The sequence below is a fragment of the Pinus tabuliformis genome, chromosome 9, assembly GCF_031772625.1.
Source record: "Pinus tabuliformis cultivar Carrire ecotype Pingquan chromosome 9, CPIR1, whole genome shotgun sequence".
Lineage (NCBI taxonomy): Eukaryota > Viridiplantae > Streptophyta > Pinopsida > Pinales > Pinaceae > Pinus > Pinus tabuliformis.
Window position 1 is genome coordinate 708,748,204 of NC_142307.1, and position 72,089 is coordinate 708,820,292.

Here is a 72,089-nt window from a genome sequence, read left to right on the forward strand (position 1 = left end):
AGAAGGAGACAAATAGGGTTTTGAGAGCCACAATTTGAAGTTAGAGATCAAATCCTTTCATTTTGTATTTTAAATTTCACATTCCAAATGAATAAAGAGTTTCAATATTGTTAAGTATGCTCCCTTCTTGTGCTCTCTGTGACCTAGAAGATTAGAAAATAAAATTGAACCAAGTTAGTTTTAAAATTTTGCAATAAAAATTGGATAAGAGTTCTAAATTCATAATCAAAAGTATAATTATAGGATTTAAAAAGATCAAAAAGGAAAAATAATGTCTCTAACGGATCCAGCACTGTCGAAAAATCCCTGTTTTAACTCTTTTTGCACCTCATTTGGCCAAAAATTGAGTAAAATATCATTGTTTTAAGTTTTCGCCCAATTTTACTGTTAATAATCCTAAAATTAGACCTAAACCCAGCTTGTGCGCCCCAAATGTGGAAATTGCACGCAAACCTGGCCTACATTCCCAATCAACGATTGAATTTGTAGGATAGTTAAAATTTGGATTTAGCCCCTAGTTTTGAATATCGCAGTCATGTGGTGCCATGCGACCATGTGAGGTGTTGAAAATTAGGGGCTAATCCCCATGTCTCTACCACACTCCTTTAATTTTAGCATCGAGTCATATTGCAGTTTGCATGGGACTGTGGGCCAAGCTAATGCCTAGCTCTCGATCCCCACCTGTGGTTCTATGGAGTTGGAGGGTTAGGGATTATGCCTTATCCCGCCCCTTTCCCCAAAGGCACGCCTATTCAACGTTAAATACATATTCGAAATGATTATTAAATAAGAAACATGTTTAGGCAGATTGCTAAAGGATCTTGGTTGGCTTACATGAGGTCTCGGTTTTGAATCTTTTGGAGATTATTTTCCCTCACAAAATTTTTAATTCACCACGAGGAGGCCACATGGCAACCAATGGTTGGCCGACGTGGCACTCTCTCGTTAGGCCACCACAGCAACCCGTTGACCAATAAAAAACAAATACGTGTTAACTAATCAACTCAGTGCCAAGTGTCAACTATTCATTGGCCAATGAAGGTCCATTCAAATTTTCCAATTCATGACCGAGTCAACATACAAACTGCTGACTAGGCATTCCTGCAACTCAAAATTCATTTTTTTAGTTGTTTCCTAAAACGAACAGAATGTGATTCTGGGAGTATTCGAAGTCGAATTTCAGTGAAATGAGTTGTGTTGGATTAAGGGAAACGAGATCAACGTTTTGGCATTGGTTTCAAGCTGATCCAAGAATTTTGAATTTTGAACATTTTTGTTGGACACCTAATCCTCTATGGGTTAGTGTGGAAGCCGAATAGACTAAGGAAGTCCAAGAGAACTTGGAATACGAAACCAAGAGTCACTCCATGTACTATAAATGTATATCATTTGTTAATAATAAATGTACTCTCATGTTTTATGTTTCATACTCTTTCTGCCATGTGTGTGTTTAACAATTTTCTTGATCCACAAGATCGTGGACAAGGGTGGAGTGCTAGAGAAAAATAAAAAATGCAGTTATAGACTTAGACTTTCATAAAAACCTGTAAATATTAAAAATTCAACTACAATAATTAACAAAACATCATCTGAGTCTAATTGCAAGTTGTAAAGCGGTAAGACAATGCAACGATCCGTGTTTTTGTTAGTTGCAGAATCGACACAATTCGATAGCTTATGAAAATTTGGTTTATGGTCTATTTGATGAAGCATCAAGTGTGTGGAGAAGAGGTCTCAAGCTCAAAATTGGTTGGAAACACAATGAAGAAGTCACCAACAAAAAAATAACAAGTGATCCATGGTACTGATAAGGTAAAAGTGCATTTAATTTTTCGTTCTTGAATTTGTTTTATTAGTATTATTTCTGAGTTTTTTTGTGTATATGTCAAATGAAAAGGGACTAATCACCTCTCTCTTTTGATATTCTTACATTTTATTGCAGAAATTGCTAATTTTTTACAGGTTCCAGGATGATGAAAAAAGATCACGATATGCACAAGTACCTTTTTAAAAACCTAGTTTCTTTCAAAAGAGCATGATCATTCTATGTAAAATCAAATCTCCTACACCATTGCTATAGAACAGATACCAATTTTACCATTGCTACACATTTTAAGCTTGCAGTTAATCCATAACTATCCATCTCCCTACTACCAAAAACTCATTCCCCTTTGCAATCTTCATATTTTCCTGCCTCATTTTCACTCACCCTTAACCCAAAAATAAAGTCATTCAACTCCCTTACAAAGTTGAGTCACCCCATTTTCCTTTTCCTTTATGTCAAATAAACTTTGCTTCAATGAAAATTTTCCAACTATAGTTCTTCTAATTATTATTTCATACTTGCGTTAGTTGATGGAGGATTCATTAAGGCCTCCCTTCTAACAGGTTTTGACCCATCGACTCCGACACAACATTTGGGATCAAGACTAGAGATATTTCAAATACCTTGAGGCTTGCATGCCTTAATAGCAAGCTCTCTTGTCAATAAACAGTGGGAATACATCAATGTCCCCTATTTGTTGGATCTTCTAGGTGACTCGACTACAACACATCTATTTGTACCTAGTAAGATGTATTTAGACAACTATTTAAATCCCTCAATTAAGCTCTTCTTCTATCAGCGTTCAAGAAAGTCCTGATGATGGATCCCAGTTGGGATTTGAAACATTGACAAAAAACAAGTTTTACTGTGGATTCTCTGGTAACTATGTCTAAAGATATATACCACAGATGTCTTAAATCCAATTTCTTTCTATGTTCGACATCGACACATCTATTCACATAGATAAGAATTATGCCACCGAGTGGGAACGAATGAAGACTACATGATTTCAGTAGTTTGCAGCAGGGCTCAATTCAACAGTCATAACAATAAAGATTCCAATCTCATCCTCAATTCATACAACCAAGAGAAAGAAGAAGCAAGATCAGTTCTTTTACTTCATATTCCATGATCCAGCAACAGTAGACACACTCTTCGATATACATAGCTTGTCCACTTTTCAAGTAGGTGAAGGTATGTAATTTTCTAATTTTTAATCATGTAATTACTTAAATGCTAAAATTGTGATTTTGGAAAATCCCTCACCGCATTCATATTTCCTTTCTCATTTGCAAGAAAAATGAAAACACCTTAAGTTGGGGGGAAGAGATATTCATATTTCATGCCACATGTCACATTTCATTTCATCCTAACCGACATATTTTTCCCAAATCAATTATTATTGCATTTTGATTCAAAAAGTTTATATATTTTGCAATGATCAATTGATGAGTACATTAAATAGCTTATAACTATTATGAGAATTCTCAATGTTTTCAAGTATTTTGATGCAAAAAAAATAATAAAAGTATTTTTACACAATAACAAATACTCATAAAATTTTAGTTGTCACACAAGAACCAACCATAAAAATATATGTTGCAATCAAATGTATTTCAAAGTACACTTTGAAAAAAGAATAAAGTTATCAAATGATATGATTATGCAAAGTTAAAAGAGAATCAATACAAAGCCAAAGTTCATATAGAAGAAAAATATTTCAAAAAGATAAACTTATGATTAAGGAAATGAATGCAGTAGTTTCATAAAGACATGCAACATTTTTAGTTGACGGGTATGTTGGGTCTCCAAAATGTCATCCAATTTCACCATCATTTCTATAATTTTACCCTCATTTCGTAACTATGTAACTCTATAACTCTACATTTAGTAACCATTTTCATAATCATATGGGTTTATTATTATTATTTTCCAAGTCATTGTTTTAAAGTATTTTAAGAGAATTTGTGATTAAATAATATTAATAAATTAACATGTTTTCATATATATCTAAAATTGTTGAGTTTTGTGATATTGTAGGCCTACTTGGAGAGTCTACAAGGGTCCTATTTGGCTACCCAACCACAAATTCAAATTTCAAATTTCAAATTCCAACTCATGAAGATTTGTGGAATAATTGTAGAATATGTGGATCATTATTTATGCACATTTAAAGGAGAAAAATCATAGATGAGGGGATTTTTTTCTTATATTTTTAGGAGATTGGTTGTAACCATAAGAGATAAATGTGGATTTAGGATAGATCTAAGGATCTATATTTATTGAATATTTATCCTTAATTTTTGTATAAATAAGAGTGCACCATTCATATAAAGGGTTGTCACGTTGTTAGTTGTTCACAATTTGTTGTTCAGTAGTTGGTGGTTAAGTGTTAGTGTTAGTGTTAGTTGTTAGTTGGAGGTTCCAAGTTCCGTCCAAGATGTAATTTGTAAAGTGAGGAGAGAGATTTCTTGTGATATTTTGTAACTCATTTTATGAAATACATATTGCCACTTTGATCTCCAAGATGTGATAGTTTGTTAGGTGTGCTTTTTGAGGATGGAGAGCCCCCATCAACCATAGTTTGCATACCTTTGTACATATTGGTAACATAGTGTAGTTGTTTTATTTCATGTATTTTCAGCAAGTGTGTTTTCATTTTATGCAAGTGTGTTTTTCCTTTCAGCGAGTGTGGTGTGATTTCATTTATGCAAGTGTGGTGTGATTTCATTTTCAAGAAAGTGTGATTTCATTTATGCAAGTGTGATTTCAATTTCTATTTGTTTGATTTCATTTGGATTAGATTGATTTAATTTGTTTTGTAAATTAGTTTTAATTACATTAGATTAATCTATTCTAATAAATAACCGCCTAGTAAATATAGTACAAGTATACATCATTAGTTCTATGAACCCCGGGTTGACAATTAATGACATGGATTTAACTCACAATTAAATCACCCAAAAGGAACTTAAAGCATCTCCTTTTTAGTTTGGAATGGTGGTTCCAACTGGTTAAACTAAGTCTAGTCACCTTCTCTTTATCTCTACTAGCGTAAAGTATGTTTTTTTACTAACCAATAGAGAAAAGACATCAGATCATTTTTCTTGCTGAGCTCAAGCAAGAAAGTGATCCTTAATTTAACTTAGGGCTCAACCAAACCACTCTAAAGACTACCCCTATATGAGGGGATTTCTAGAATGCAGAAATTAAAACTAAAATGCAAAGTTTAAACTAAGATGCATCTTATCCTAGACCTATCTCAATTAAAGGAAGATGTTTATAGTTCATATGTGTGCAAGCTCTGCTCCCCATACATAGTTTACATTTATAAAAAACAAATCTCCAACTATCCCAAATCTAAGATTTCTCTCCTCTCCCTACAAATCGAAAATCCTACTTACAATAGTGCTTTTAGAATCGCAGAATTTCAGAAGAGAAGTCATCAACCCATTCTACAAACCACTATTTATAATTACAAAAATGAATTCCAAATAGGAGAGTTGTTCAAGAATAAATTTGCTCCAACAATTTTTATTGGTCAAAATTCTTTTTATCTCTTGTTGGAGCAATTCATTGATTCAAATCTTCTCTTCCTCATCTCCTCAATTGTTCTCTTGCCAAAAACCAATCAAAATTAAATTAAAATGCAAATTAAAATAGAAAAAATACCAAATCTGGAAAACAAACAACTCCAATCAAATTTAATTAAATAAATAAAAAGAAAGAAATTTGAGTTTTCCATTGATCATTGTAAAGATGTTATTGGTCAAAAAGAACATATTTAAATGGTTTTGCACTCAACAAAAGCTATAAGTAAATGAAAATGCAAAAAAATTAATTTTAATTACAAATTTGGAGCTTTATTTTCTGCTAAATGTTAGACTCATTTAATGATTGAATCTAGTCATGAAACTGATTCAAAAATATTCTCCATGATTTTATCTATCTAAGGAGTCATTCTGGTCATCATTTAGTCAAATAAAACTCAACTTATGAGCTTCCAAAATTGAAGTGTTGAGTTTGCCAGAATTCTCTAAAAATTTCTGCCTAAACCAAAAATAAAAAATCTTAATTAAATATTCTAATTTTAGATTAAATCCATTAATTCTAATTAATTAGTAGTCAATTAAATATATATAATTAACTAAGTTAATTAATGAAATTATTGACAAATTAATTAATTTAATTTATAATTCAATTCGATTAAATTAATAAAAAATTAATTAATTAAATTATTTATAAATTAATCAATTTAATTCATTAAAAATTAATTTAATTTAATTAATAATATAATATATTTTAATTATATTAAAATAATATATTTCACTACCCTCACCATTCGTTTTACAAATAATGTATATAGGAGCATAGAGTAATATGAGTTGTTCAAAAAAAAATATGGAGTGACGTAGGCATTACGGCGGGAGGCATAAGGTGACCTTTGTTAAACTAAAGTTACCATGCATGATATTGGATATTGGATATCATAGGTTGTTTGATATCGGAAGTTTTTAAATATTAAGTCCATCGCATGATATTGGATATTGGATATCAGAGGTTGTTTCATATCGGAAGTTTTTAAATATTAGGTTGATATCTGATATTGGATCTCAGAATTTTGAAAATATCGAGATTTTTAGCTAGAGTATTTTTATATCAAAATTTTTTTGGAAATTTTTATATTAAGAATTTTTTTATCGAGGTTTTTTATTGAAGAGAGGAGGTGAGGTGAAGTGAGACCCACTTATAGTGATATTCATCCATTATAAACTATGATTTGGTAATTAAAAATACGAAAAAATAATCTACAACTATTTTTCAATTTTGAGATTTCAGGGTTCATAATTTCTTTTAAAATTGTGAATTGAAATAAATTACCGAGATCCCGAAAACACATAATTTTAGTTGTTTCACAATTTGGTTGCAGTGATTTTGTAAGACCGATAGTGAAAAATCAAATAATTAGTAAAGCATAACTAGAAATTAATATTTACAATCAATTACTAATTTATTTACAAAAATTAAAATAATATATATTTTGTACATTTTTAAGCTCAGGTGGTAAAAATTATCGAACTTCGAATGAGCACCATTTGCAAACCGTGTAACCAAATGAGATGAAACAAGTACCGATGGAAATCGAGAAAAAAATCAAAATTAAAATCCAAAGAAAATGAAAAAATGGCAAAATTGTGGGATACTTAACCAAAAAAAATATTAAAAAGGTGATTTAGCCAAAAATTTATGGAAAGGGTTCCCATTATTTGAAATAAATAAATAAATAATGGGAGGATTGAGTTTTCACTACAACACTGACGACACACGGGGAAGAACCAGTTATCTATCGGTAAATATAATGAACTTCAATTTACCTAAAGGTTAAAAATAATGGAGTCCATTGAATCATGAAACAATAAAAAACTTCCTTGGGTCGCACATAAATAGATTAAGCAATACGAGTTTGAAAAAATAAGTCCTCAAAACAGATTTGAGTAAAAATTATGAATCCAAATTTTGGGAAAAAAATATTTTAAAATTACTTCGTATGAGAAATAGAAGAAGGTACAGATATAATTTTTTGATAAAACATATATCCATCGTTATGAATGGTCTCTTACATCGCTTCGCTTCCAACGAACCTAAACAGTACCATGACGAAGTTTTCTTTTATGTCATACAAGCCTAACCCCGTTGTCAGCGAACGTCCATAGCCCCGACAGATTTACTTTTATTTCTCATGCTTTCTCTTTTAATCACCCTTTTGATAAGCACATTTGCAATATTTTAGTTTACGGTGTACTTGAGTGAAAGAGGTGGCATGTTAATGAAGACTTATGTTAATGGATATAACACTTTTATAATGTTAACTCCAAATTCTTTTCTCGTGACTATCAATCAGAAGTTTTTATAAAGTGGAGGAGTGGGAGGGATCCATTGAGTTAAACTCAGGTGAGTTATTTTCTTGAAAATGTGAACCATATTACTTAGAAAGGATGTGTGTTTTTCCATGAAAAATATTTTAAATAAAGAAGACTTCATAATTCCATAAAAATATACCTTTAATTATAAATGAAACTCATTGAAATAGATAGAGTAAAGATTTCCCATGTGTGCCAACCGTTGTTGGGTGAGGAAAAAGCCTTTCACAGAAATCATGGCGGAGTCACCAAAATCAAACCAAAACCAATAGAAAAAAGAGAAAAAGAAATGGAAAGCAAACTTCACAAATGTGAAATGAAGAAAGGAAAAGTTGAAAGACATGCCCAAATTAAAAAAAACAAACCCAACAAGACTAATTATACAAATGTCTCAACAAAAGAGTAAAAGAGTATAAGGATGTGAACGTTCATTGTATGTTGAGATTTAATAAATTTTATCTTGCAAAGTTATCAGAAATGAGGTTCTTAAAATGTAAAGGATAAATAGTAGTTATGAGAGATAATAAGCTAATGAGAAGTCTCTGCTTGCTGCAAATTTATTTATTTTTGCTCCAAAGAAAAACCCGCATAAAAGCATAAAAACAATGCTTAAGAAACAGATTAACAAGTTCATGGACTCCCCAATTTAGTTGATTTGATGAGGATCATCACTGTTGCTCCAAAACTCAAAAGCAAACGATAGAGAGAATGAGTTCCCAGTTTGAGCTGTAAGAGGTGTAAATAAGTTTATGAAGAGCTACAAAATAGAGTTTTATATCAGCAAAAGCTTAAAAACAAAACTGAAACCAAAAGCAAAGAAATGAAAATGAATGAAAGTGGACATATGAAACTTACCATTGGAGAATTTCATTTAATATTTCTTGGGAGATATCATTTTCTCCAACAAAAGATAACCCCTTTTTTTAATTAGAATTAAAAGCATGAAGAAGTTGAATTTTCTGAAATCTTATTGACCCAGAATTATCATTTATTAAATCTAAAATAAAGAAAGTAGTAAACTAAAAAAAACAATGTTTCATCTCCAAAGAATCTGAAGTAAATAAAATCCATTATAAATGAGAATGATGATGTGCTTTTGCAGCAATGATTGTTTTCTTAATATTTCAAATTTCATATTCACTCCATGATTCTCGTAAATTGTCATGAATCAAGACCAAATCCAAAACAATGTAATGCATATGTGTAGATAGAGAGGTCTTGAAATTTTGTATGCTAAATATAGAGTGATATATCAAAACTCAAATATAAGAGAAATCAAACATGATTTAACCATGATCTATTACCTTTACCTGTTCCAAATTCCTTACCAATTGCTGCATTACCACAATGGCTGCTCAAGAGTGCCTTGAAAAACAAATGAAGATGCACATTAAACAGTTACTGAGATAATGAAATGGAAATCCAATAGTGGGACAAAGGCAAATACGTGAACGAACCACAAATGATAAAAATTTTATTATCCAGGAAAATTGTCGAGAAGAGTAATAAGAGGTCGATGTGCATACACCATGAAGAATGTATATCCCCAAAGTCACAAAGTCATCTCGAGGAATGAATGCTTGGATTTGATAAAATTATAATTAAAATACATCCAATCTCTTGACCACCATAATAACATCAAAGTAAGCATATATATAAAATCAAATAGGACTTCATGTGAGCATAGTGAAAGATCAGAATGAATCGACGTTCTGAGGTTCGAGAGAATCAACGTGATAGGTAAGAGATCTGATAAACAAGACTTCCGAAATGAGAATAATTCTTTGATAGATAGAATTTTGATAAATAAAGCCTTTGTTATTTGAATGTTTTCGATGGAAATTCTTTTCGAAAGTTTAATTTATTTTCACTTCCGTTATCGAAAGTCTCAATATAAATATTTCTTGTAAATATTTTTAAATGAGAGTTTTGATAAAAGGAAGCTTGGAATTAATATTGGATAAAAATATAATATCAGAACTCGGATACGATAATAGTTCATCATGACTTCTATGAGATTCTGAGATCAAGGATTTTGAGCAGATAAAATAAAATAGGACTTGTGGATCTCAGAGAAATGCCTCAGAAAGTGTTTTCAAATGGTTTTGATATAACATAAACCCAAGAATCTGATATTGGAAAGTGAACAACAGAAAATCGGGATTCAATAATTACCAGATAGAGGCCTTGAATCAATTCGAAAGAAGAAATGCGATTGAAGCGGATGTAAAATGAATGAGTGCAATGGAAAAGGTTTTAACTCAACTAGAAAATGTAAGATTTGGAATAGACATAGATAAAATCATGGATAAGATCATTTGCTGCAAGAGTTTTGTGCAAATTTTCCTCTGTTTGTAGCAAATCTAAGCAATAAAGAGTCTAAGCATTTCATTTCAGTTGCATCGATGAGAGGTAGAATATGATTATTGAATCATATTTCTAAATGTGCGAAGAAAGAAAAATATGAATAGAAGCAAAACTAAATAATACCCAAATTCTGATGAAACAACAAATACTTCCCTAGACATGTTGCAGATTAGAAAGGGTTGGTTTCTTGCTTATATCAAGTCTCTAAAATCAAGCCAATGAAAACTTGCAAAAGAAACAATATTGAAATAAGAAGTAAACTATGAAAAAGAGAAAGCTAACAACAGATGAAGATGAACCTGTTAATACATACCTGGAAGAATATTAATGATAAGTTTATATCATGAATCTTCAAGTTCTCCCATGCATTTCTCAAAAATTGCATATATTCAACATCATCTACTTATTCAATTTAAAATGCTAAGTAATGAACTTTCAAATTGCATCCACTTCAAATTTACATCGAAGAAAAGAGTGGTGAAAATGAGCCTTTAGAAATACTTGTGGATCAAAAATTGCCAAGCCATAGCAATTCCTTTGAATTTTTTCATATATGATTTTATTACAAAAATGTTTTTTAACAATGCGATGAAGTTTTGCAAAAACAAGATAATCAGGTGTTTCACAAGTGTGTATGATTCGACTATATAAGAACTTTGACATGTTCTAAGCCACTTTTCCAGAAAATGAAAGGGGATGCCAAGAAAAAACTTAGATTTATTAGTTGCTTATTAAAAATCTGCAATAATGAAATAAACACAAACAGAAAATGAATTTAAATCTAAATTAATCTATCTCTAATTCTGATTGAATGAAAGGAAACATGACTATGTATAGTCGTACTTCCAATGTAACCATTCTCTCGTTCTAACTCCTACATGTATGTGCAGGTCAAACATTAGTAACGAGAATATAGTTAAATGAATAAAAAAAAATTTGAACATAGTATATACACTAACTGCTAACATATTTATAAGAAGCAACTTATTTACAATCACATTCTCTTGAAATGTCTTTTCTAGTTGAATTTCAATTGGATCATAGAAATCTAGATCGATTTCAATTAATGATTGGAAGAGGCTCAAAGGACATGACAACATCCAAGATTGTGGAAATGCAATTTTAGATACAATGGCCTACATGAATTTTTTAGTCTTATGTGCATATGTTAAATGATTAACAATCTTCACTCTATGAAAATTTTCTAAATGTCTTTCAAATGTGTCAATGAAATACGGATGGAAGTCTAATAGATTCAATGGAAGATTATTAATTGAATTAGATCACTGGTCATATTGCGAAAACACACTCTCTTGTTGGCACTACTTTAGAGAGGAAATGAACAAGTGATAAGAGATGAACATCAATTGAAATTGAAAATGTAATAGCTCTTGCTATTCACGATTATGATTTGAAACTTCATTTTCCCATTCAAGCAATGTGTCAATTGAACGTTCACTACTAAACTTCTCAATATGCCAATATAAGATATCTAAAAAATGGAAAATGAAAAAAAAAAAATATGAAATCAAAAAAAATAAGTGAAGGAAAATTAACAAAATCAAATCACTATTTACAATAGTATTACAATTACTGTTACAATACAATTGAGACTAGTTTGAAGTAATTTCTTCTTCACGAGAATTGGCCAGAATAATGCAATTAATATGATCGCCAACGCCAACTTGTGAATTAGAGAGAAGATCATGACTATGAATAGGAATGAGAGTTTGATCATCATAAGATTCATAGATTGGGATGGGTTCTTGAATGTTGAAGTCATGAGTATGATTAAATGTTTGAAAATGAGAGTCAATTGGAACAATTTATGTATTGAGTTTCTCTTCATTTTCAAGTATGATTTGACTTTAATCATGAGGATTTAATGTATAAGAAGATAAATCAACATCCTCAATGTCAGAGTAATTATCGTAAATGACTTCATAACATTCTCTACAATTCCAAAATGATGCATCAAGACAAGAAGGAATAATAAGCATTTTTTTATCAATGACAGAAGAATGATCAATGAATGTTTCTCTATATTGATAAAAACTAATTGAAAATTGATTTATATCAACTTCTCTGTTTTCTGGAATAACATTAATGCAAAAAGGAGAAATATCACAATCAACAAAAATATTAGGATAAAGAGAGAAATGCAAGTCTAAATAAATGAATCTAAAAATTGCTCTATTCATAGACTCTTGTGCATTTTCTTCATTATATATTCTAGTTTCATGACCAATCATATGTTTACTAATGCTTTCTTCAAGACTATTGTTTGGTTGACCTGAATTTGGAATTTGATCAACGTGATCAAATTCAGAAATTTATACAGCAGATTGCATATTAGAATCTTCCATTTCTACTTGAGTTTGTTGATTTAATAAATGATTTTCTGAATTAATTTCAGGTTGATTTTCTAATTTCAAGGCAATGGTTTTTCCAAGATTGTTGCTAGTATCTTCTTACATTTGATTAGAAAAAATTTCCAAGCTTTATGATTGAGATTTGCTAATATGTGAGAGTGCATTATGATCATCATTAATGTTATAGGAAGTGTGCGCTAAATGAAGAAAGTGATCATACATGGTAGATACAACTTCATCATGATTGATATACACATCTATATTGGAATTCTCAATTAGGGTAATAAAATTTGAAAAGGAATTATCAAAGCTTATAATTGTTTCATAGTAACGGGAATATAAGGAAGAGAACTAATGTATTCAAACCAATCCATTGATTCAATTTCTGAAGGTTTATCTTCAATTTGAATCTTAAACAATTTAATTGAAATCTAACTATAAAATCCATGAAAAACCATTTTCAAACTTTCGTAGATCCTCAAATTCATCACATACCCGTTCATAATCATAACCATCAAATTGATAAAGAAACATTGTGATAAATTGATCGCAAATGTGAATAGAGGAAACTAGAAGAGATCGACACCAACTTTTGGCCTTTCCTGAGAATGTAATAGTAAAAATCCTGCATAGAATACCTTCATCAATATTATGAAAAGTAGATTTTTTTTTTTTAATAAATTGTAAAGCGTGATCAAATGCAAAAACATTTCTCTTACCGTTAAAATTTACCTTTGACAAGTGTCTTACTATTTCCGGTGGAGTATTGGTAGATGCACGTTCAAAGATACAACTCCAAAAGACAACATGTCTTCAGGCCCTCCTTCTAGTGCCAAAAATGGTGTAGGCTGGAAATGTCTGTCTCAACATTATAAGGGAGACCACCCGGTCGATAACTTAAAGTAGCTGCTTTTCCATTTGGAATGGTGGTTCCAACTGGTTAAACTAGGTCCAATCACTTTCTCTCTATTTCTACTAGCTTAAAGTATGTTTTTTACTTACCAATAGAGAAGAGACATTAGATCAGTTTTCTTGTTGAGCTCAGACAAGAAAGTGATCTTCAAGCTAACTTAGGGATCCACCAAACCACTCTAAACACTTCCCCTGTATGAGGGGATTTCTAGAATGAAGAAATTAAAACTAAAATGCAAAGTTTAATCTAAGATGCATCTAATCCTAGACCTATCTCGATTGAAGGAAGATGTAGATCTAACCCAACCGAGAGCAAAGTAATTAAATGATTGAGATTTAAATATGTCTGGCTTATAATGAATATCAAGCTAACGAAATAGTTCAATTAACTGATATTATGAATACCAAAACACATTATGTTCATAGATCTATTAACAAGAATGATTAATCATTAACATTAGGAAGTAATTCTCATAATGATAATAATCATTAAACTATTAACAACGAATGATGAACCAATAACATTAGGAAATAGTTCACATAATGTTACTAGTAATTAAATCAGGATTAAATGGCAGATTTCTGAGTAAATAGTTACTCAGAAATCTAGTTTCAATGCACAAGAGCAAAAGACAAAATTGATAACAGACTCATGAGACAAACAGATTAGATAGCTAAGCTATAAGAAAGGAATTCATATCGATAGAAGTGTACAAATATAAATCCAATAACATAATTTTGTTATCAAAAGAAATGAAATCTGCATTAAAAATAATAGTATTTAAAACATAGATTGATTAAACCTGGTCTCTTTCCCAATTCTTTGAATCTGATTTCCAACAGTCATCTACAACTCATAAACTCTGTTGTTAAAACAAGAGTTGCAATAGTGCAAGCTCTTCTCCTCATACATAGTTCATATTTGTAAAAGATAAATCCCCAATTATCCCAAATATGAGATTTCTCTCCTCACCCTACAACTCGAAAACCCTACTTACAATAGTTCTTTTAGAATTGCAGAATTGCAAAAGAGAAGCCCTTAACCCATTCTACAAACCACTATTTATAATTACAAAAATGAATTCCAAATAGGAGAGTTGTTGAAGAATAAATCTGCTCCAACAATTTTTATTGGTCAAAATTCTTTTTCTTCTCTTGCTGGAGCAATTTCATTGATTCAAATCTTCTCTTCCTCATCTCCTCAATTGTTCTCCTGCCAAAAACCAATCAAAATTAAATTAAAATGCAAATTAAAATAAAAAAATACCAAATCTGGAAAACAAACATCTCCAATCAAATTTAATTAAATAAATAAATAAAAAGAAATTTGAGCTTTCCAATGATCCTTGTCAAGATCTTATTGGTCAAATAGAACATAGTCGAACGGTTTTGCATTCAACATAGTCTATGAGAAAATGAAAATGCAAAAAATTAATTTTCTTTACAGATTCAGAGCTTGATTTTATGCTAAATTTTAGACTCATTTAATAATTGAATCTGGTCATGCAACCACTTCAAAAATATCCTCCATGATTTTATATATCTAACAAGTCATCTTGAAGCCTTAGTTGGTCAAACAGAACTCAACTTATGAGCTTCCAAAGTTGAAGTGTTGAGTTTGCCAGAATTCTGTAAAAATTGCTACATGGACCAAGAATAAGAAATTTTAATTAAAAATTCCAATGTTAAATTAAATCCATAAAGTCTAATTAATTACTAGTCAATTAAATATATGCAATTAATTAAATTATTTACAAATTAATTAATTAATTTAAGATTCATTCAATTAAATTAATAATTAATTAATTAAATTGATTAATTAAATTATTTACAATTAATAAATTTAATTAATTAAATTAAATTATTAATATAATATATTGAAATTTATTATTAAAATAACATATTACACTACCCTCGCGATAAGTTTTGCAAACAATGGGTTTAAAGGAGTACGGAGTAATACGAGTCATTCAAAAGCATATGGAGTGACGTAGGGGTTACGGCGAGAGGCATAAGGTGACCTTCGTTAAAATAAAATAACCATCGCATGATATTGGATATCGGAGGTTGTTCAATATCGAAAGTTTTTAAATATGAACTAAATAAAATTCTTGATGTCCAATATCTGAAATTGGAGTTTTTAAAATATTGGGACTTTTGAAAGATCATGATTTTTATTAGGATTTTTTATATCGGAAGTTTTTTATCGGGACTTTTTATTGAAGAGAGAAGGTGAGGTGAAGCTGGACCCACTTAGAGTGGGACTCATCCATTATCAACTACAGTCACTTGGTAATTAAAAATCCGACAAAATAAACTACAACCACTTTGCAATTTTGAGATTTCAGGTCTTGTAATTTCTTTTAAAATTGAGAATTGGAATAAACTACCGAGATCCCGAAAACACATAATTTTAATTGTTCTACAATTTGGCTGCGATGATTTGGTAGGAGCTTTAGTGGAAAATAAAATAATTAGTAAAAATTAGATAGAAATTAATATTTACAATCAATTACTAATTTATTTACAAAAATTAAAATAATATACATTTTGTACATTTTTTAACTGAGGTGGTAAAAAATATCGAACTTCGGATGAGCACCATTTGCAAACCATGTAACCAAATGAAGTGAAACAAGTACCAATGGAATGTTAGCAAAAATTTGAACCTAATGAAGAAATTACAATAGAAATCCAACGAAAAAAAAAATGGAAAAATTGTAGGATACTTAACCAAAAGAAAATATTAAAAAGGCGATTTAGGCAAACATTTATGGAAAGGGCTTCCATTATTTGAAATAAATAAGTAAAAAATGTGGGGGTTGAGTTTTCACTACAACACGACTGTGCAACATGGTTGCCACAAACATGGCATTGGGATATCCCGTTAAAACTAAAATGCTTCATGTGGTTGTTCCTACACAATTCCATCCTTATGTGGGAGAATATAGCTACAAGAGGTTTTTAGGGACCAGGCATTTGTTACATGTGTGGTGGTGAATTGGAAGAAGTGCTCCATCTTTCCTCACCTGCCCATTTGTGGTATCCATCAAGAAGAAGGTGTTAATCATACTACATATTTATGTAGAGGTGGATAACTCTTCCATGTACAATTGCCTTACAAAATGGGCCGAGGGACAAAAGGAATTTAGGGTGCTTCATTTCTATATTGTTTGGGGTATTTGACGGAGCAGGAATGAAAAAATATTTGATGAGACTACCCCTCAAGCGCAACATACATGCCTGAAGATATTGGAATACCTCTTGGAGATTAGTTTGTGGACTCCAAACCCACAAAAGACAATATGCAATTATAGGGAGATTGAATCGTCTAGGCCAATGTGTTTTTTTATGGTGCTTCAATAGGAGACATTTGCAGGTGCAAAGCACATATTTCCCTAGATCTTGGAACGCCATATCACTTACGTTGTTTGGGGGGTACTAGATCCAATAGAAAAGTAGATCTACTCACACTTTGGGGTGTTCTGCGATGTGTTAGTTGGTTGGCTATTTAGGAGTTGGAGGTGTTTGGGGATTCCAAATCTATCATTGAGTGGGCACAAGGGTTTTCCAAATTTGGACATCCCTCCTTATTTCCTTGGATGCAACAAATCAACTCCTTGGTGGCATATTTTAAGTACATCGTGTTCTCTCACATATATAGAGAATAAAATTTGGTGGTTGACCATTGATCCAAATGTGGGTGCTCTTCCTTTCCTAGGGTTATCAGTGAAAATTTATTTGTTGATGCAACATCATTAGTGCTGGGAGTTTTGGTGTCTAAAGGTTTGTTAGTTGTTTCCTTAATACTGGAATCAAAAGGTGTACTCCTACTAGTCTCATGGACATTGTGTTTTCGTTTCTTTCAAAACATCAAGGAGGATCGGTCGTGTTGGTGGTCCTTGAATCCAATCATTGGTTCTTATCTTGTTGTTTTCCTAATACGCAGGACATAAATTTTTGCGTGGTTTTTTGGATAGTTCTTTTGTAAGGGTACTCTGTTTTTTTTTGTTTTCCTCCTATCTGAATTACAGTTTGTTATTGGAAGGTTATTATTTCTAAAGGGTGAGAATGTTTTTCTCACATCTGGACTAGTTTCGAATAGATTGACTGATGATATAGAACCATGAACTATGTACCTACCTTTTATTTTCAATGAAAGGTAGTTGGTTTTTGTCTTGCTCACAAAAAAAAAAACATTATAAATGATGAATTGCTTGAAACTTGGACAATTAAAATTTGAGAACTTAGTAATTAGTTAAGTTGTATTATATTTTTAATTTAAAATGAGTTAAGAAAAAAAAATTGTCAAAATTGGGCAAAAAGGAAAAATTTATTTGTTGTTTTATGATTTTTTTAATGCTTTGGATGGTTTTAAAAAGCATACCTTAACTTTTGGAATTTTGACATATTTTTAGTCGATTTTTATTGAAATGTTCACAATTCGTAGGAATCAAGGAAGAGTTACATAGTTAACATAACATCATTTCACAATGAGACTGAAACTTGGGTTGGGTGGTACTCAATAAACCCTCCCAACCAAGGGATACACTCAATTGACTTAAGAGGCTCCATTTCTAAACTATTTAATGATATATTCAATTTTGCTTTATTTATTCATCACATTCTCATACTTTAAAATTCAATATGTCACTATTGACATCTATATAATTTTCAAAATTGTCTAATTGAAACTCGTTCCATCTAATAAGCTTCACATTTAAACTCTTTAATCTATATGAGTATTACCTCACATTCAACTCCATATCTATACTCTTTACTTTATATTAATTATGTATGATAAAAAAAAATTAATGAAGGTTCTTAACCATGATTGACAATGAATGTCTTCTTGCACTACTAATTTAATTTAGTGTACATCATAGTTAAAAGAAAATTCATTTACATATTCACCTACCTAATTTATCTACTCTTCATCCTTACAAAATTTAATCAATTTTAATAGCAACAAAGGAATATATTATCAATGATATAATGAAGGTTTGAAATGTTCCCCAATGGATCCAAGTCAATATTTATGTACTCCACTCCTTCACAAGGATTTCTTTGACCTCAAACTAGGTTACCTAGCCATTGTGGTGTTCATGAAAGCCATTGTTCTTACATTCATCTTGATTTTACATTATAGTATGTTGTATTCAATACATCTATCATGGTTTTGATCATGGGGGATTCACTCAATGAACCTCTGACATAGCACGTGTATTCATGGCATACTAAACAAGAACCTTAATTTGACTACATATTGAAAAATACCTCTAAAAATCACTTTTTAAAACCCCCTATCAATATGAACCCAATACACCTTCCCAATTTAAAAAACCCCTGCTTTCACTATATATTGTAGGTATCCATTTTTTCATTAACATTTTTTATACCTCTTTATATTTATATCCCTAGTATAGTAACATGATGCCTCTCTTATGACCCCACATGCATTCTACAATGCACCTTTCTTCTTTTGATATACATTGTAGATGCATATTAGTTCTCCCACAATGCAAAATTACTCAACCCACACTCAAGCACATCTCACTATGATTTGTGGCATTTAATGGTCTAAGGCACACAAATATCAACCATGTTTTAGGAAGATTGATTATGTGCATGTATATAAAATGACATATAAATTGATCTATATGATGATGAAAAATCAATTGATGAATCTTTATGAATACGTTTGCACCAAATAAGGTGTTCAAGCATAATTCTATATGTTCCCTATGGATTCCGAAGGCAATCCATCTAAGGCTCGTGTTCCTACTGACATTTTAGGCTAGGAACGAAACCCATGAACCAAAATTATGAGATGGATAGGCCATGAATTCAAACTGTAGATAATCATGAATTCTGGTTCATGGGTTCATTTTATGTATGATTCCAATGCAAGGTGTGAATGTACATTTTTTCTATGAAAGAGATTAAAATGTTGCAAGATAATCATTTCCTTAACCAAGAAACTTAACCCAAAAGGTGCATGAAGGAGAAAAAGATTTTCCATAGGTAACCTCCAAAATGGTTGCATGAGCAGAACACTCGAGAGATTTTACCACCAAGTGATGGAGTTGTGACAACATGTAAAGCATGATCATGGTAAAAAACCTTATGGAGCAACAATAAAGGTTAGGTTTAGATGAAGTATTGCAACGATATACAATACTTTGGATTAGAACATGGAGCACAATTTCATAATGTAGGCCATCTCTCTATGATAAACTATTCATAACACAAATAACTATTAGTTCACATCAATTAAAATGAAATAAATGGAGGTGCCAAGGACTACATAGAGAAGCATCAAATATGCATTCATAGTCTATGTATTGAGAACGAGGTGAAAAAGGGAATTCGTGATGACAAACTACAAACATCTTAAAACAACTATCAATTTGGTCCCATATTTTAGTTTTGGTAGTGGACAAACGAACATTTATAATGACATGGTTATTGCCAAATTGGTACTTGTGAATAATGCTTTTTCTAGTTTGTTGGATTTTGCATGTAATTCACTTACTATGCATGCTTTTATCTCTCACGTGCATATCATACATTTGTGCAAAGGAAACTATGGTTTATAAGCTATATTAAGTTTGTTATATGAACATAGAAAGAGACAAAGGTGAAAGAACAAATGCATACAACAATTGGTGCAGGGAACGAGAAGTTTTTGAAGAATATGTTATTAAATGGGAATATGTAGAAAGAGTGGTTTTGGACATGTGTATTGGAGAACAATCCAAAAACCAGAAGTTTGTGATTACAAACTACAAAAGTATTGAATTGTTGTCAATCTGGTTCCAAATTTTATTTTTGGCATTGGACAAATATAAACTTATTTAGTGACTTATCTGTTGTCTAATCGGTTCTTATGAGCAACACTTTCTTGTTTTTGGATTTTGCGTGTCATTCACTTATTATGCATCGGTCACACAGACTAGATTTATTGCAAAGGTAACTATGGTTTTTAAGTTGTATTAAGTACCTTATACAGAAAGATAGATGCAGGAACAAATGTGCACAACTTCTCATGTAGGAAACATGAAGCTTATGAAGAAATTATTGTTGAATGGAAATATGTACAAATAATGGTTTTGAACATGATTGTTGGTGCTACTCAGATAATATAAGTTAATGGAAGTATGTACTTCTACATAAAAATTTGTAATATTTGGCTCTCTTCAAATGCAATGAAGAAATATTTGTTTTGCAAGTATACTTAGGGGCTAGAGCATCTAATTTATCAACCACTAATAGAATAGATAGATCATGCATGTTATTGCACAATCACTAGCATGTTGGCGAACCCCATTTTAATTAGTTATTGAGTTGAAGGAAATCGAGGATCACCTGTTGAATGTCATATGATTAAACTGAAGATGCTTCTAGCAACAAGTGTCACAAGATATTACTTTACTCTCCTATTTCTCTAGTATTTCTTACCCTAATACTATTCCATTATCTTCTCTCTTGAATATGAAACAATAAGCCTAACAATGACAGTGTTTTCTGCAATCTGTTTCCTTTTTAAAGAGATTGCAGGTTCTAAGAGAAAAGTGGGCTCTCAATTATTCAAACATAATACCATTTCCTTGCTAGGAAGCTCTACAAATTATCGCTTGCAGGTTCTAAGAGAAAAGTGGGCTATCAATTATTCAAATATAATACCATTTCCTTGCTAGGAAACTCTACAAATTATCATAATTTATATGGATGGATACTTTTCTCTTAGGTTTACTAGCAGAGAGATAATAAAACCATCTTAGATCTATCTTAACTCGAGATCTACCAAGTACTGAGAGGAATCAATTCTCATTTCATTGTAAAAAAAATTTTGCATCTCAAGATATTTGATCCCTATCAGCACTTGGTAGGTTGGGATTTAAAATGGATCTAGGTTAGTTTAATTATTAATTATAAATATAACTATTAATTTTATGTCTTATTTTATTTTTTATTTTTATTTGATTTAATTTTAGTTTTGTTTTAATTTGACCAAGCCAAAATGTTAAACATGACATTACAATAAATCTCTATCATACTCGACTAGAGAGAATCTCTCAACACAAAGAAGACATCACCTTCTAAATAAAGGTTTTGTCCTATTAGTATTTTATCCCACCTAAATAACTAGCAATTTCCCCAAAAGGTGCAAAGAAACGTCGATAGGATTATTAAATTAGTAATTAAGATATTAAAGATATATTAGTGGAAATAGTTAAAAAAAATATGCATTGAAACAATTATCAAGAAAACGAAAAACATGTTAACCACATTAGGAAAATCCCTTAGAAAAAGAAAAACACTTTAACCATATTAGGAAAACCCCTTAACAAAATTTAACTCTCAAAAGATGTCCATGATAAAAAAATGAGGAATTTTTTCCTTTCTATAAAAGAGGAAATGATTTTCCTTTACAATATATGAGATCCCTAGACCTATACTAATTTATCAAACTATTTAATTAACAAAAGTATAAAAATAAGAGGTAAAGTGGCATTGCCTGTGCACTCAACAACCTCCCATGTGACAGTGCCTATACCATTATTGTTGTTTCTTTTGCAATGAAAGTTTGGTGTTGAGACTAAGATTTTTGTTGGGACTTATAAAGTAATTGCAATCTTCCAAAACAAACCATGACTAACTTGATGTCATAATCAAACCACTTTGTCCTGTCTCTCCTCAATAGTTGCTCATAGAACTAACCACCTAGGTTTTGTTTTAGTCATTGTTCATTACCATGGTATTATTCAAAAATCCTATTCCTAGAAATGGAAAATTTGCATCACTTGAGAGTCCAAAATAGCTATTTTATCTTGATATGACCATATTCAATTATTTTGGTTATTTATTTCACAGAATGAAGAGGTATAACCATCTAGCCATGTGTAATCATTAACTTTAAGCAATACTTTGTAATTTGTGAAAAATACCTTTCTATGCTTTATGTCTAAGCATTGATGTTTTCTAATATAAAGTTAATATACTTTTTTAGTATGTGGAAAATACCTATGGAATTCACTTCACACAAAAATTGACTTATATAGATTTCATATCAAAGTTAGCTGAGGGATTGTTATGAACAAAATAGTAAATATCTACTTCTTAGTGCATACTCAATCATGGCTCTAACACATTCATATTGGTTAGAGTGAAAAAGGGGAGTCGTACTGTTTTGGTAATGAAATTACCTTATTTATCCCTAGATGTCAAGCTCGGCACAAATTTCTATGTATATTGGATATAAGTTGAGGGACCCAATGTTGGTATTTTATGTAAGGGAGGGTCACAGATCAACAATTTAACCAAGGAATGCAGAGAAACTCCCTTCATGGCTTCAGAGACAACGCTCCTATATTATGTTGGGATTCATTGGAGGCTGGAGCATATCCTCTCTACCTTTGTCCCAATAAAAATTATTGGCATATAAGGTTCATTGATGCTTTGTATGATGCTATATTTGCATCAGGTGTGATAGGGTTCATGAACCTAAGGATAGAGAGACTTCATAGGTTTAGGAGGGGATTCTAAGTGACATTATGGAGGGTACAATTATTCCTATGCAGTTAGATAATATATCAAATATATGATACATTTGGAAGTATATGGATTAATAATTATTGTTAGATTCATAAAAAAGTTTAAAAAGTGTTTGTAAATGTGGTCATGAGAAGCAGTTCTTACCAAAAGAAATTATAAGCAATGGACTTACACGATTTAACACTAGAGTTGGCATGAACCCAAATGTAATATGAATGATGAAGGTAATAAATATATAAAGGGTATAACCATAACATTTGATGGCTTTATTAATAGAATTATTGCATTTTCATGCTAAGTTTCTCTACCAATCATTGATCAGTGGTCGAACATGTAAAAGCCTTCGGACATAACCACAAAAAGATAGTAGTGGATAGACAATGGCCTTTAGGGAAAATGTCATTGTGTTAGAACACATCTAACATAGATAAGTTGAAAGGTTAACATATTGAGCAAGAATAGGCCTTCAATCTTCCAGATATACCTGTACAGTACCATGAGAAAGAGGCCCTAAACTAAGTATAGATTGTTGGTGGAAAATTTACAGAAAACACAAATTAACGAAGTAACTATCATACCCTCCATGAAAGCTTTAGACACAAAAGCATTTACACTTTGAGCATCTCAACTGACCTGATCAATATTGAATTGGAAACATACCTAACCATTATTACACTATTTACATCAAAAAATCTAATCAGTGAGAGTATGGCCTCTATGCCTCATTTCAGCAGCTGCCTTGAAGGATGCAGTCCCTCATTAAGAACATCAGAAAACCATACATTACTATGACTAGAAAACTAATTTTGGTTCATTAAACACTACAAATAGACTCAGCTTCAACTTCTCCTGTCCTTGAAGATTAAATTTAGTTAATATTTAATTTCTAAGACATCAAAAGCTATGGCTAATGTAAGGATTCTCAAAGTTCCACTTGTTTTCCTACAAAATTTTCATGTTGCATCTATGCATAACTTCCCAACTTTTGAATTAATAAAAAAAGTATAACTTACATAGGATGCCTACCTATATTAATAAAAAATTAACTTTGTTCCTAATATTTTCATGTGACATACCCATGAAAACCTGTTCAGAATTTAGAATATGTCAATGTTCATAGAAGCTATGGTAGTAACATCTATATTCCTCCTTTGCCAATTTCAATAAATGAAGAAAGCACATCAATTTTAAGATACAAGGGATAATTTTTCAAATATTTCCATCTAACAATAAGATTGTTGTAGCTAAAAATAATTCAGAGCATACCTTTCCTTATTTCAACCTTTCTTATCTACCTAGTTCCATCCTCTGTTGCAAACTTAGATTTCATATGGAGCTTTTCTGTAATTGATGAGAACTGGCCACCGATTTTCTTTAAATTAAGGCTTAAGAAATAGTTGGAGGTTAAGCTAAAAGAAAGAAAGACAACAGAAATCGTGTATAATAGAAACCGTAGAGTTTATTTGGAAACACATAATTTTTACGTAAGTACATACGATGAGGAACAAGGCAAAGTACAAAAAATGATCTCTCACATACATTCCTCCATAACTAAACACCTAAAGTTAAAATTTGAAAAAGATAATAAAGTTAGGACAACAATCATTAAGATCACTAAAAAACAAAAGTTTTGGAAGAGACACATATGTTATATCTCACTTGAAACTTATGAACATTCATTCAGAAGTTTCCAAAACATTGGTTTATAAGCAAGACAGTGATCCAATATAATGTATAAACTCTTTTGGCTTGACCCCAGATGAATATAAGTGTCCAATTTATTTCTCACTCCTAAAGGAGCATCCACCATCTCAAGCCCTGCAGTCATATAAAACCACCCCCTTCCCAATGTTCAAGACACGATTGCTCTGTATATCTCAGTTATATTACTTCTAGTGTTGTGATTAACTTCTCAATCATTGGCATGTGATTCCTAAGCCACAAGATCGAGTTCATTTTCATCATCATCTCTTCCCTCTGTGTTGTTTTCTGGCTCAGCATCAGCTGAAATTGGACTTACAGGAATTCGGGGGATTTTTTATACACTTGTTGTATCTCCATTTCCCTCCACAAGAGAATTATCTACTTCTTGAGTGTTATAAACTTTCCTAGAAGAAAACTCCAAACTTTTGTTGTTCACAATAAAACTCAAATCTAAAACAGAAATCTAAAAAGAAATATTCTTTTTGCTAAAAGATTTGAAAAATGAGGATATTTACTTTACAACTATATGATATGTTATTTGCTTGTTGGACATTTTAGGCGTCAATAAAATGAATATAAAATGTATTAGGATCAATTTTCAACACGTTCAATGATGCATACTCTTCCAAGCACTCCTTTAGTTGAGCTTCAGTGTAAGCCTGCATGTAGGAGACCCAATTAGATGCATTCAAACTAACCTTGATTAGGAAATTTTAACTAATGATATATCTAATGCTCTATACAGCCTGTGGAGAGTACCTTTTGACAAATCTAGTTTAGGGAATTAGCATAGTGGACATCTATAGTATTCATTATCGAAGCTTCATACCTTATGATTGAATAGATGTCAGATATGGAATCTAGACCAATTTTCTTTTTTTCATCAACATATAAGGAGAAATTTGATATTTGCATAAGCCTGATGGCTTCATCTACATTACTTTGAGCCACTATTTAGGAGAATCTAAGCCAAATTAGGGCATGTGAACAATAAATCCAGACAAAAGAACTAGATACATCAGCTTTTTATAATAAACGAGTTTCTGAGATTAAAAGGTCAAATTTAGATTAATTTTTTTGCTTAGTCACAACTCCACTTTGGTGTTGAAAAGATGAGAACTTGAAAGTCACTTCTCCTGGAACTTGCACATAACACTAGGTAATTTCACATAGATTAATTTTTTTGCTTAGTCACAACTCCATATTTAAATAAATTACCATTGAGATGTGAAGAATGCTTAGAAGTGTTATGGAAGTGGTGTAATAATGTGGTGCATCACTTTGTGCTTCCTCTTGTCTCATGGAAGAATAAGCACTGGAAATATATTCGGTAAGGTATTTAGGCACAGAAGGCGATACCATTCTTGTTGTTACTATATAAGCCCTAGAAAATATTAACCATCATAAGATTAAAAACTACTCAGCATTAGAGTATGATAGTTTGAGCATCAATATCTAAAGAAGAGGTGACAATAACTCACACGAGGATGGAAAACTCAAGAGGAGTAGAGTGTAAATTTGGTGGCTCACACTTTTGATGCTTGTATAACATGTGTCTTGTCATTTCTATATCACTATCCATGTCAGCTTTATCAAGTATCAACCACATCAAGTCAAAATGAGAAAGCAATGCTAGAGTAAGATTGATATTCTCTCCAGGTTTTTTTCGTAGATCATATTGACCCCTATGATAATGAACAACATAGTATAAAACAAAACTTAAAATTAAATTTCCATCACAGAACTAGGATATAGTGTACACTAAAATACCAAAAAGAAAACATGAGCCATACTCTCCATTCAAGTGAAGAGTATAAGGAATTGTTAATTAGCCATGGAAATAAAAGTAAGAAAAGAAAGTTGAGAACACTATAGATAGTTAAAGCTTAAATAAAAACATACTAATTGAAAACAAGTAATGTAAAAGAAAAATTATCTAAGAGAAAGGAAACAAAATTATGGTAAAAGTAGATTAATCCTTTTTGACCAATTTGAGTTCCTAAATAGGAGAAAAATTAAGGGCACTAGGATCTTTGTACAAGTCAATATAAAAGTTTTAATAGTTTTCAAATTTCTCCATTCTCCAATGTATCCTAATGGTTTATAGCTCCAAAAATGAATGATAATAATACTTATCAGGCAGGATAAGCGGCAGTAAGAACAATCGTTTGTGCATTTAGACTGGTTTTGATTCTCACCTTTGCAATGTTGAAATTTTGTTGCTCCATCACTTCATGAATAGCAGTATCGACCATCTTATCAAACTCATCAATAGCACATATACCCATGTCGACAAGCACCTGATTCATCACATACAAGATCCATTATTTCTATCACTTCTCTGAAGGTGACCAAAGATATATGTTAGTAAAATCTCTAATGAATTCATTCTAAAATAAAACAATTTCCAACTCCAAAGAAACCAACAACTTAAACATTGGAAAGAATAAAACTCATAAACATATTAGGGCCTTGCCTTCAAGGACCATTTCATTGGTGACCGGATCCCTTTGAACAGTAGTTGTCAGACCAACACCACTGCTTCCCGACCTGTGGTGTAAACTCCTTGAGGTGCCACACTGATCATGTGTTTCAACAACTGACTCTTTGCAACTCCAGGATCTCCCATCAAACAAACATGCAAATCACCTCTTATTTGTAAGTAAAACAGAAATGTGAGAAATAAATATAAAATTTCCTTTGTAGATAGACTTTGGAGACCAGATAAGCGAGAATAACAAGGCATTTTTCTCGTACAATCACCAACAGGATAATAAAGTTTCTTTGTAACAACTCTTTAGTAAAAGAATTATGCCTTCATTCCATCCTTGAGTTTTCTAGTTGGGGCACCAACAAGAAGTAGAAGCATGGATTTTTTTACATCCTTGTGCCCAAATATTTCTGGAGCTAAAGAATGAAAGGTTGTTGAAGATGTCCCCATCCTTAGCTAGTCATTATATTTATTAATGTTCATCACCTTGTAAAACGTACCTACAAATGTTTTAAATCAATGTTTTAAATCAATGAATACAATAAGAAATATAGAGAAAACATAGATCAAATATAAAGCCTCCATCGATAAATGATCTGAAATTAAAATTGAAGGTTTCATGTAAATTTTACAAGTTAGTTTATGTCTTATGGGCAATGGATCAATATTGTAAAATTATACAAACTAAGCTAAATTTTGCAGCAGCATCACAAAACAAAAATTTGATGATGGAGCTCACCCCTCCTAGGCTATGTCTATGGGTCTAGATTCCAATGTTGGCCCTTTAAATTATATGCTCAAATGTGTAATTAAATCAACATAAAATGCTTAAATTGCAAAAATGAGACTACCATTATGTCCAGAACACCCAAAAACCCCTTGTGTAGGCTCTTCTTGGGCTCAAAAAGTTTGAAAAATGGCCAAGTTATGCCTCCTTCTTCATTTCTTTGCTAATTGTTTTGCAAATTCATCCTTCTGTCAAAACTGGCAATGAAATTTGTATTTGGCGGTCTTGCACAACGACAACTTTGCAACTGTAGGTGGTGGGTTCAGCCACAAAAACCTCCGTGTTGGGTGCAATTTTTCGGATGATTAGTTGAGCCTCATGCCCCTATTCTCCACCCTTCAGTCAGTCATGTGGCATATAATATGAATGTGGAGTGTGGTCCATGGCCCACATGCCCCGTCGGCCCTAATCCTAATCACGTGATATTGAATAGGACCATAGGCAAGGTGCCACACACTCACCCCTCCGAAGTTTCTGTCATCGTTTACATGGTTTCAGCAAAACTCGAGGATAGGGCCTCATGACCTACCCCTTCCCGCATTTTCGTATGGTAACGTAACAACATAGGAATTGGGGTTAGGTCAGTCGATGAGCTCGTTGGCCTAACCCTTCCCCCAACGACACCAACACAAGACTTTATTAATAACTCTCCTGCCATATATTAACAAGAACCAATGTGTGGCTTAGTGGTAAGGCATTATGTTGTGTATTGTGAGGTCGTGGGGTCAAACCTTGCGGAGGCTCCTCCAATCCTTAATCATATTTTGGCCTCATCCGAAGTTCCATGTGGCACCCTGTGATTGGGCCACGTTTCACTTCGTGATTGTCCCAAAACAAATCACCACCAACCAATCAAATCACACCAATTTCCTCTATACGATCGGGGCACGTGTCCTATCTTGATTAGCTCAGTATTGCACAATCACCCTACTGACATCAGAACCACGTCAGTGTACAGACTGCCACATGGTAGTCATACGCTGCCCAGTCAACCCTGTAAGTTGACTTTTTTATTGTTTGCCAAAAACTTCATAACATGATAACTTCCTGATACGGTGAGATTGAGGTAATTGAAGAGTCGTTGGAATCATAACGAAGAGATATATGATTTGGTGCTAGTTTTAGGAGAATTTGGGAAGTTTTATTTTTAAGCATATTTTTGATCCCCTAAATCAATAAAAGCATTGTCAAATCAATTATGAAAGTAGTGAGTGGATTGTATTCATTTGCATGGTTAGACTATTAGCCTAGTTTCAAAGTGCAACCATTTCAAATTAGATATTGACAAATTAGGGGCAGTGAAAAATAATGAATAAACATTAATGATTCAAAAAGGAAGGATTCACAATGACTCTGGACTTATTTGACTGCTAAGACACATAATTTTATATGAGAAGACCAAAAATCCCTAATTAGTGCTTAATGTTTGGTTGCCACAAAACCCTTCACTTTGTCTCTAAAAAAAATTAAATCTCATTCATGAAAAATGAAATTAAAAACAGTGAAAATAATCAAAAAGCATTGTAACTAATCTTAACTTTAATTCAAATCAAAGATTTGACTCCCGTGTCTGAAAAATGAGGAATATCCAAATTATGCTTGAACTACAAGGGAATGAGGAAGATTACTTTATAGAACTTACTCTTCATATCTTTTCTTAAAATGAGTAATCATCATTGCGTCAAGATATGTATCAACCACCAATCCTACTCGCATTGCTCAAAATCATGTATAAGGAATAGGAACAAATATTCCATAGATTTGCACTAGCTCACCCGGCCCAACCTGAGGAACCCATTTTCAGTTGTGAATGGCTTGTAATGTTTTTAATTGTAACAAAAGCCAAATCTCATGCAAACAACAGAACAAATGTAAAAACTTGACAAAAAAAACACACCTTCCTCGTAAGTTCTCCTCTTATGTGTATTGTCATTGATATAGGTATATGCCCTTTGGGAACATGCTCTACTAGCTCCTAAATTTTAGCCTACAATGAGATCGGAAAAAATAGATGTACAGTTTCTTTGAGTTAAAATTTTTTGTTGGGAAAATATGATATTATACACAGTTTCACCAAAAAATTAATCTGCTTGCATCAACAAAAAGCAACAACAAACCCTCAACTGATAATGCTCAAATGAGTTGAATTTTAAGGGAGCCTTAAAAAGAAACCAAGAGTAAGTCGGTCAGATAAAAGTAATCGATGACTACATGTGAAGTGTAGCCTTAAAGTCTCCAAAAAGTCATAAGTTAGGTCTACATAGCGATCACAGACTTGAATATTGAAAGAAAACCCATTGCAGTGTTAAATTTGGTTAGACAACAATGAAAATTAATCTTCTAATAAAGTCCATATAGCTTACTAGTCAATTCAATAATATTGTAATGGATTGTGTAGCGAGGAATCAAAACCAAATAAAATAGCCAAATCATGGGTTTGTTCATCCTTTAACTAGACAGTTGGTACTTGATCAAAAGTCTATGGAGGTGTTAAATTTTATGGATATAACGTGACCATGTGCTTATACACAGGGCACATTCATGAAGGGAATATTAATTTTTTTGATAATCTAAAGAAGGCATGTGTTTGGTTAGTTTCGGTGTAACACACCCCCTTACATTCCCAAACTTGGAGTGGTTAATAGGTAGACCCAACTCTCGAAGTAGAGTTAAGAGAATGGGGTCTAGAAGTGCCTCTACGTATCTCTCTCTCTCTCTCTCTCTCTCTCTCTCTCTCTCTCTCTCTCTCTCTCTCTATATATATATATATATATATATATATATAGATATATATAGATATATATAGATATATAGATATATATATATATATGTGTGTGTGTGTGTGTATATGTATATGTATATATATTAGTGGTGATTTCAATTGGAAAAGGCACATAACACTTATATGTTGGGATGAACTCTTAGAAATTGCCCTCTAGCTATTTGGTTCAATTGGTTTTGTGGTCTGCCTCTTATATTTAAGCTTGTTTAGTTTGTGGATTGCTTCTTATGTCTGAGTTTTTTATTTAAGTGAAGACTTCATACTAGTGGTGATTTCAATTGGACACACACATAACACTTAGATGTTGGGATGAACTCTTAGAAACTGCCCTCTAGCTATTTGGTTCAGTTGGGTTTGTGGTCTACCTCTTATATTTAAGCTTGTTTGGTTTTTGGATTGCTTCTTATGTCCGAGCTTGTTACTTAAGTGAAGACTTCATACCTCATTTACCAACTGGGACATATTCACAGTCCACATTAAATTAGCAATTCTTACTCCATTTTCTAGCAATTTTGTTAGGTGTAGACTCAACAAATGTTATCAATTACTTGAATACATAATAGCTTGGATAAAAAGGGATGAAAAAAACCCAACAATATCCAATATTAATTTAAATTTGTTCCACAGAAAAGAGACTGGTCAGTTACATAAAATATTTCTAGGGCTTTACAAGTCATTTACATCCATTCAAATATGGATCCTTAAAAAAAACCATGATGAAGATATATTGCCAAGGTGAAAAACATAAGAAAATAAGAATAGGAAACTCACTTGATTTATAGTACCAAGAGCTCCCACAAGTGCTTCGAAGTTATCTCAGTTATATACGCTGGTACCTTGATTTACCACAACACAATAATAACATCAGAGGCTCAACAACATTACTGCAGTAGCTACCTTATCAAATGTTTTAAAGGAGGAAAGGCATGTGAAGGAGTGGGAGTTTACTTTGAAAGATATGGCTCCCATTCCAAAGCATGTCAACAATCTATCTACATACAATAATAAAGCATTTTGCTACAAGGTAAATGTGACAACACTAAAAGAGAAGAATTTTTTTTCTTTGGTTATTCCTCATATTTCGTTGTTCCTCATCTTCTTCTCCCATTAACAACCTGCCTCTCTCATCAAACATTTGTTTTTTTCTTCTAGTTGTGTTCCCGGGAGAGATCATAGGTATATTTTTATGAAAGTTTGTGAAAAATGGCTAGCAGGTGGCCTGCTTTTCCTTTTTGGAGGTGATATGGCATGCTAAAATCACTTTGCTATGTATTTTCCTTTTCCAAACCATGAAATATAAATTTATGCATTCTTTCTTTGGAAAAATAAAACCAATTAAAATTTGCATACCATTCACCCTATCATAAATTCTTGTTAATCCAAAAGTTGCGAAAAATTAGACGCCATTCACCTTAAAATACCCCTTGGATTAGACACACACGTTGCAAGGTCCATCAAACACATATACATCGATATAAGAAAAAATAAGAAAGAAAAGTGCCATCACCCTTTCAATCTACCAGAAGCACATATCTCAATAAAGTTGCAAACAATTTGAAAATCAACTACCATCACCTATCTAAAAGCCTCTACAGATAGTAATTAATGCTAATGCCATTTATTGAAAGACAATGCCCCAAAGATGATTAAGGAGTCAATTTTCAATAATAACCAGTGCAATTTAATTGTTGTAGACCCCATGTATATGACCAAAATATAAATACTTCCAAAAATACTCTGAATGCACATTTGAACTACAAAATTTGATTTATATGTCCAACTTAAAAAATAGGAAAGGAAACTACCACACAAACATTCAAAATAAAATGCACTTCATGTGTTATTTTCTCTCGTGTAAATATGTTGACTTGAGTGAGCAGAAACCATCTTGATTGAACCTCGTGACACTAGATCCTTGATATCATTTCTAGCAAGAGAACCATTAATATAAAAATTCAAGGAAAACATTAACATTTAGTGAGAAGAACCACATACTTATCTGCAAAACATATTCATGAAAAAAAAACAACTCTTCTTGATTTTCATGATTAAATGGACCAACTTCAAAGGAACCACAGTAGAAGGCATCCAACACAAGTGTTGAGGTAAGGGATACTCTTATCTCCAAATTGTATATATGTGTTGAGGTAAGGGGTACATATAGTTATATAGGTATGTAATTATATTGTTTGTATGGAGGAAATACCAAATTAATGTTTGAATGAAACACAACTACAAAAATATGAATGGTTAGTGAAAGAAACTTACACCAAAAAGGAGGTAGCAAAAAAAGGTTGAGTTATCTCGAACATTCACCATTCAAACTATTCAGTAGACCTAAAGCCAAAAAGTGATAAATTAACATCAAAATAATACAAACAAATTAACAAAAATGCAACCAATAATTATTTATAAATGATTTAACATATGGAAATACATAAGGAAAGTGAAAGTAGAATGTTTTGAAAATTAACCTTATTCAAATTCTTAACAAAATTTGAAGAAAATAATAATAATAATAATAATAAATAAATAAAAATAAAAATTAATTAATTAATTAATAAAATTAAATTAAATAAAAATAAAAATTAAATAAAAATTTATATATATATATATATATATATATATATATATATATCACTTTCTTCTAATTCGTATGTATCAGTCCTGGCATTGTATGATAAGTTGGCAATTGTTATAATAGATTCATAGTTGTACAAAAGCATGATATGTGAAACTTATACATGTGTTGCCCCTTTATTATATTATACCAACATAATTGAAGCTCAGTTCCTTCTAATCTATCCAAAATGTCGATGTCATTATGGTAATAAAACACCCTATTACCATCCTTCTTCCTTATTCTTTGAACCCTTCCAATGTACCATGTTCCACTAGAAACACTTTGTTATGTACTTTGAGGAACACCTTTTCTTATAGTACATTTAGTGGGGGGAACTGAGTTTCTTTCAAACAACACCTGACGACACCCAACAACGTCCAATTGAAACACCTTTTTATGGAGCCTGTTATCACTCAGGTTGTTCCCTACCTCCAGAAGGGAATACGGCCGAGGTAACCACCAACCAGTCTTTTAGCTGCAGGCTCTAGCCTACTTGCAACCAGAGATGGCTCTCTCTTTGTAATTTAGCTTTGTTTTAGAGTATTTTAGGCTAGTTATGATGCACAGAGTTTGACTTTTAGTTTGTTGGATGGTGATCTTAAATAAAGCTGGGATGCAAATCAAAAACAGTTTATACCTTCGGGCAATGGGGTCAATGATGATGTACTGCTGAAAGTGTTTCTTTGGTAAAGGGCAATGCTACAGAGCAAGATAACTAGTCTTGGAACAATTCTGAGATTTGGAAGCTAATGGAATGTAAGCCAGTGGGTGAAGGGCAGTCAAGGATCCTTCACTATGCTGGCAGAGGAATGGTGCATGAATATTATCAAGGAGCAATTAAGAATTCCTAAATAGTATTCAAAATGAAAGAATTAGTGAAAACAGGAGCAGCTAAGAATTCCTGTTTATGACTAATTCTGAAGAAAACATAATTAATAGCAGAGATTGAACACAGAGTGTATTTAAACAAATTCTAGGCTATTCTTTTTCTCTGTTACTAAGATCATGAAACATGTATGAAATTTGCAAACACAGAAAACATAAACACAGGTTAGAGCAACTTATTGATCCATAGAAAGACACAGGAATTCTATAGCAGTTCCCATAACATCAAATCCACATTCAGATGGTGCAGCAATAGTGAACTTCAAACAACCTTTGTATTAGAGAGTCTGAGAATTTACAGCGCAGTCCAGAGAGAAAATCACCAACCCCAAATACATTTTATGGGGAGGTATTTATACAAAAATGAGATACAAAATATCTTGTAGATAAGTCTTCATGCAATAACTTCCTTCACCAACTCTTCAGAAGAAGTAAATAAGAGAAATAAATGCCATAGTAAATGTTGGTGTGCTAGCTGTCCAATTTGTCAGAGATATTTGACTTTCTGGACTAAGTGAGTCGGCTGATGGCTGCGTCTTTATTCTGCGTTTGCTGTCTTGCTGTCTTGCTGTGTCATCAGTGCTTGATTTTTTCATAAATGAGCTGCAGACACAATTTTACTTCTTCTTTCTGTTGTTTTTACTCCTTGACAGGTGGCTCTTGCCTTTGAATATGTTGACCTATAGCTGACCAAAAAAAGGAAAATAGAAACAAAATCACCTTCGTAAAATTTCCAGCATTCTCTGCCACCAGTCTTCTATAGGCAGTTGATGTCTTTGTATTTTTATCCGTGTTTCATCAGCTTCAGTATACCTATAAAATTTTGGCTGGACCTCAAAAAGGTGATTTATCTCATGTTCAATGTAAAAAAGATTTTCTAATTTATCATAAAGACTCTGTCCAGAGGGAGGCCCTGTTTCTTCTGAGGTGCTTGAGGATGCTGTGATTTGATTGGCAACATAATTATTCACCCTGTTGGAATACTATTCATGTGTTAGCAGCTTTCCGCTGCTGGTTAATAAGCTGGGTAGTCCTTTGCTCTGTAATGTTGCAAACTTTATTTTGAAGTCATTGATTTCTGCCTGCATTTCTTGAAATTTTCTTTCATGAGTCTGTACAAAATTTCTCAGGGTCAGCACCTTCTTTACTATTAAAATAGTATCTGTCTGGTTTCTAATATCTAGTGCTGCCAGCTGTTCCTTGGTATGAGTATTCAAAAATTGAATCATTCTGTTGGCCTGTTCAGGCATGTTTCCCAATGCTGCTCTAGCCTTTTGACTATCAAGTTGAGCTTGGCCTATTAAATCTATTTTCTAATGTATAGTTTGGATTGATTGCCATTGGTCAGTGATAGATTGGCCAATCTTGGCCCACAAAATTTTCTTGATCTCAGCTAGAGTTTTATCTAGAGTAAGCTCCTTTTCTAAGGACTTTATTTTATTGTCCAAGGCTTTTATTTCCCTTGTTTTCTCAGCCACTGTTACCTTGGACTTGTCATAGCTTACTTCAAGTTTGGCCAACTTTTCCTTGGCCTCTTTCAGCTCTGTCATTTGGACTTCTAGCTCTTTGACTGCTTTCATCATTTCTTCCATACTTAAGCTAGATTCTGGTGTTGTTGTTGTTGCTGCTGCTATAGCATCTGTAGTTGATGTAGCTGTTGTTGATGCTGGAATGACAGGAGGAATTGTTGATGCTGCTGTAGGAAGGGCAGTGGGGACTGTTGGAGCTGTTACCGGTGGCTGGGAGGTTGACTCTCCCTGCTTGCTTTGCAATGCTTTCTCCAACTCTTCCTCCATTTGAATTATCCTTTGATTCATCCTCATGAGCAAATCCATTGTATCTTCACCTTCTTTCTCTTGCACAAGTTCTGTAGTTTGAGGGTGCATGGTTGCAGGTAGCCTTAGCTGCTTTCTAAGTGCAGCAATATCTTCTTCCTTTTTTCTTATGAGGGCTTTGATGCCCTTGGCATCCTTAGGATCATGCCCTAGTTCCATAATAATTTCCTCCAATGTCTTTATTCTGTTGTCTTTGGCCAATGAAGACATTCTCTCCAAATCCAATTGAGTATTTGTATTTTTCAATGATTCCTTCATTTGATGGGCCAGCATTGCCTTTTCTGCTAGAGTAGCATAGACCATTTCACCTGTCTACTTGTGTAGCTCAATTTGGTCCATCGGGTGTATGTCCTTGGCGAGGACCTCCAAGTTTGTCTTTATGTAATCTGCAGCTGTCTGTGGCTATGGTATCTTTGGCTTGAAATGACTTAAGATCATTTTCTCCTCCTTAATATCATAAGCTGCCATTAATCTCTGCTGTTTGGAGGGTGTTTTATTCAGAAATTGATCATACAACTGTATCCTCAATATCTCATTTTGGGCCTTGATTTCCATGAAGGTTCCTTTAATGCCAGATGGTTGTGAACCTTGTTGCCTTGAGGAGGACACCTCCATACCATGTTGCCTCTCTGTTTCCTATCTTTGGGAGCTGATGGATGCTTGCTGACTGGTTTCCCTCTCCCTCCTTGGGCTCTCTATGACTTCTTCACTAATTTCCTCTTCAATTTGAGGATCTATTATTTGCCTTTTGGCCTCTGGCAGCTATGGAGGGGTTTGCCCTTGACTCAGTTCCATTGAAGTAGTTAGATGTTCTGTCATTGTTTCTAGCTCTGCATCAACTACCTCCTTGCCCTTTGTTGTCCCTGTTGCTGGTGTAGACCTTTCTTGGGCAGCTTGTGGAATAGAAGCTGATGTGCCTTCTCCGACTTGCTTTGGCAGTTTGAATGTCACCTGCTCAAAAGAATCCAAGTCAAGAGACTTTTCCGAATCTTTTATATTTTGCTCCATTATTTCTTCTTGGGTGAATTCTTCAACTAGTGTCCCTGCCACCCACTCATCTTGGTTGGAAAATTGTTCAATCTGTGGGATTTTGCAATGTTCATAGGCTGACAGCCTATATTTTATTTTTCTGGCATTGATAAAACCATTTGGGTCATAAGGTACCCACCATAAACTTCTTTTTAACCTGAATTTTCCCCCAATATTTGATCAGCATCTTGCCATCCTTCTTTTTTGTTCATGACAAAGGGGCCTAGTTGGTCTTTGAATTTCAACTGAGCCTTTTTCTTGGTGCTTTGAAAATGAGTTAAATCAGAATTGATAAATTGCCTGTAATATTCTAAGGCAAACAGTCTCATTGGCACATATCTTGGCAGCATGTAGGGACAAAGCTCACAACCATATATCCTAATGACAGTGTGATTCTGGTAAAAGCACCAATCACCTATTCTGTAGTTCTTTGAAAGCTGCAATATTTTCTGCATGTCATAGGATAGCCTAGCTGGAGGAGTTCTCATTAGGAGACAAGAGAATGGATAGACAAACAGGTCAATGAACTCACAGTAAGAGTAGGGGGAGTTGTGGACTTCATGAAATACTGAGGTCCAAAAAATCACAGACCTCTTTTCTCCTTTGGAGTCCAATCTTTTGATGGGGCATTGGAAACATTCTGGTTGATAGTACATGAATAGATGATAGATGTAAGATGAGTATATGAAAACTCCCTCCCTATCCAGTTTCAGCAGTTGGTCATGTATCTTATTGGCAATGAATTTGGCATAGTTGTATTTGACAGCAGGGGGCTGTCCTGGGGTAAATGCAGACAGCAAGACCAATATAGTATCATCAATATGCTCACTTGTCTTGAAGCCCAGTACATAAGATATCATATCTACTAGTAGTTTTCCCACTTCATTGAAACATACATAGAGAAAAGGAGGTGGCCCTGTAGGCTGGCGGTCTGCTCTCATGAATACTTTGGCAATTCGGGTTATCTCTGAGCTGGAGAGTTTAGGACCTTCATCAAGCAGGAAGTTCATAGAGAGAGGGACCAGAAGCTGAGTTTGCTTGAAGTTTAGCATTTGATTGATGGAGTCAGAAGTTATCTGGAAGAGGATGCTCCCAGATGGAGACTTGACTGCCCTTTGAGTTGGGTCATAGTTTTCACAGCAGAGGCGAATTATTTCAGGGAAGACATTGACAGAAGGGAGGGAGTAGAAGGGCAAGTTGGATTCCCAAATGCCATAAATGTCATTGTTGTTCAAATAATTGTTCCTCAGCTGACAGAAGGTCTACAGGTGGTTTCTGTCACCAACCAAGTCTTGAATTAAGTGATCCCTATCAGCCAAAGGTAATGCTTCTAGTTCCTTGTGAGGTGCATTGAGAGGAGTGATATTCAAGGCTGCTGGAGTGGCCATCTTTAAATTCTCTGTGTTTGTAATCTAGAATTTGGATTTGTGCAACAACTGAAATACTGAAAACTGCCTCTGAGGCTTTGTCAGGGAGCTGGCAGACTAGACTTTGATATAGATATGGCCTCACTGTGTAAAGTTTATGGTAAAAAGAAAATTTTGCAGAGTTTAGTCAGGGTTTTTGACTGAATTTGCTAGATTTACAAGCTCTGTGAGTAAAATGCAGAGGAAATTGGATTGAATTTGAGCCAAATGAGCGAGAATTTGCAGAGGGAAGTGGAATTTGAGGGTTTCTTTTGCTAAACTGGTCAAAAACAGTAGATATAATGTACAGGTTTGGGTGCGGGACTGCTTTTTTGTTTTAAGAGTGCGGTTTACCCTGAAACTGGGTAAAATTGGTCGTTTTGTGGAGAGGATATTAAGCAGGGACGGTGACAATAGATTTGGCAAGGGATGGCGACTTGATTAATGCAATTTTATTGGTTTTAGAGGTTCAGAGACAGAGAAAAACTGGAGATACAAAGGGTTCGGGGTCAAATGGGTAAATACCTGTTTCTCGATGGCGTAGAGGGTAATTAGCAGGTACAATGTTGAGCTGAGGGGCCGAATTTGCAGGATGAACTCGTTTGGTTGGCTGATTGGAGTTCTGGAGGAAAATTCATCGTAAATGGCATGCACGTTCTCCACAGGCGCATAAATAAAAATAAACAAAAATCGTCATTTTCACGACTTTTTAACGAAATTTGGACATTTTAGCGCTTTTTGGCGCTTTTTGTGATGACGTCATCATGACGTATTTTTGGCGCGTAGCGAGTACAGAGGGTGACGTGGTAGCTGACGTGCTAGATGACATGGCGGATGACACAGTGGGGGGTGGTGATGTCATCAGATGATGTGGCAGTATTGCAGAGGAGCGGTGGGCGACGTGGACGCGACGTCGTCAGGTGACATGGGCCTGACGTTAGGGGGCAGGTGGCAAGCGGTAAGCAGTTTTCCCCGCACCGCCTTTGGCTCAGGGTGGTTTTGTAGGAGGGGGCTCTGATCATGTCGGGAAGCCGACACGTGGCGGGGGTACGACAGCAATACTGCCCATCCCCCGGACGCTAACTCCCGGCAGATCGAGGGCTCTGATATTGCCACCAGCCGTTGGATGTTGGGTGCAGGATCGGATGGTCGACGGGTAATTGAAGTAGCGGGGGTTCACAACACCGGGCCCGCACATTATTTAATGTTTAATAATGGTGGGGGGTATAAACTTTGGTTACGGCGGAACGTTTATTCATTTAACCGAAAGTTCAATAAAATCCGATATATATATGGGCGCGAGAGTTAACATATGGTTTATGTGGGGGGGGGGGTGCAATGCGGTTATTTATTTAACCTGATGTTAAATAAACCCCGACAGTTTATATGCGGAAGGGTTATTACTAAGGTCCCGGATGGACTTAATAATTCCCGAACTTTGTTATATGGCTATAGTTGCCAAGGGTGGGAATATTAAATACTTTTTGGGTTTTTTATATAGTTTTTGTAGCATAGGGGTAAGGCAAATGATAAGGGAGTTAAATAATAAAGTTAAATGTTAATATGACTTTATGGAATGAAACTGCATGAATAAATGCTAAGTCTATAGAGTGAAAACTTAGGCATAGGGAAATGAAAGTTACACAAGAAATGTGGCTTCTTTTCACTAAGTAAACTCAGAGTTTGACTTAGTATTTCTCATAAAATGTAGTGAACTAGGACCCTTGGGCAGATCCCAAGGCCCTTGAGGGGATGTTAGTAAATTATTTCTGGGGGAATGATGGGGGAAATTAGTCATGCTTCCACTGTCCTGCAGTCACTTTGCCATGGTATTTGTGTCATTGATGAGAAGAGTCTTTCTTGATAAGACAAAAATGATCACCAACTTGCTTCTGCAACCTCAAACTACCTACCCAGCCTAAAAACACCTAGCATTTTTTCTCCTTTTGATTGGGTGCATTTGGACTAGCAAACCCTGATTTTCCTCTTTTTCTTTTGAATGCCCTCCTATCTAAGTCTACCCTTATCTCCTCCAAGGGCCCAGATTAAGCAGTTGGGCTCCTTTGTTTCTCTACCTGTTTACTCATCTGCCAAGCTTGAACTGTTTGGACAGATCTTATTCTCTATTCTAAAGACAAGTAAATTCAAACATGATCTAGCCAGGATTGGATTGTCTGGTTATTCATCAAGTGTATGCAAAATGTACCATCTATACACAATGAAGTCCTACAACAATGGAACAGTAGTGGCATTTAAACTAGCACACTTTACTGGTCTTTTGGTTTGGGGTTCATTTTCATCATTCTTTCTGACCAATTTACTATTTTTTCCCTTTGATTTTTCTTTTAGGGCATACCCTCTTTTCATTTTTTAATTTTCTTGATTTTTTTACAAAATATGGAACCTTTGCAGCATGCAAGGATGAACATATTTGGTCCTTCTACTGTCAATCATGAAAAATGAAACCTATTGGTATAGGAACCTAACAGTGGCTCCACTTGGGGATGGCTTTTCCTGGTGAAAAGCCAAGAACAGCAGGTCAGATGGCCTTATTTTCAACTCTTGCTGTAATCTGAAAGTTCCTTCTGTTGGAGACCAGTAATCTGAACTTTTGTGGCATGTGTGCTCTTCTCATGAGCTGATCTGTGCAAAATTATAGCTCTGTTTTTTGCTGGTTTCTCTGAGTGTTTGTCATCATCTTTATAGTTCCCAAGTCTTTCTTTTTGTTCTTTTCCGGTAAATTCAAGATATACACAAAGGTGGTATAATTCCCTGATTTTTTTCTCAAAATCTGCTGCATCTTATCCCTTATCTAATTGCTGTAATAAAAACTGCTGGAAAAAACAACTATTTACATACAAAACTACCCCTCTATCTCTAAGCAAGGGGATCAAAATAATGTTTGAGCATTCACCCATTAACTGGGCCTTCTTCAGCTTCTGTACCATCCAAGCTTTTCAGAAAATAGGTGTTATTTCCTTGCACAGTCTGAATAAGAAATGGTCCTTTCCAAAGAAAATCAAATTTGCCATGTTTCCCTTTATCCTCTCTTCTAGAATCCCACTTTAACACTTTATCCCCAATGAAGAAATCCTCTGCTTTGGTTCTTTTATCAAAGATCTTTTTCAGTTTTTCTTGCAGAACCTAAGTTCTCCGATATACTTCCTCTCTTGTATGCTGCAAGTGAATAGTTTGATTGATCCTTCTCTGAATATCATTAGGCTCTGCTTGTGTTTCTTGCAGTAACTTGATCACTGAGATTCCCAAAGATGAAGGGAATCTTGCCTCCATGCCATAAACCAATTCATATGGGCTGGTTCCAATAGATCTTTTGGTGGTCAATCTGTCTGCCCATAGTGCATTCACAAGCTTCTTATGCCAATTCTTTTTATTCTCCTCCAAGACCTTTTTGATGATGTTGATGAGGCTTTTGTTGGAGGACTCAGCTAGACCATTACCTTGAGGGTAATAGGCTGTGGAGTGGCCCAAGGTAATGTGGTACTTGTGGCAAAAATTGATCATTCTTTTGGACTTAAAGGCAGCTGCATTGTCTGTAATAATCTTTTCCGGACAGCCAAATCTAGACAAGATGTTGGTTTCTAAGAATTGTATGATGATTGTGTCATTGGCTTGCCTACAAGGGGGCTTCTATCCACTTGGTAAAATAGTCTGTGGTAGTCAAAATCCACTTTTGTTGGCCAGAGGAGGAAGGGTGGATTTCTCCAATGAAGTCTAAACCCCATTTTTGAAATGTCCTTTCAGTTGAAATAGGTTTGAGGGGCAAAGACAGCAGCTTTTTCTTGCCTTCAAAAATTTGGCATTTGTGGCAAGAAGTTACATATTTCTTAGCATCAGCAAACAAGGTGGGCCAATAAAAACCAGCCCTTAGGATTTTATCAGCTATTGATTTCCAATATAAGTGTCCTCCACAGTCCCCTGCATGAAATTCCTTGAGTACATTGTTAGTTTCATCCAGTATTAGGAAATTAAGCAAAATACCTTCATGGTTTTTCCAAAACAACACATTATCTATAATACAAAACTTTGATGCTTTCATTTTCAAGAATCTCTTTTTAGTCCTGGATAACCCTGGAGGAGCTTGCAGGTTTAACAATACAAAACATATGTCAGCATACCAAGGTGATTGTAGAAAGGCTTGATTGATCTGTGGAGTCGCCATCTCCTGTTCGTTATCTAGTTCATTAATGTCAAGGGCTTGAAAATTGGTTTCAGTCATCAGCTTGGCTAACCCTTGTCCTTTTATGAGTTTTGTAGGCTTGATTTCAATGTCATACTCTAGAATGTTGGCTATCCATTTGCCCCTTTTACCCTCAATTCCTTCTTGAGTTAGGATGTCTTTAACCACAACATTTGGAACATAAGTTATCACATGAGAATACAAGATATAAACTCTGAAATCCTTGATGGCTTTTACAAAGGCATAAGCTTGCTTTTCCATAATCTGATATTTTAGTGGAGCATCTCTAAGTGCTTTGCTGAAAAAAGCAATGGGCTTCTCACACCCTTAATCATCTTTTTGTAATAGGACAGCAGCAATAGTATGCTGAGAGGCAAAGAAAAAAATGATGAAATCTCTGTCAAACTTGGGGCTTGTGAGGACTGGTGTTTTTGTTAGGGCTATTTTGATGTCCTCAAAGGCTTGTTTAGCTTCCATTGTCCATTTGAACTTAGAATCTTTCTTCAACATATTATTCAACAGTCTTATTAGCTTGGCCAAATTGGGAATGAACATCCTTAGGAAATTGATCTTTCCTAAAAAATCTTGCAGTTATTTGATGTTTCTTGGGTGGGGCACTTGGAGAATAGCTTGAATTCTATCCAGGTCAATTCTAATGCCATCTTTTGAAATTATGTGACGTAGGATCTTGCCTTCTTCTAGGCCAAACAGTGATTTCTTTGGGTTCAATGATATGCCATATTTTCGGCAAATTAGGAACACTTGTCTTAAATGCTCTAAATGTTCTTGGTCTAATTTTGAAAAAGCAGTGAGGTCATCAAGGTATATGACTAAGAAATCATGGATCTCCTCGGAAAAGGCTATGTCCATTGCTCTTTGAAACGTGGCCCCTGCATTTTTTAGTCCAAAAGGCATTTTGACATATTTGAAGGTTCCCCAAGGCGTTCTAAAGGCAATTTTGTCTTGATCATCTAGGTGGACTAAAATATGATTGAATCCTGAGAATCCATCTAGCAATGAGATCCTAGAAGCGCCCACTACCCTTTGTAGGATATGATCCATTTTTGGTAAGGGGTAGTGGTCTTTGAGAGAGACCTTGTTCAAATTTCTTAAGTCAACGCACAGCCTTATCTCTCCCGTTTTCTTTCTAGTAGGTACTAGATTTGAAATCCACTCTGAAAACCTGATAGGTGCAATTATTCCAGCTTCATACATTCGTTTAACTTCCTTTTCAATCAAGGGAAGGAGGACAGGATTCACCCTTCTAAGATTTTGTTTAAAATGTTTTTGATTCTCTTTCAAGGGTATAGTATGTTGGATGACCAAAGTATCATAGAACTTGAGGTCCTCATAACTCCAGGCAAAGACATCTTGGAACTCCTTAAACAACTCAATGTATTTCAGCTTTTGATCAGGAGGCAAAGTTTTGGACAGTTTTACCATTTTGGGATTTTCTGTGGTTCCAATGTTGCAGTCCTCAATTTCTGCATTCAGTGGTTGCATTTTTGGCTTTCTTGGAATATCATTTGAATCAAATATGTCCTCTAAAGGAGTTAAGCCTGTGGGCAGAAAATTATCCTTTAGTTCAATTACTTCAGATTCCCCCTCAGCCATTTCATCAAGGTCCATTTGCTTCAGTTCTTGTAAATTTTTGTCATCAAAAGTTGTTGGATGCAAAATCAGATTTGTTGCTTCAGCTGATATACTATGCTCAATTCTGTCTATTTGTTGTTGATCATCAATTGTGCTAGTATCAATGTTTATACTTGAGAATTCCTCTTTCAAAGTCAGGAAATTGTTTTTTTGTGTATCATTTTCAAAGACCTGCCAATTTTTGACATTATCTAGGACAACAGGCCTATGTTTGATTTTAGCAGCGAAGTGGTGGTTGGGCTCAAATGGTAGCTTGCAAGTGCTGGCAAAGGTTCCCAAGCTATATGCATGTAAATTGTGCTTTCTAGGAATTTTGGTGAGTTGAGATTCTGAGAAGGTTTTAAGTATTTCAATGGCTGCCCCTCTATAAGCTCTCAACCTGAGATCATTTGTAACAAAGTTTCCCTTCATCTGCTGTATAATCAAATCTGAATCCCCTAGAATTGAAATCCTAGCTGCCCCAAGACTTTTGATGAGTTTGAGACCTAACAAAAGGGCTTCATACTCGGCCATATTGTTTGTACATCTGAAATTTAACCTATATGCATGACCTTCAGCATGGTCATTTTGCATGTTGTGTGTCCAAACCCCTGCCCCTGCTCCTAATTTGTTTACCGAGCCATCAAACTCCAAATACCATAAGTTTTCTTGGTTATGACTAGCCTTAAGAGTCTTGGAAGCTTGTTCAGTGGGCAGATTTGGCTCTTGTAACTCATATGATATGTCATTTTCCTTTATTGCATCAATCACATCAACAATTTTTTGATCTTGGGCACTAGATTGTTCATTCATGCTTTCTGTTTGTGTTGTTTCTAGGAGTTTGACATCAGTTTTGGGACACATCTCAGCATTATATAAAATGAATGAATCCATATCGGAGTGCATAGAATAGATGGGGAAGTTTTGGGGTTTCTCTCGACTACTCACCACGTATTTCATTAGTGTTTCCCAGTACAATCTCTTTGGCTGGCCAAAGACTGAAATAGTGGCATAGGACATGTCTAGCTGCAAAGACCCTTGGAGTTTTGCACCCCAAGATCTGGACAAAAGCATTCCATACTTAGGTGGAATATTAGCTACCACCACATCCATCAAGATTGTCTTGGCTGGGTACTGGACCAAAGATACACAAAGATCTTTAATTAGGCCTAGACACCTGACCTGGCTAGAATCAAAGGAGAACAAGTCTTTGTATGGCCTTGTAATATCTAGGTCTAGTCTTTCCATGACTGACTTAGGCATTAGGTTATGGGAAGCTCCTGAGTCAAACATTGCATTATGCAGCACTTTGTCATGAATGTTTAAGCTCACGTAGAATGGAGGAACTCATCCATCTACTGTTTTACCATTGACTTTCGGACCAAAGATCATCTCTGGTTGTTCATCTAGAACATTGACTGCATCCCTATTCTCTGATATTTGGAGTGACCTATTGATTTGATGTCTATACACTTCATGTTTAGCCAATTCAGACAGAGGAATGGCTATTTTCAGCTTGCCAGTTTCTGTTTCTAAGTTAAAAAGTTTTTCTAACTGAATTTTTATATTGTGGACAACAAACTTTTCCTTTTCAGCTGAATTTTTAGTGACCTTCTCTTCATTAAGAGTGTTGTTTTGACGTACATCTGATTTGAAATTATTTTGAGGAGGACAGTTTGGATTTTCTTTTGAAGAATGGGATGTGGATAGGTGACTTTTTGAGGGTTGTAAGTCTGATATGTCTTCCACAGTGGCTTCCTTTAGGTTTGGGTATGTTTTAGCAGGGAGTTGTGTCAGGACAGCTTTATCTTTTGTTTTCTTTGGCTGCTTGGTATCTTTCAGCTTGGCAAGTTCAAGCACATCTATGGTTCTGCTTCTTAATTTGTACTGTTTATGAACCTCATAGACTGCTGCATCATAGCCTTCTCTGGAATCAAATGACTCTCCGAATTTGGTTTGAAATTGATTAAAATTATAAGCTTCTTGGTCATCTTGGGTTAGGAAGATTTGTTGCTCACTGTTTAACCCCATTAGGTTGATTTGGGTGTCCTCTTTTGGTTCACTAGATGTTGAGGCTTCAAAATAGTTCTCTTGAAATGGAGGTCTGATGTTCTAGTCAGGGGCAGCCCTTCCAACATTTGGATTTTGGTTTTTTCTAAAGTTTGGATTTCTTTCAGTGTTACTTGGTTGACCTTCCCAAGATGATTTCCTTTCAATAGTTTCCACTCTATCTCCAATTCTGTCCATACCTTTGATGATTGCATCCAGTTTTTGTTCAAATGCTAAAGGCTCTTCTTTGAAAGTTGTTCTTCTTTTAGCTCTTGCCCGATTTCGTTTAGCAATCAGGTTTTCCTCCACACTAACAGCTATATTTTGCATGTTTGCTAAGCTTGGAGGGGCTCTTTCCCTCAGTTGATATGCCATGTCAGAATCAATTCCATCAGGGAATTTGATCAAGGCCAAATCAGGTGGAGGTCTAAGGTTCATAGGAATAGCATTATAGACATTGTTGAACCTAGCACAGTAGTCTTGGACTGTTTCTTGTGGGCCTCTTTTCAAATTGTCATATTCTGTTAAGATGTGTAAAGGGTCTTTCTTCTTTTCCCATCTGTTTAAGAAGGATTGATAAAGAGCTTCTGAATCAGCTATAGAATTTGCAGCAAGCGCTCTAAACCAAATTCTTACATCACCAGTTAGACTTTGGACAAAGATCTTCATTCTCACATCATCATCATCTATTTCATAATTCTCAAAATAATCTTGCATTTTCTTAGTGTGTTGTTGGGTTGTATAGGAGCCAGTACCATCAAAATATGTGATTTTGCTCTGATAATCCTGAGGCATAGCCCCTGGATTTCCAGGCAACTGAAGAGGAGCATAACGGTTTTCCATATTTACAGGGATGAATGGGACAACAAGAAGAAATAAGACAGTTGGAACAACAGGGATAGGAGTGGAAATATGTGCAGTGGATGGGGGAGTGGAGAGTATAGTTTGAGGTGTGGATGAGGAACTAGGAGAGGCTGTAGGAAGGACTGCTGCTCTCCCAGGGGTGAGCTCAGATTTTGTAGGGCTTTGCTGAAGTATATCAAGGTCTGAATCAGCAAATTTTTCTAGTTTTTCTTGTTTTCTAAGGGTCTTAGAGATCAAGTTGGGATTTTCAAAAATAGCTAGAGGATCTGGGTCAGGGTTTGACCTGGTGTAATGACTTTTCTTCTTTGGAACCAGCTTCTAAATTTGTTTTTGGTATTTTCTGGAAGTCTTTTTAAAGATCACAGTCTTTGACAATATTCTACAGGAAATTCTTTGAAATATAGGAGGCTTTAGGCTTTCCTTTGAATATGTTAAAATAGGGAAACTGATCAAATCTTTGGAACAGTTGTTTAAAGCCTAAAACTATACTGGAGATTGACTGAAGCAGCTTTTACTTACTCCTGTAAATGCACAACAAGAACTGTTTTAGAGGCTACCTGGCCAACTTCAGACTCCATTTGTAGCTTTAGAAAATAGACGGCAGTTACAAATAGTCATTCAGGTCCCCAGTGGAGTCGCCAATTATGTTATCACTCAGGTTGTTCCCTGCCTCCAGAAGGGAATATGGTCGAGGTAACCACTAACCAGTCTTTTAGCTGCAGGTTCTAGCCTACCTGCAACCAGAGAGGGCTCTCTCTTTGTAATTTAGCTTTGTTTTGGAGTATTTTAGGCTAGTTATGATGCACAGAGTTTGATTTTTAGTTTGTTGGATGGTGATCTTAAATAAAGCTGGGATGCAAATCAAAAACAGTTTATACCATTGGGCAATGGGGTCAATGATGATGTACTGCTGAAAGTGTTTCTTTGGTAAAGGGCAATGCTACAGAGCAAGATAACCAGTCTTGGAACAATTCTGAGATCTGGAAGCTAATGGAATGTAAGCCAGTGGGTGAAGGGCAGTCAAGAATCCTTCACTATGCTGGCAGAGGGAAGGTGCATGAATATTATCAAGGAGCAGTTAAGAATTCCTAAATAGTATTCAAAATGAAAGAATTAGTGAAAACAGGAGCAGCTAAGAATTCTTGTTTATGACTAATTCTGAAGAAAACATAATTAATAGCAGAGATTGAACACAGAGTGTATTTAAACAAATTCTGGGCTATTCTTTTTCTCTGTTACTAAGATCATGAAACATGTATGAAATTTGCAAACACAGAAAACATAAACGTAGGTTAGAGCAACTTATTGATCCATAGAAAGACACAGGAATTCTGTAGCAGTTCCCAGAACATCAAATCCACATTCAGATGGTGCAGCAACAGTGAACTTCAAACAACCTTTGTATTAGAGAGTCTGAGAATTTACAGCGCAGTCCAGAGAGAAAATCACCAACCCCAAATACATTTTATGGGGAGGTATTTATACAAAAATGAGATACAAAATATCTTGTAGATAAGTCTTCATGCAATAACTTCCTTCACCAACTCTTCAGAAGAAGTAAATAAGAGAAATAAATGCCATAGTAAATGTTGGTGTGCTAGCTGTCCAATTTGTCAGAGATATTTGACTTTCTGGACTAAGTGAGTCAGCTGACGGCTGCGTCTTTATTTTGCATTTCCTGCGTTTGCTGTCTTGCTATCTTGATGTGTCATCAGTGCTTGATTTTTTCATAAATGAGCTGCAGACATAATTTTACTTCTTCCTTTTGTTGTTTTTACTCCTTGACAGGTGGCTCTTGTCTTTGAATATGCTGACCTGTAGCTGACCAAAAAAAGGAAAAATAGAAACAAAATCACCTTGGTAAAATTTCCAACATTCTCTGCCACCAGTCTTCTATAGGCAGCTGATGTCTTTGTATTTTTATTCGTGTTTCATCAGCTTTAGTATACCAATAAAAGTTGGGCTGGACCTCAAAAAGGTGATTTATCTCATGTTCAATGTAAAACAAATTTTCTAATTTATCATAAAGGCTCTGTCCAGAGGGAAGCCCTGTTTCTTCTGAGGTGCTTGAGGATGTTGTGATTTGATTGGAAACATAATTATTCACCCTGTTGGCATATTGTTCATGTGTTAGCAGCGTTCCATTGCTGGTTAATAAGCTGGGTAGTCCTTTGCTCTGTAATGTTGTAAACTTTATTTTGAAGTCATTGATTTCTACCTGCATTTCTTGACATTTTCTTTCTAAAGTCTGTACAAAATTTCTCAGGGTCGGCACCTTCTTTACTATTAAAATAGTATCTGTCCAGTTCCTGATATCTAGTGCTGCCAGCTATTCCTTGGTATGAGTATTCAAAAATTGCATCATTATGTTGGTCTGTTCAGGCATGTTTCCCAATGCTTCTCTAGCCTTTTGACTATCAAGTTGAGCTTGGCCTATCAAATCTATTTGCTCATGTATAGTTTGGATTGATTGCCATTGGTCAGTGATATATTGGCCAATCTTGGCCCACAAAATTTTCTTGATCTCAGCTAGAGTTTTATCTAGAGTAAGATCCTTTTCTAAGGACTTTATTTTAGTGTCCAAGGCTTTTATTTCCCTTGTTTTCTCAGCCACTATTACCTTGGACTTGTCATAGCTTACTTCAAGTTTGGCCAACTTTTCCTTGGCCTCTTTCAGCTCTGTCATTTGGACTTCTAGCTCTTTGACTGCTTTCATCATTTCTTCCATACTTAAGCTAGATTCTGGTGTTGTTGTTGTTGTTGCTGCTGTAGCATCTGTAGGTTATGTAGCTGTTGTTGATGTTGGAATGACAGGAGGACTTTCTGATGCTGCTGTAGGAAGGGCAGTGGGGACTGTTGGAGCTGTTACCGGTGGCTGGGAGGTTGACTCTCCCTGCTTGCTTTGCAATGCTTTCTCCAACTCTTCCTCCATTTGAATTATCCTTTGATTCATCCTCATGAGCAAATCCATTGTATCTTCACCTTCTTTCTCTTGCACAAGTTCTGTAGTTTGAGGGTGCATGGTTGCAGGTAGCCTTAGCTGCTTTCTAAGTGTAGCAATATCTTCTTCCTTTTTTCTTATGAGGGCTTTTATGCCCTTGGCATCCTTAGGATCATGCCCTAGTTCCATAATAATTTCCTCCAATGTCTTTATTCTGTTTTCTTTGGCCAATGAAGACATTATCTCCAAATCCAATTGAGTATTTGCATTTTTCAATGATTCCTTCATTTGATGGGCCAGCATTGCCTTGTCTGCTAGAGTAGCATAAACGATTTCACCTGTCTGCTTGTGTAGCTCAATTTGGTCCATCGGGTGTATGTCCTTGGCAAGGACCTCCAAGTTTGTATTTATGTAATCTACAGTTGTATGTGGCTGTGGTATCTTTGGTTTGAAATGACTTAAGATCATTTTCTCCTCCTTAATATCATAAGCTACCATTAATCTCTGATGTTTGGAGGGTGTTGTCTTCAAAAATTGATCATACAACTGTCCCATTTTGGGCCTTGATTTCCATGAAGGTTCCTTTAGTGCCAGATGGTTGTGAACCTTGCTGCCTTGAGGAGGACACCTCCATACCATGTTGCCTCTTTGTTTCCTGTCTTTGGGAGTTGATGGATGCTTGCTGATTGGTTTCCCTCTCCCTCCTTGGGCTCTCTATGACTTCTTCACTAATTTCCTCTTCAATTTGAGGATCTATTCTTTGCCTTTTGGCCTCTGGCTGCTGTGGAGGGGTTTGCCCTTGACTTTGTTCCGTTGAAGTAGTTGGATGTTCTATCATTGTTTCTAGCTCTGCATCAACTACCTCCTTACCCTTTGTTGTCCCTGTTGTTGGTGTAGACCTTTCTTGGGCAGCTTGTGGAGCAGCAGCTGATGTGCCTTCTCCAACTTGCTTTGGCAGTTTGAATGTCACCTGCTCAAAAGAATCCAAGTCAAGAGTCTTTTCCAAATCTTTTACATTTTGCTCCATTATTTCTTCTTGGGTGAATTCTTCAACTAGTGTCCCTGCCACCCACTCATCTTGGTTGGAAAATTGTTCAATCTGTGGGATTTTGCAATGTTCATAGGCTGACAGCCTATATTTTATTTTTCTGGCATTGATAAAACCATTTGGGTCATAAGGTACCCACCAGAAACTTCCTTTTAACCTAAATTTTTCCCCCAATATTTGATCAGAATCTTGCCATCCTTCTTTTTTGTTCATGACAAAGGGGCCTAGTTGGTCTTTGAATTTCAACTGAGCCTTTTTCTTGGTGCTTTGAAAATGAGTTAAATCAGAATTGATAAATTGCCTGTAATATTCTAAGGCAAACAGTCTCATTGGCACATATCTTGGCAGCATGTAGGGACAGAGCTCACAACCATATATCCTAATGACAGTGTGATTCTGGTAAAAGCACCAATCACCTATTATGTAGTTCTTTGAAAGCTGCAATATTTTCTGCATGTCATAGGATAGCCTAGCTGGAGGAGTTCTCATTAGGAGACAAGAGACTGGATAGACAAACAGGTCAATGAACTCACAGTAAGAGTAGGGGGAGTTGTGGACTTCATGAAAGACTGAGGTCCAAAAAATCACAAACCTCTTTTCTCCTTTGGAGTCCAATCTTTTGATGGGGCATTGGAAACATTCTGGTTGATAGTACATGAATAGATGATAGATGTAAGATGAGTATATGAAAACTCCCTCCGTATCCAGTTTCAGCAGTTGGTCATTTATCTTTTTGGCAATGAATTTGGCATAGTTGTATTTGACAGCAGGGGGTTGTCCTAGGGTAAATGCAGACAGCAAGACCAATATAGTATCATCAATATGCTCACTTGTCTTGAAGCCCAGTATATAAGATCTCATATCTACTAGTAGTTTGCCCACTTCATTGAAACATACATATAGAAAAGGAGGTGGCCCTGTAGGCTGGCGGTCTGCTCTCATGAATACTTTGGCAATTCGGGTTATCTCTGAGCTGGAGAGTTTAGGACCTTCATCAAGCAGGAAGTTCATAGAGAGAGGGACCAGAAGCTGAGTGTGCTTGAAGTTTAGCATTTGATTGATGGAGTCAGAAGTTATCTGGAAGAGGATGCTCCCAGATGGAGACTTGACTGCCCTTTGAGTTGGGTCATAGTTTTCACAGCAGAGGCGAATTATTTCGGGGAAGACATTGACAGAAAGGAGGAAGTAGATGGGCAAGTTTGATTCCAAAATGCCATAAATGTCACTGTTGTTCAAATAATTGTTCCTCAACTGACATAAGGTCTGCAGATGGTTTCTGTCACCAAACAAGTCTTGAATTAAGTGATCCCTATCAGCGAAAGGTAATTCTTCTAGTTCCTTGTGAGGTGCATTGAGAGGAGTGATATTCAAGGTTGCTGGAGTGGCCATATTTAAATTCTCTGTGTTTGTAATCTGGAATTTGGATTTGTGCAACAACTGAAATACTAAAAAATGCCTCTGAGGCTTTGTTAGGGAGCTGGAAGACTAGAATTTGATATAGATATGGCCTCACTGTGTAAATTTTATGGTAAAAAGCAAATTTTGCAGAGTTTAGTCAGCGTTTTTGACTGAATTTGCTAGATTTACAGACTCTATGTGTAAAATGCAGAGGAAATGGGATTGAGTTTGAGCCAAATGAGCGAGAGTTTGTAGAGGGAAGTGGAATTTGAGGGGCTCTTTTGGTAAACCTGTCAAAAACAACAGATATAATGTACAGGTTTGGGTGCGAGACGGCATTTTTGTTTTAAGAGTGCGGTTTACCCTGAAACTGGGTAAAATTGGCTGTTTTGTGGAGAAGATATTAAGTAGGGACGGTGACAATAGATTTGGCAAGGGATGGCGACTTGATTAATGTAATTTTATTGGTTTTAGAGGTTCAGAGAAAGAGAAAAACTGGAAATGCAGAGGGTTTGGGGTCAAATGGGTAAATACCTATTTCTCGATGGCGCAGAGGGTAATTAGCAGGTACAATGCTGAGCTGAGGGGCCGAATTTGCAGGATGAACTCGTTTGGTTGGCTGATTGGAGTTCTGGAGGCAAATTCGTCGTAAACGGCATGCACATTCTCCACAAGTGCATAAATAAAAATAAACAAAAACCGTCGTTTTCACGACTTTTTAACGAAATTTGGACATTTTAGCGCTTTTTGGCGCTTTTTGTGATGACATCATCATGACGTATTTTTGGCGCGTAGCGGGTACGGAGGGTGATGTGGCAGCTGATGTGTCATATGACGTGGTGGATGACACAGTGGGGGTGGTGATGTCAGCAGATGATGTGGCAGTATTGCAGAGGAGCGGCGGGCGACGTGGACGTGATGTCATCGGGTGACGTGGGCCTGACGTCAGGGGGCAGGTGGCGGGCGGTAAGTGGTTTTCCCCACACCGCCTTTGGCTCAGGGTGGTTTTGCAGGAGGGGGCTCTAATCACGCCGGGAAGCCGACGTGTGGCGGGGGTACAACAGCAATACCGCCCATCCCCTAGACACTAACTCTCGGCAAATCGGGGGCTCCGATATTGCCGCCAGCCATTGGATGTTGGGCGCAGGATTGGACGGTCGACGGGTAATTGAAGTAGTGGGCGTTCACAACACCGGGCCCGCACATTATTTAATGTTTAATAATGTTTCGGGGGGGTATAAACTTTGGTTACGGCGGAACGTTTATTCATTTAACCTTATGTTAAATAAACCCCAACAGTTTATACGCGGAAGGGTTATTATTAAGGTCCCAGATGGACTTAATAATTCCCGAACATTGTTATATGGCTATAGTTGCCAAGGGTGGGAATATTAAATTATTTTTTAGGTTTTTTATATAGTTTTTGTAGCATAGGGGTAAGGAAAATGATAAGGGAGTTAAATAATAAAGTTAAATGTCAATATGACTTTACAGAATGAAACTGCATGAATAAATGCTAAGTCTATAGAGTGAAAACTTAGGCATAGGGAAATGACAGTTACACAAGAAATGTGGCTTCTTTTCACTAAGTAAACTTAGAGTTTGACTTAGTATTTCTCATAAAATGAAGTGAACTAGGACCCTTGTGCAGATCCCAAGGCCCTTGAGGGGATGTTAGTAAATGATTTCTGGGGGAATGATGGGGGAAATTAGTCATGCTTCCACTGTCCTACAATCACTTTGCCATGGTATTTGTGTCATTGATGAGAAGGGTCTTTCTTGATAAGACAAAAATGATCACCAACTTGCTTCTGCAACCTCAAACTACCTACCTAGCCTAAAAACATCTAGCATTTTTTCTCCTTTTGATTGGGTGCATTTGGACTAGCAACCCCTGATTTTCCTCTTTTTCTTTTGAATGCCCTCCTATCTAAGTCTACCCTTATCTCCTCCAAGGGCCCAGATTAAGCAGTTGGGCTCCTTTGTTTCTCTACCTGTTTACTCATCTGCCAAGCTTGAACTGTTTGGACAGATCTTTATTCTCTATTCTAAAGACAAGTAAATTCAAACATGATCTAGCCAGGATTGGACTATCTGGCTATTCATCAAGTGTATGCAAAATCTACCATCTGTACACAATGAAGTCCTGCAACAATGGAACAGTAGTGGCATTTAAACTAGCACACTTTCCTGGTCTTTTGGTTTGGGGTTCATTTTCATCATTCTTTCTGACCAATTTACTCTTTTTGCCCTTTGATTTTTCTTTTAGGGCATACCCTCTTTTCATTTTTTAATTTTCTTGATTTATTTACAAAATATGGAACCTTTGCAGCATGCAAGGATGAACATATTTGGTCCTTCTACTATCAATCATGAAAAATGAAACCTATTGGTATAGGAACCTAACAGAGCCTTCTCATCTCACCTAAAGTAGACCCTATTTCTCACTTTCGTCAACCTATCTTTGGATAATGTTGGATTTCCATTCAACTGACTAAGAAAATGTGCTTTGAACATATCCTTACCATTAAGATTCACCATTGGTTTTATAGTTTTGCTTACATTTTCATCAATGGAATCTAAAATTTCATCCAACTCATGTCTCCACTCACTTTCCATTATTTGCAATTCACTTTCCTTGTGTACCAATGAAGACGAAGATTGGAATATAGAGTTGGAACAACTCTGTGGATAATCATCAACTACTTCATCCATAATTTTGAATGTTGGACAATTTTGATCCTCTGTCCATGGTTTAACCCACCAAGGATATTGAGTGTAATTTTCTCGTTGCATTCCAAGAGTTGACAAAATGTCGTGTGTATCATCCAATCCAATCTTAATGGCTTCAACAATTTTAGCTTCTGTGGATATTGAATCATGTTGCGACAATATGTCAATGTTCTATATTGTTTCTTGGTGCAATCTATGATTTTTTTTCTTCTTGTGAGATTTATTAAAATGAAGCCCTTGGGGATTTGATTCTTCTTTATCCACTCTATTAAGGGTTCCAATAGCATGAAGCGAGTCAGTGAAATCACGGGCCCTCTCCACTCCAACCATCCCACCAACTTTTCTAAAGAAGTTCTCACATACATTTGACCTAGTCAAGTGCAAAACACATGGCAAGTTAGAGTATTGATCTCGAAAAAATATCATCAACAAAACTGCAAAATGGCAAGGAATTTTCACATCTTGATATGCCTCTATGTTGATGATATTTATGTTGACATCAGTATGAGATTGTTTATGTACCCAACATAGCCATAATGTGAAGAAATTATGAACTCGTGAAGCATTCACACTCTATCCCAAAGACTCAAACTATGAGACATACAGATGTCAAAGTAGTCAGCAACAATCATTAGATAAGTCTCTGTAGCTAGTGTCCTCTCTAACATTCCACTTAGTGTACTTATCAACTCTTTTAAACACATTTGAACATGCCTTGAAGCAATGTGTTGTGTTGATCCCCAAATTTTCTGATCCATCCTCTCTATAACTTCACCCTTAAGCTTGTGATCATCCACTTTAAACTGTGATAAACCATTCTAACATGACCAAAACTTATGTACTCATTTCCTAAAAGCAATTCTCATTGACCTCTAAACAAAGGATTCACTATCTTTTTTCCATTGTGGATTTAATCTTAGTCATGCAATCATGTTAAATTTCAACCATTATACAACCTAGGTAGCCTCCACCCTTCCCAATGAATTTGATTTCGAATATCTCATGTTGAAGAATAATCCTTCAACATTAGTTGTCTTCTTCTGCTATCCCCATCCAAGGAATGACCAACAATAGGTCCCAAATAATCTTCCATGTGTTACTTCTACATAGATTCTACCTTTTCCCATTGTTGACGAACAAAATTTTCATTGAACCTATTGCATGTTAGATGAATAACCACAACGAAACAACGAAGCTTTTCATGTAAAGGGTTTGCAATAATAACACGTGCATAATGACCAATAACATTGTTCTTAAAATAATTTGTTATAATCTCATAGCTTGTAGCTCCCTCACCAAATATCACCAATAAATGTGATTGGCATTGATGTTCTTCTTTTGTACCACAAAACCCCACCAATGTCTCACTTTTTTTTACCCACCTAACATATTTTCTTACAATTATTTCATCTTCGGCAAAGGTATACAAGAATTGGGCCATTTATACCATGTTTGGATTAATAAGATGTAACACCCTCCTCTCACTTCTACCCAATCAACTGGCCAGCAGAGGTAAACATCCGATGAGAGGCCACTATTGTATGATTCAACCTCCTAAGTCATGTTAAGGAAGTGGAACCGATGGAATCACACCATAGGGACATTAATCATCAGCTATACGACCCTCAAGAATGAATCAAATACTTTAGACAACTTTCCTTGGGGTTCCACTGATATTTTGGACAACTTAAGCCTCAGTTTCTCCCATGCTATAGGCATGAGGGCGACCAAAAACCCAAAGTATCTCTCACGGGCTTGCCTACCAGTGACCTGAGACCAAAATTGCCAGTGCTATGTCAGCGACTCCGGGATTTGAGCCACTGTTTCAGGCCCAAATCCTAGGTCACTGCCCAAAATTGAACCATATCTTCAAATCAGTAAAATAACATGGAAATGATAGTACTAGAGAAAATACTTGTTCGAGACCTTGACTGGACCCCTACTATCCACGACAGGCATTTCATTAAACAAATTTCAAAGGGGTATCATACTTATTGTAATTTACAGTTCTGAGCATAGGGGTATCATACTTAGCTGAGAATCGCTAAGAACCATTGATGCCTCAACACATCAACTGACATTCCATCCATTAGGTCATATATACATTGATCATTCAGTTACAAGTATAAACATGATGAGAGCCACACATGATTGTTGTCATAAAACATATACATAACCATCATAATAGGGACAAAAATATCAATGAAACCACAACCATATAAACCACACATAATCCATCATAATACTCATAGAAATACAAGGAGAAATAACCTTTCATTAATGATGCAAAATCTAAACCTGAGATGGGACTTCCACATTCCACCCAATTGTAGAATGGTTGACTCGAATCTCTCTTCAGTCATTCACCTTCATGCCACATTCCAAGCATGAATGTGGGATCTCATACAACACATCAGTCAAAACTCATCCACTACTTCCAGAGGCCATCCACCTCAACCCATCAAACAGTGACTCTACCTCACGATCGGAAATCAGAAAATCAACATCAGATTGGTCTCTATCCCATCCTTCCAATGCTCCAGAGTTTTTGTTCCAACCCGGCTTCCAGGACTAGTAACTCAGTCCACAACTTTTACTGAGCTCCAGAGAATTTTTCCAGCCAAGGCTCCAAGACTAGTATCTCAACCCACAACTATACCCGGGCTCTAGAGCATGTGTCCAACCAGGGCTACGGAACTAGTAACTCAACCCACCAAGGGCTCCAAAGTGTTTGTCCAACCAAGGCTATGGCACTAGTAACTCAACCCAAGTTATTATAGGGCTCTAGAGCGTTTGTCCAACCAAGGCTACAAGGCTAGTAACTCAACTGAAGATATTACAAGGATCCAGATCATTTGTCCAACCAAGGCTCTAGGAACTAATGACTCAACCCAAGCAAAAGGAAACATGAGAACCAACCAGAACACAACAATGAAAATAAACCCACAATCACCATGGCTATCCAAGAAATGGAAAGGCTAGAAAATCCACTATCAATCTTGGCCATCCTCCATGCCAATTATAGTTCACAACCAAAAATCCACATGCATCTGACTTGCATCCCAAAACTAGTGAAGGAAACATACATGCAACTCGGTACCTGCAAGAAAATATGACATAGTTGCTGATCTTGGTACCCTCTTGCACTTTCTTGCTCTTCCTTTGCCTTCTTGCTCCAAAAATCCAAGTATGCCACACCCTCCAAGAGTGCTCCAGGAAAATTCTAATTCTCCAAGAGCATGTGAGAGAGAGAATAGAGGAGAGCTCCAACACTGAACTGACAAAAGGGTACCAAGTGATCCTCAGAAGCCTTTTTATGAATGAGGCCTTTATTTTCTTCATTTTCCATTATTTTCCTTCATTTTCCTCCTCACATGTAACCTACGACCTTTCACCTCCTTTTTACCCTACTTTCCATTATTTTCATAAATAAATGCCAATTAATGCCTCATGCATTTCCAAAACCTTATCCAATTCCTTTTTCCAATTCCCTTAGCCATAATAAATTGAATCAACGCCCACTAGGATGTTTCTCCCACCATTCAACTTGGAATACGTGTCACATCACCGTGGTCTTATATATTTTTACATGGATTTTTAACCAGGGCTATTACAGAACCCCCCCCCTAGGGGAACACTGTCATCGATGTTCAGTGACACTTATAACCAGTAAGACTGCTGAAAACAAAACTTACTGCCCATGGAGATTTATAACATAGCTCGTTGCAGTATTTACAATGATCACTGTTGAAACATGACAAACATACCATTTAATGGACCTTTATAACACAACTCATTACAATATTTACAATAACCACGTATACACATACACATTTTCTTCGACCAACAAGTAGCCATACTATCTATGGAGCTTTATAAATCAATCTTGATACATTATTTATAATCATAGACACATATACACATTTGCTTAGTCAACAAATAAAAAGATATGATGCATGCATTCGCAACAAGGGAATTCATAGGCTCACACCTCCACCCTCAAGTAATACCAGGATTCATCTCCTTCCTAGGAAGTCTAGAATCCACTGCCATAGTCAAACTACATCCAATGTCCAACACTATAATCCTGCGCCACTTGTCCTCTTAGTGAACAGTTATCAGCTGTATGTTCCAGGTCGCACTCCCAATGTGCATTTGATTCCATATAGCAATTCTAATGACCAAAACAAATCCATCTATGACCTTCCCTTCTCTGCTATATAGTCCCTCGAGAAATCCAGTCATCCCCTTCCATGCAGTCACTCACCTTCCAAGTTCTGATGGTACCCCCATCTCTGGCAGTCCATCACTAGACAATGCTTCCTCGGATCGGAAGATACAAAAACCAAGGCATATCCTTGCCTTAAAACCATCATACTAGTCATAGCATGCTCATGGAAATCAATGGACACTATTAGGTACCAGCGTCCCATAATGGCCCTGCTCTTGAAGTGCTTTGCCAACATACTGCTACATGTTGCAATTCCTTTTGTTGTTGCTAATCCTTTCAGTCGATTTCAAACACCCAACATAACTTCCCTTAGAATTAAAATAAATTGAAATAAATTCACATCATACCTCATTGGTAGCTTGTCAATAAGATACATTTGCAATCTTGTTTGCTTCCTGTCACAACAAGTCAAACTAGAATATTTGACCAAACAACATGTATAAAAATATCACATCAGGTTAGCTTAAAACATAACCATCAAAATCATAAATCAAATGTAACCATCACAAATAAAAATCATATATCACATGTAATCATCATAGACCAGAATCATAAATAACATGCATAATTATACTAAAATAAAATACTAATACTTATCCTTTAGTCAATCCTTAGCTTCTACCTTGTCTTTATTCCGTACACACTCTGAATCAGTTTCCAGACCCGACAACCAAGTGCCTTCTCCTCAACCATCTGCGCGCACACACATAGTGTACATCCCACACATATAACTACACATGGCATACCACACCATGAAATACATGCATCTACACCTGTCATACAACACATACACCTACATCTAGTGTACAACACAACCCATACATCTACACCCGATGTACAACACCACACAATACATGTACCTACACAATGTGCATACATAGTACCACATGCCCTCGACAAAGCATGTATGACATGCACACAATACCACGCGTGCACTAGTACCATATGTACAACATGTACATAGTACCATTGGTATGTTGCACCACATGCACAACGTGTGCACAACATCACATGTACACGGCGCCACATGCACAACGTGTACACAATGCCATATGTACACTACACCACTTGTACAATGTGTACACAATACCACATGTACATAGTACCACATGCACGACATGTACACGACACTGCATGTACACAACGCCACATGCACGACATGTACACAACACCACCTACACACAGCGCCACTTGTACAACATGTACATAACACCACATGCACACAACATCACGTGTACAATCATGCACATCACACCATATGTACATAGCACCACATGTACAACATGCACACAACAACACATGTACATAGCACTACCTATCCAACATATACATAACATCATCTATACACAACACCACATATACAACATGTCCACAGCACCATATGCATACAATGTTGCATATACATCATGCACACAGTACAATATGTACATAGCATTGCATATCCAATATCTACATGGCACCATCTATACCCAGCATTGCATATGAAATATCCACACAACACTACATTCACATAACATCACATATGGAACATGTGCACAACAATAGTACCACACATCCAAAAGCACAATGTCCCTACCAAGAAGCCTTGCTTCCCGCGTATTATTCATGCTTGTCCTAACATGTCGCAGACCACACTGCTTTCATTTCATTTTGTATCCCTCGATATAACATGTCCATAACATAAACATAATATAATTGGATAATATCAACTCATAACCATATGATACTGACCTTTTATATTTTTCAAGCTACTCTTCCCACTTGATTCCTCATGAACCAGGAATCTCTTCATGAAATTCACCTGCATAAGAAACCATTCCTCCACAAGAATGACCTCAGAAAACCCTATGAGACAGTGACATAAACACAAACATACATACATATATAATCATTAGCATAAAAAAATCATCATTTTGTTAGACAATGACATTCATACACACATACATTTATACATATAAACATCAACATAATCATGATCACATCATAGCTACCAAAATCATAAGGTCTAGGTTAAGAGAGCTTCCTTATTTGTGCATAGCATGTACAACATTGATAACAATTGTTCCCAACATAGCAAAGGCATCTCACACCTCAAATCCATTTACTTTACCTTTTCTAGTTACCTTTCACATGTCTGTACTCACCATCTGTTTACCACTATGGACCAACCAGTCCATCCGACTGTCATAGTCTTACCTTCCGTTGTGCTTACTAATGCACAAAGCTTCATCTAAGTCTTACATTACCTTTTGGGTACCACACATCTCTCCCCAAGTTCCATTAACTTTCCTCTTTCCAAAACAATTCGCAAGACTCAAAACATAAAAGGAAATACTAAGAAACAACCAAGAAGAAAACCATGAAAACTAATAATAACACAACACCACAATAAAGTGGCATATCTATGCAACATACACATGCAAAATAGCAAATCAAGTGCAACAATTGCGAAAGATCAAAAGCACAAGACTAACAATAGACACCATGACTCAATCCCCATGTTTCCCAAGGAAGACTCAACTTTAGCCTTCTTCAAGATTCATGGCAATCTCTCTTGCCATGAAACTCCCTACATTAAACTGCCATGGACACATAATTGTCAGTGCATAAATAAACATAACAATACGCTAGTTACCTTTCCTTATTGTGGCAAGCACATTGCTTGCAACTGAACACATCCACACCATCCCTCAAGGGACTCCAATTCCCTTGAAAAACCACCTGTAACTGGGGACTAACTAATATACCTATCAAATACATGTCCATCAATATAACACATACCCACATAATGTTAGATGAAATCAAATCACTTTATTCATTTGGAATTAGGGTTTCCAAACATAGCCAAAGGAATTCTTTCTCAATTCCTTCTCTTTTACCTTTACCTTGCTGCAACTGAGTCGTATTATGTGCTATCACATGAACCAATTTTTAGTTATATAAACAAATCAATTATTACCTCATCATTCTATACCAATCATGTTACCCTGCAACTATTCACAGATGTCAACCATATGTTCCAAATATCAAGACAATAATATATATAAATTAACATTTACCAAGACTAATAATCATGTCATAATCCATATTCAACTCATATTCATTAGACATAATGCTACAACTATCACCTACTACACTCAAGTACATATGAACTGTCTCAACACATATGTATTAGTACAATATCTTAAAACAAGATCATTTGAACTCATACCAATATTATGCAATTCATCAAACATTCAACCAACTTGCAAACATACCATGTTAACTAAATCAACTAGATGACGTAATCAAACACTCAAACATAAAATAAATGACATAAGAAAACTGATGCCTTAATGTATCTCAAGGGAGGCTCTCTTGTCTACACAATCAGATTAGTTAGCACGATATAACTTTCAACACATCGTCTCAAGCAAGAATATGATCATGATATCTGTAACAGTAACCAACTAACATGTTCACATAATATGTCTGCTTACACTTGAATATCGTGACCATAACCATTTGCATGTTGGGTTGTGTTATATTCTTTCCACGACTATCTCTCCTAGTTAAACAGGGGGGTTAGAGGGGGGACGGAGCCCCACCTTCGTTGCGCTTTTTGTGCAGTGGAGGGGCCACAGGGGGTGGCAACCCCCCTTGTATGGGGGGTTTGAGCGGGGAAGTTAGCCCCCCTCTATGGGGTCCGGGGCAGCGCCCCAGGGAAACTTTGTTTTTGGACCCATGATTTTGTCCATGGTTTTGTGCATGGTTTTCGCACATGATTTTGGGCTCGATGGTTTTCGGTCCATGGTATTTTATGCTTCAGCATGTATATATATGTATTGTAACATTGAAAAGAACATAATGAAAAATCAATATGGTAGTCCTGGTTTTGGGTTCTAGGGGAAAATATCTATGTATATGTGTTTTATGAGTTATTCTCTCGCTATTGTTTATTTTTTGTTTTTAGAATTGTATGCAGGTAATTTATGTATGGGGTTAAAACCTACATTTGGTATCAGATTTGTTTTGGCTTCAAGGGGACGCCTTTGTTGCTGAGGGGTTTCGCTCGGGCCTATGGTAGACCCTGTTCAGTGGGATATTTGCGGGATTGATTCTGGTGGTGAAAGAAGATGGTGAGCAGTGGAAAGATAGAGATCGAGAAATTTAATGGTCAGAGTTTTGAATTGTGGAAACTCAAGATGGAAGATATATTGGTGGATAAAGACCAGTGGATCACGGTAGATCCGGGTACTAAACCAACGAGAGTGTCCGATGAAGAATGGAAGAAGTTGGATCGGAAGGCAAAGAGCACAATACGATTGTGTGTTTCAGGTTCAGTATTGTTAAATGTATCGAGGGAAGCTACGACGAAGGCTTTGTGGGACAAGTTAGGGACTTTGTACCAATCTAAGTCTCTGGTGAATAAACTATTCCTATGGAATATCTGTATAACCTGAGGATGAAAGATGGAGACTCGATGACAGAGCATCTGAACGCATTTAATATTGTGATAAGTCAGTTATTATCTGTTGATATTAAAATTTCATATGAAGATGAGTGTAGCAGTTTGTTGTGTTCCCTACCAGATTCGTGGGATAGTCTGGTTATTGCAATAAGTAGTAATGCAATTGCCTTGCGGTTTGATGAAATAATCTCATCCTTGTTGACGGAGGAGATGAGAAGAAAAAATATAGAGAACTGGAATGGTGATGCCTTGTCTGTATGAGGATGATCCTAGAACATAAACAAAAATAAGTCATCAAGTGGGAGATCTAAATCTAGAGGGAGATCTAAATCTCCAGGAAAACCTAAAAAGGTGTTCTGGAAATGCGGAAAGGAAGGGCACTACAAAGGGGACTGTGAATATAAAGCTCTTGACAAAGGAAAGGGATCTGATGATGCTCCTTCTATAGAATAAAAAACCACCTCAAATGAAGGTGGGGATGTGTACTTGGCTTCTTCTTCAAGTACACACGTAGATCATGAGGCATGGTTGATTGACTTAGGTGCATCCTTTCACTTCACTCCCCAAAGAGAGTGGTTCTACAAGTATGAGAAATACATTGGTGGTGATGTCTTCTTAGGGGATGATAGGAAGGCTAGAATCATTGGTCGCAGAAAAGTAATGTTGATGTTGCAAGGTGGAATGATTAGAACACTTCCGAGTGTTCTGCATATTCTTGCATTGGCTAGAAATTTGATTTATGTAAGCAAGTTGGATGATGCAGGTGTAAAAACAGTGTTCGGGAAAGATACATGCAAGATGGTTTAGGATGGTTAGGGGAGCATTGATATTGATGTAGGAGTTCAGATTGGAACTCTGTACAAGATGCAAGGTAGCATTGTTATTGATGGGTGCAATAGTTTTGTGGTTCTTGAAAGTGGAGCAGAAAATCTAGTGGTCTCTGGAGAGAAGACCATGTTGTGGCATCAAAGGCTTGGACATATTGGAGAGAATGGCCTTTGAATACTTCATGGTAAAGGTATGGTAGAAGGTATGACTAATAACTCTCTGGATTTTGATTTCTATGAAAACTGTGCATATGGGAAGCAAAATCAGGTGAGTTTCCTCTCTGGTGGTAAGAGGGAAAAACAGATATTAGAGCTTGTGCATAGTGATGTGTTTGGACCTGTGAAGGTTCCATCACTGGGTAAGTATGTGTACTATGTATCATTTATAGATGACTTCTCAAGGAATACATGGATATATTTCCTCAAGAAGAAATCTGAAGTCTTTGACAGGTTTAAGGAATTTAAGGCTCTGGTGGAAAACCAGACAGAAAAGAAGATAAAGGTGTTGAGGGCAGATAACTGTGGAGAGTTTTGCAAGAAGGAATTTGAAGAAATATGTAAGAAGTGTAGTACAGCATAGAAGAATACTACTCCAAACAAACCTGAGAAAAATGGAGTTGCAGAAAGAATGAACAAGACATTGATGGAAAGGGAAAGAAGCATGCTCATTGGTGTCGGGTTAGAATAGGAATTCTGGGCAGAGGCGATGGAGACTACATGTTACCTGGTCAACAGATCACCCTCATCAGCATTGGAGGATAAGACTCCACAAGAGGTATGGACTGGTAAGAAACCCTCTCTTTCACATCTGAGGGTATTTGGATGTGATGCATATGTACACGTTCCATAGGAGAAAAGAACAAAGTTGGATAGTAAATCTGAAAAGTGCATCTTTATTGGGTGTAAGGATGGTTTAAAAGCCTATAAGCTTTGGAACTCAGTAACAAGGAAGTCTGTGTACAACCGAGATGTGGTGTTTAGAGAGGTGAAAGATGTTATTAAACTTGAAGTCCCTTCAAAGGAACCTAAGAAGATAGAGTTTGAGCTAAAAGAGGAAGAATCAGACTCTATAGCAGGAGAGGAATCAGAAGATGAAGATCCAAAAACTCCTGTTGTGAGAAGAACAGTTCGAGAAAGAAGGTAGACAAAAAGGTATAGTCCATCTTCTTTCTGTTCAAATTTTTCATTATCTATAATTGATGATGATCCCAGGTCTGTGAAGGAAGTGTTGGCATTATGAGACAAGTGTTGTCCTTGATGGAAAATCACATAGATGACAGATCATAGTGTAGCAGGTCAGTAGCAAAGAGTTGATGATCAGACTACAAAGAATGAAGAAAATAAGGTATACGCAGGTTCCTCTTATCAAAGTCGCGTATACACGCGGGATCATAGATCAAAAGGTGCGTATGCGTATACACGCACTTTCATGCAAGGGAAGGCACGTACATTGGGTTTTGGTCCATGGTATTAAGTCCTTGGTATTTGGACCTATGGTTTTGGACCATGGTATCTCGTCAAAATTGTTGATCCCAAGTATTAGATCCATGGTATTGATTTGTTATGGTTTTGGACCATGGTATTGAGTAAGGCCTAAGACTATAAAAGGAGAAGAAGATCATTAGGCAAGTGCATGAAAAGACTTGAATATCTGATGAAGTATGAGATCTAGTATGCAGGTAAAGGGTTTATGATGCATTGCTTGATCTGAGCTAAGGAGGAATCTCACCGGTTGATGGAGAACAAGATCTAAGGATAGATCGAGATCAAATGGTTTGAAATGAACTATCTCTATATGGTTGATTATGCTTGTTCTAGATCTGTATACTGCCGCATGTAATGTTCTGAACTGGGTATAACTTAAGGTTGAAATCGCTGCAAGTCATGACTGAATATTTATAGATATGTACGCGGGTTGGCTTTGGTGAAAGTGCGTATGTACGTGGGTTTGGTTAATTGTAGTAGCGTATACCATTTGAGCTATGATGTTTGAAGTTATAGGTGGTTCTGGTTGTTGATGAGTTCTGATGACTGTTTAATGGTGTCAGTATTCTGCATATTCTGTTTGGTTGATTGTGTTTAGCTTCAGTGGTGATGGATGAGATCTAATAATGGATCAGGATCATAATGACTCATATTTATGTGATCTGATGGACTAGATCTGGTTGCTAACACACATATTATCCTTGCATATGTAATAATCTGGATATGTCTGAAGTCAGGAAGTGCATCAAGTTATAAGTAAGTAATTGATGATATATACGCTGGTTCACTTTGGTGAAGTTGTGTATACACGCTGGTTCAGCACTTCCAAGTAGCGTATGCACTCTGATGCATGATTTTGATGATATAGTTGGTTTTGAATATTTTTATAGAGTTCAGTGTTCTGCTCTGTGTTCTGGTGACTGCAATTTTTGTTGACAGGGTTTCAGTGATTCAGTATTGGGTGATTCAGAGATTGATGATGCTGGTATTGATTGTTTTTGTGCTTCAATGATATTGATGGGTCCAGTATGAAAATTGGATGAAACGTGGCCTTCAGATTATAGTGTTGTGCTTCAGGAGTATCCAGTCTGAAAATGTATGAAATGTGGTCCCTGGAGGATGGAAGGAGATTGTAGGCCGGCGCCTACGTACTAGTACATCAGCTAGTACAAGAGCAAAGGGAGTGGTAGCTCCCTTCTAGTAGCAGCTGGAGAACGAGTAAAGGTTGGAGCATTTCTGTAGGTAGGCACCTATGTACTAGTAAATGGATCGGCTAGTACAAGAGCTAAGGGGGTTGTAGCTCCCTTCCAGGAGAGTCTGGAGAACGAGAGAAGGTTGTAGCCTTCTACAGGTAGAAGCCTGTGTACTGGTATAAAACTGCACCAGTACAAAAATATTGTAAAATGAAGTTTCTTATTAAAATAAGATAGAGATGACTTGCAGTAGGTGGTTTTCACCCACATTGGTTTCCACCTTATATCATGGTGTTCATGTGTGCTTCTTGTGTGTGATGATCTGTTCTGTTTTACTACACCTACTTACTGTTCATATGGTTAAAGAAGTTCTGATGCACTAACTAAAGATCAACATTTAATGGATTAACTTAATCATAAGTATTCTGGATATACGCTAGTTGCATTAGACACAGTTGTGTATACACGTGGGTTCCATTAACTGAAGTAGCTTATATGTATCTAAGTATGGAAATGAAAAAGTTTCATTGATTTGATAATACTGATTCATCCCCCTCTCAGTATTATTTCCAACAATTGGTATCAGAGCAGGTCCTTTGGTAGAAGCTCGATCGCTTGAAGGAGATTCGTGGAACAATGGGAAAGAAGCTTAAGAAGAAAGCACCTAAGAAAAAGAATTCATCTGAGAAGAGCTATGACAGTGGGAGCATCGATTGGGGACTATGTGTAAGAAGCACTTCAGATTCAGAATAACTTCAGAATGAAGATGAACAAGATCTATCAGGTATGATTTTTTTATCCTCTGGTATCTATCCATTTGAAAACGATGAAAGCGATAACGAAACAATTGAATTTTCTCTTATGGGTGAGCAAGAAAGATATCAAATAGAGGCAGAATTTAAAAGGCTAACAGACAAAATTAGATATCAACAAGATCTATTGAACAAAAGGGAATGTGCCTTCAAAGAAGTAGCTGCCAAACTAAAAGCTCAACTAGAGGAAGGTAATAAGGTAAGGAAGCTATTCAAGGAAAAATATCAAAAGTTGCAGGATGAAGTGACATCATTAAGAAATGAAGTAAATGAAAGAAGCACAACAATCAAGAAACTCAGAGATAGATCCAGTTACTATGAAAGGCTTGAAGCTACGATCCTCTCGCTAAAGGAAGATCTTGAAGAATCAAAGAAGCAGAATAAAGAACTACTCCAAGCTCATGAAAAACAAGAAAATGAAGTTCTTAATCTAAGACATCAGTTGGAAGAAGGAAGAAATGTTGAAGCAAACATGAAGAATAAGTATCTTGAAAAGGAAGAGCAACATCAAGGTGAGTTAAATATTCTAAAATATAAATTAGAAGAAAAAGATAAGCTCTTATGATTTCAAGATAGTACTAAGATCTTGGATGATATTCTTAGTAGTCAAAGGTCTCCTGCTATCAAAACTGGTCTTGGTTTTCATGAATCTGTTGAAGAAGAATCTAGTTCACAAAGTAAGACAAGGGAATCTAATGCAAAATCTGAAATGCTCAACAAAGAGACGAGAGGTCAACCCCATCAACAACCACGGAAAGAAATTATTCAAAGAAAATCTTTTACTCCTCCGATGAATAATGTTGAATGTTATGTATGCCATAATCTTGGACATGTTGCAGCCAGATGCAGAAGTAGAATGGGTCAAGACCACCACACAGAAAGATCATCACGTTCCAGGTACTTTAATGGATATTGTTTTTCTTGCAGTATGTTTGGTCACAAAGTTGTTGATTGCTACAGAAGGAATATGAAACATGTAAGATGCTATGCATGTAACAAGCTTGGACATAGAGCAAAGGAAATTAGGAACAAAGTACAGGGACCATACCAAAAGGAGAAAACATCATCATGCTTGAAGATATGGAAGAAGAAGGAAGTACAGTCAGAAAGATGTGGCACAGCACAATATACTCAGACACAGCACAGCATAGACATAACAGACTTAGGGAGAGCTGAAAGTGTAAAACTTCAGTGTCCTAAATCTCATACGCAAGTTTCATAAAGGGAAGTCGTGTATATACGTGAGTTAGACACTGCACAGTCGCGTATATGTCAGTCTGAGGAAAAGCAGTGGGGACAGGCTCAGAAAAAGGGTCTGATATGATTCAATCCATTATTTGCTCTATTGGTTAATAGTTACAGTCTGCTGAGGATGTGTGGAAATGTCTTGATACTTGTAAGATGTTTAGAAGTGTTTTGATCCTAACTTGATGATGATGATGTCTTGATGCTTATTGTTGATATATGCATGATCAGATCTAACAGTAAACAGATGGCACAGGTTGAGGGGGAGCATATGCCTTTAATAATGCATTGTTGGCATTATGGTTAATAGTCCTTGGTGATGATGCTTATATGGCTAAATGATACATCTTGCTATGATGTGGTTATGAGTTGTTCATGATAAAATCTCATATGATTCTTGGGGTTACATAGTTGATGTTCAGATCATATTTGTGGATTGATTCTTAGATGGTGCATATATGATGCTTACATGGTGATCTTCATAAGGATAAGGAGAAGTACAAAGCTTGAATACACAACTTCATTACTTGATGATGAGTCTCTCATATTCTGTTGTCGCCATATGCATAAAGATCATATAATACAGTTATGACGCAGGATTCCTATAGTTCTTAGTGCTCATGTGGATGAGGATTGTTGAAGTTGATGATATAAAGAAGCCTTGACAAAAGATCTTGAGCTCAAGATACATAGCGCTGGATACATGAATGATTACTCAAAGTTGCATTGTTGGAGACATGATGATGATGAGTTCTTACCTATATGTTGATAGGTTGATACTTACATATGTTGATTGATGCAGATATTCCCAAGTGATGATACATGGATGATCTTGTTGATAAGATGGCTATGGTTTTTTACACATATGATATAATTTGAATGACTTTATGATGATGAGTTGACATCTATATGCAGACATACCCTGTCATAGGACATTTACAGGTTGCTAATCTGGAAATGGTTGTACGCGAGTTTCATAAGGAGTATCCACGTATATATGCCTGTTTCTGTGGATACAGTCACGTATATGTTAATTTGAAGGAAATCAGTGGGCCAAACTCAGAATGAGAAGAGTCTGATATGGGCCTGACAGAAACCATCTGGCACAGATGGAACAGGTACAGAGGGAGAACATGATTGTTGGTCTAGATGTTGGTGACAGATGCTTATGGAGCAGATCATACATTGTGTATGATAGTTGCTAATGACTATCATGGTCCTATTTAGATGTTTGGTCTCATGTAAAGGTCATATCAAGACACATGATGTAATAGTATGTCTCTATCTATTGTAGTCATTTGATGAAATCTCTTCTGGTCACATGATGTAATTTGTAACCCCTTTATGCATAAGAAGGATGATGAATGTTTCCCCACTATGCCTGGGATGAATGATGTTATACTCTTGTATCCCCACTTGGTTGGGTGGATGAGTCAATATTGGTATATCCCCACTAGGTTGGGAGATGAATGTATGAGTCCTTAGTGATAGGAAGGTCATTTATGATAGAGTCATGTTCTTCTTGTAGAACATCTTTTTGCAGACCTGGGTTACAATCAGGGGGAGCATGAACAACACACTTCAGCAGAGCAGAGACTTCAGCATGTACTCAGAGGGAGCATGGACAGATTGGTACACCTTGGCATATACAAAGGGGTAGCTCATTCAGAGATTTCAGCAGGTACTCAAGGGGAGTATGGATAGCGGAATGTCTATCAAGGAAAGAGAATATCTTGGTCCGCCCTTTGCCCTTGATGTCAAAGGGGGAGAGTGATTTGGTGTTGTTTCCATCAAGTCCAAAGGTGGAGATTGTTGGCATTATGATGCACGTGTTGTACTTGATCGCAACCCACTCATAGAAGAACATCTCACTTATTTATAACTAGATGATTCTATAGAAGAGATATCAGATGTGACTGAATGCATGGGATGCAGGACAGCTCAAAGGAATCAGATGAAAGTTCTCAATAATGACAAGTTAGCTTTGCCATCAAGTCCAAAGGGGGAGATTGTTGGCATTATGAGACAAGTGTTGTCCTTGATGGCAAATCACACAGATGACAGATCATAGTGCAGCAGGTCAGTAGCAAAGAGTTGATGATCAGACTACAAAGAATGAAGAAAATAAGGTATACGCAGGTTCCTCTTATCAAAGTCGCGTATACACGCAGGATCATAGATCAAAAGGCGCGTATGCATATACACGCACTTTCATGCAAGGGAAGGCGCGTACATTGGGTTTTGGTCCATGGTATTAAGTCCTTGGTATTTGGACCTATGGTTTTGGACCATGGTATCTCATCAGAATTGTTGGTCCCAAGTATTAGATCCATGGTATTGATTAGTTATGGTTTTGGACCATGGTATTGAGTAAGGCCTAAGACTATAAAAGGAGAATAATATCATTTGGCAAGTGGACGAAAAGACTCGAATATCTGATGAAGTGTGAGATCTATTATGCAGGTAAAGGGTTTATGATGCATTGC

General features: G+C 35.7%; 1 pseudogene; it reads right to left on the reverse strand.

Annotated features, from left to right (window-relative positions):
• Positions 1-25,213: 25,213 nt before the first annotated feature.
• LOC149150664 (DNA replication licensing factor MCM7-like) lies at positions 25,214-37,070 on the reverse strand (annotated as a pseudogene).
• Between the last annotated feature and the right edge of the window lie 35,019 nt (positions 37,071-72,089).